Source organism: Eucalyptus grandis, chromosome 8 (genome assembly GCF_016545825.1).
Source record: "Eucalyptus grandis isolate ANBG69807.140 chromosome 8, ASM1654582v1, whole genome shotgun sequence".
In the NCBI taxonomy this organism is placed as follows: Eukaryota; Viridiplantae; Streptophyta; class Magnoliopsida; order Myrtales; family Myrtaceae; genus Eucalyptus; species Eucalyptus grandis.
Window position 1 is genome coordinate 47,712,448 of NC_052619.1, and position 72,089 is coordinate 47,784,536.

At 40.3% G+C, this 72,089-nt stretch overlaps 1 protein-coding gene across 1 annotated transcript; it reads left to right on the plus strand.

Annotated features, from left to right (window-relative positions):
* Positions 1-1,496: 1,496 nt before the first annotated feature.
* On the plus strand, positions 1,497-16,938 carry LOC108954295 (disease resistance protein RUN1-like). The gene is made up of 10 exons (XM_039300046.1): positions 1,497-2,212; positions 2,630-2,725; positions 3,536-3,623; positions 3,707-4,633; positions 8,765-8,851; positions 8,963-9,052; positions 9,134-10,169; positions 10,238-10,299; positions 10,462-10,609; positions 16,568-16,938. The coding sequence occupies exons 1-10, from the start codon at positions 1,497-1,499 to the stop codon at positions 16,936-16,938; spliced, it is 3,621 nt and encodes a 1,206-aa protein (XP_039155980.1).
* The last annotated feature ends 55,151 nt before the right edge of the window (positions 16,939-72,089 follow it).

Sequence of the window (72,089 nt, forward strand, 5' to 3'; positions counted from 1 at the left end):
CGAGCGACATGTATCGCATTTGGGCTTACCTCTCTCTTTTTCTATTCACTTATGCGCTTTTACTTTTTAACCTTTTTTCTCTTCTTCTTACTTTCACTCCACATTGGACAACATTTGAGCAAACACTTGTCACATTTGGCCTACCTCTCTCTCTCTCTTCACTTATAAGCTTTTACTTTTTTTCCTTCTTCTTACTTTCACTTTTACTTTTCTCCTTTTTCTTAGTTTCACTCCACCATGGACAACAACAGATGTAAGACAATGGATCTCTCTTCTCTCTCTTCACTTATACGGTTCTACTTTTTTCCCTTCAACGAATGTAGGATCTCTCTTCTCTCTCTTCACTTATACGCTTCTACTTTTTTCCCTTCGACGAATGTAAGACAATTGATGAGGCAGTGCATCTCTCTTCTCTCTCTTCACTTATACGCTTCTACTTTTTTCCCTTCGACGAATGTAAGACAATTGATGAGGCAGTGTTAGAGGGCCTTGGTTTCCTGGTCGAGGCGAGCATCGACGGTGCAGGAGGACTTGGATAGGAAATGATGGCGCTGGAGGCTAGAGAAGAAGTAGGTGAAGATGGTGGCGATGTGCCGGGGGTAGTGAGCCTAAGCTCGGGATACGATCGACTAAGGTTCTTATCCCCAAAAGAGAACTCGCGAGATGAGAGCAGCCCCGGAGGCTTATAAACAGAGGTCGTGGCTTCTCTGAAGCAATGCGGGACATAACGTACGCCAAGTAAGAGTTTTTAGAAAAAAAGAAAGTGGGCTTTGTTCTTTTCCTAAAGACACAGAAGAGAGGAGAGAGACTCTAGGACGAATGAAGAGAGAGAGAGGATGCAAGGGTGTCTGACGTGTGAATCCAATTGTGACACATGTCACTAGTTGAATGGATTTGTATAGAATTGACGTGGCATCACTTGAGCAGCACGGAGAAAATATTGCTTAAACTGAACCCACTTCAGCCGGACGATTCAGCGATTCACACGTAACGAACGTGGCGCGCGTGGGTTTTTCTTTCCCGACGCGCGTCTTTTTGTCACAGAAAGATCACAAACAAATCTAGCCAACTCGTTTGCGTTTTAACATCATCACTCTCCTCTTCTTCTCTCTCGTCTCTCCGGGGTAGGCCTCTCACTCTCTCTCTCTCTCATGTTCTTTGATCAATGGAGGACATAAACGGCGCAGCCTCAAGCCGCCACAGATTTCCGACATGTTCCAGAAATTTGCCCTCGGCCTCAAGGCCAAGACCTTCGAGTTCTTCGCCAACGACGACAAGGAAACGCCGCCGGCGGCCGGCGGCGACTCGTCCGGCGAGTTCGGGCTGCTCGACTCCGCCGAGGAGGTCATCACCGGTCGGACGGACGTCGTCTTCAAGCGCGATCACTGCAGAAAGGAAACTCTAGGCCGAGAGCTCGAGCGAGCTTGCGGTTTGTCTCCGGAGTCGACGGGATTGCCGAAGGAGCCGTGAGAGAGAAAAATTCCTTGTCGGGGAAAATGAACAGTGGAGAGAGAGAAAATAGGAAAGAGGCTTTGCCTGTGGCACCCATCCTTGCAACGCGGCGCCGCTTGTCGATTTATGAATGGTTCGCCCTCATGGTGACGTGGAAGCGCCGGCGTGTGCAATATTTTCTCGACATAAAGGCGTTTCAAACATTGTTCCCGGATAGCCATTTTGATTTCCTTTTAGATTCAGACTTGAAGGAGAAATTGAGGGCCAAGAAAGATTCTTTCGCCGCGTTCGTCGCACCGGTCGTTCTATCTATGATCGCGTACGAGCAACTCCACAGGAAGAAAGCTTGTGAATGCGAGGTGTTCCTGAGTTCCAGCGGCAAAGGTGCTCTGAAGAATTTCGCCGATAGCCTCTACAAAGGCATGGTCGACGCCGGGATCGGTGTATTCAGAAACTACTATTGGCTCCCCCGACACGAGAAGATTGGGTTGAAAGCCATCAAGAGCAGCAAGATTTCAATCCTGATTCTGTCTCAAAAGTACGATTCCAGCAGACGGTGCCTCGATGAACTGGTTCAGGTAATGAAGTGCACGAATGATAGCTCGGGGCATGTAGTCTTGCCCATATTTTACAGAGTGAAACCCGCTGACGTCCGATGTGAAGTAGATGTTTGTGACCCAGTGGTTGCGGAGGAACGGAAACAAGTGCTCAAAGAAATCAGCTCCTTGAAAGGATGGGAATCAGATGAAATCGCTGCTGGGTACTCAAATCTTTTTCACCAAAACCTTGTTAAGTTTCTTCTTTTAGCGAGATATTGCTTGTAGCAAAAGTGGGGTGAGTATAAACGTCCTATATCTGCACCTCTCCCTCTGTCTGTGTTTTTGTGATAGCTCTTATCATGTAGGGTAAATTACTTTCTATTGTCATTCGTAATATATCTTTTTCAACGGGAGAATTATCAAAATTTTTTTAAACCTATTGTAATTATGCCAATTCAGTTCTAAACTATTTTAGGGGCTAATTTAGTCCATCCAAAAAATTGGCCTGTCGGTGTTGACGTGGATGCCGGGCGTTCGACGAATGCTAACGGGGCAATTTTTAAATATTTTTTTAAATATTTTTTTGAATTTTAAATATTTTACTGAATTTTTAATTCTTTTTCCTCTCTTTCTCCTAGCGGGCTGGAGGCGAGGGTTGGCGAGGTCCTCGCTAGATTTGGCGGGGCCGAGCTTGCTAGCACTGGCAAGGTTGATCCTCACCATGGTTGGGCAAGGTCGAGCCTCGCTAGATCCAAAGGGCCTCGCCCAACCAAGGCAAGGGTCGACATCGTTGGTGGCCGATGAGGCTCCTTGCCCAGGGACGGCGAGGCTTGACCTCGCCATGGTTGGGCGAGGCTGAGCCTTGCCAGATGTGGCGATGGCGGCCCACCGTCATTGGACGAGGCTCGCCTTCACCAGTGGCTGGCCAGGGCAAGCCTCACCGGTGGCTAGCGAGGGTTGATGAGGTCAGCCTCGCCCGGCGAGAGGAAGGAGAATGTGGGAAAAAAATAATTCAAAAAATATTTAAAAAATAAAAAATATAAAAGTATTAAAAATATTAAAATATTGCCACATCAGCATTCGTTAGTTGACGCCATGTTAGTGCCGGCTGGCCAATTTTGGCCGATAGACTGAATCAACACAATTATAAAAGTTTTAGGACTAAATTGGCCAAAAAAAAAGTTTATGACTAAATTGACACAATTGTAATACGTTTAGGACTTTTTGGTAATTCTCCTTTTCAATAGGCCAATAATTTCAAATTTTGATCCGAATCCACTAGATAAGCAAATTTCAAAATTCATTAGCCACAAGTTTCTTTTTAGTTCATTAGAAGTCGTTAGACTTCCAAACAAGAGAAGTCAACGGGGTTTGTCATTTGGAGAAATCCTGTGATTGCTATACCCACTTTTATCTTAGCAGATAAGATAAGATATCGATGCGGGGGAAGCGACAACTAACTTGTTTATTTGCTTTTATGCTCTCCTCAGATACAATATCAAATTCTTGTTGCCATGTATTTGAAATCTTGTTTTATTTGACAGGGATGAAGGACAATTGGTCGAATCGGTCGTCCGAAAAGTTTTGATAGAGTTGAAGAAAGCGCTCGAACCAGTTATTACTGAGAATTCAGTTGGGATTAAAAGTCCCTAGAAAAGATTATGAAATTTTTAGATAGTTGTGGTTCTACCCTATATGTTGGAATCCATGGAGAGGGTGGTGTTGGTAAGACAACTCTTGCTAAAGTCATCTACAACAAGCTCTCTCAACAGTTCGACCATTGTAGCTTCATACCCAATGTTGCAGAGTCATGGAAATGCAACGGTATTGAGCATGGTAATGAGCAACCAAGTGCTACCATCTCATCGAGCTTTAGAAACATGAAAGTCCTTATTCTTCTTGACGATGTGGATACTAATGATCAATTGAAGGAGTTACTTGGAGAACGGAACTCGTTTGGTCCAGGAAGCAGAATCATTATTACCACAAGAGAAAAGAGTATTCTTGATTGGGCTAAAGTGGACTACAAGCACGAGCATAAAGCAATGGAAATAGATGAAGCTGAGATCCTCTTTGCTAGACATGCATTTCGAATGGACTCTTTGCCTGATACATTTTCAAAACTCTCTCGTGAAGTGATATCTACTGTTCGTAGGCTTCCTTTGATTATCGAGGTTATAGGTTCGTATTTATGTGGCAAGAGTAAAGCATTATGGGAAGAGACTAAAGAAAAGTTGCAAGAGTCGCAAAGGTTGCGGCAATTGCAAGAGTTGCCACGGTTATTGCAAGAGTCGCAAGAGTTGCCTCGGATGGAAATGCAAGAGATTTTGGAGATACTTTATAACGCATTGAAATTTGAACAAAAGAAAATATTTCTGGATATTGCTAGTTTTCTAGTCGGGAGTGATGTGAGAACTGCATCCTGTATGTGGGACACCAGTGACTTCTATTTGGAGTTGGGGATTGAAGAACTGATATTTATGTCTTTGATAAAAATCGGAGATAATCATGAGCTTAGAATGCATGATGAAGTGAGAGATTTTGGTAGGAATATTGTTCGTGAAGGACGTTGCAAGGAGGCTGACAATGGCCGCAGACTGTGGGACTCCGAGGAAGCTTTAAAAATGCTAGACGAAAAAGAGGTAACAGCACATCTTTCTTTTCCTTCCACAGTCCACGTTTTCTTGTTTTAAATGATGTTAATCCTCTATGTTAATCCTCTAAATAATGTTGGTTCTAGTTTTATTGTTGTGCTCGCATTATATTATCGAAGTGAGTGGGACTAGACTGTTGTTAATTTAAGCTAGAAAGTGGTCAGTTTCTCCTCAAATCTTAAACTTTACACTCGGTCTGGTAATGGAAAGGATTCAGATAATGACCTCAAGAGAAAAGATAAAAGAAAGGAAATGGTGTGATTTTATCATTGCTTTGGATGCTTATAAAAGGAAAGCAAGGAAATGAAGAAAATTTGGTCATTTCATGTCGGACGCTGCTGGGCTGACAGCACCGTTATTCTCCATGAATAACGGTGCCTTTTCAACCATAAATGACCTTTGAGGGGATATTGGCAACCGGGTAGCAAATTTAGAAAGAAACTTGAAAATATTCTTATTTCAAATAGATAATGAAATTAACAAAAAGGAAATATCTTTGATGTTTGTGACCTTTTTTAAATAGCTTTGAATAACTATGTAAATGTAAAACTCAATTCTTTTATAATGTGCTTGTGACCTAGGAAGCACTGACACTCTTTAAGAGCTTTTAAGTCGTGTTGACATTCTGACATATTTATGACACTCTTGGATATTCTTCGATACTCTCTGATACTCGGTCAACACGTATTGGTAAATTTAATACTTGATCAACTCTCTCGATACTCTTCGACACGCGAGTAAGGAATTCCAACATGCAAGTTTGAAATTCCGACACGTGATTCCGATGCATGTGTCTTATTGCATGTTATTTGTCGGTGTTAGTAATATTTAACTTGTGACAATATTTTCACATATTATTGATATAAAGAAAGTCATATTAGTAACCCACATGTGTATTTCACTAATTTAATGAGATACCAAAACATTATTGAACAAGTAAAAAAAATTTGTACACAACAATGAGTCTCGTTGTGGTATTTGTTGAACTTAGACACGATATATACTTATCTAGTTACGATATGTTAAATTAAAATTTTGGCTAGCACAATGAAAAAGTTGGGCTATACAAAATATAAGGGAGTGAGGCAAAAAGTTTAATCAAACAAATTTTGTATACTATAAATTTTAGTAATTGTATTCATTTTGTTAAATGATGAATATAGTTTTTTCACGAATGCAAATGAGAAAAATGTTACACATAATGATGTTGTCAAAAGAAATCCTAAATTCATTTGTCTTATAATAAAAATGTTTGAACTAATCTTTTACATGGTATTTAAAATACTTCATGTTGATAATGCTTTCAATAAAGCTATCTTCAATTCCCCAAGATGTTCTTTTTTTCTATTTGATTTAATCTAAAGAATCCCACTGAGTGGGATTCACAGATTTCTCAAGGAAACCTGACAAGCAAGTTGTCCGATTCCCTTGAAAAATCTTGTGGTTGGGGAGCACCGTTACTTTCCAAGGAGTAACCGTGCGGTCACCCCATCATTATTCTTTCATGTTTGGTTAAAGAGGAGAAAGAACGGAAAGGACTTTAATCATATTATCATTACTATCTTGTCCTTATCAAAGACAGTTTTTTTATACACAAGATCGGGGCATATATGAAGAGACACAAAAATATTTGTGTCTTTCTTAATTCACAAAATGACACAAATAATCTCCAAACTTCGACCTAATGTATACTGTCATCTTTAAATTTTCAATATACATATATTAAAAATTCAGGAATTATATTAAATAAATTAAAAGTTTAAGGATAATATTACACATTGAAAAAAAAATTCAATGATCACATTAAACAAATTGAAAGTTCATAGACGGCATTACACCTTGGGTTAAAGTTTATGGATCATTTGTGCAAGTATCCCTTCTTAATTCCTTTTTGAGTCATTTGAGGAGATTAGAAAGAGCAAGCAAATTTGGGATGCGAATCACTCCAAATCCCTTATGTTCAAATCCCTTGAACTTAATCTCTCCTACCAAACTAGGAAAACTTTTTACATATTTTCTCTTCCTCTCTAACCCCTCCACCTTAACCGAGTGTTAAAGTTTACCAAGTCATGGCCCTTAATAGTGAGGTGGAGCTTTGCCCATCATTGCATCCTAAGGAGCGACCAGTCCCCGTCCTCGCGGGGCACTCACTGTTCGGCTTGGGCATACAATAACGTCGCTAATTTTTTCAAGTAGTTATTCAATTGAATATGTTAATGTAGTGACCAGAACTTTAGTTTAAACATCCTTGCGGATATACGTGAAACTTGTGTTTTGTAAATTGCTTGAATCATAGACATGAAATAAGTAGATTAAGGAATCCTATACTTTTACATCGTGGACAAATCAAGAAACTCATTTGCGATAAAATAAGAAAAGCCAGGTACCGAAGTACTAAACTTAAATCCCCTATTTTCACTAAAGTAGTTCATGGAAAAGAAGTTTCATGCAATTTCGTATCACTCGTAAGTAATAACCCACTAATTAATTTCTTGAAAATTATGCTACCTAAATTTATTTATATTTTCTTAATTATTAAAAATCTCTCGATCCCATGGGCTTGGCTTTACTTGTTATCTAAGAGCACTTGCTAACAACATAACTATATATCAGCATAATGTAGAATTTGACTAGTGAATAATAACTAAAATAGAGACTCCTCTAGTACAATGGAGTTCTTCCGTTAACTCCATCCATTTAGACTAAGGGAAAATGCTGACGAGACTCTTTTTAATATTTTTCCTAACATGGTGATGACGTGGCTAAAACATGAAACACAATGCTAAAATGACGACAAGTTTTAGAACTTAATTGTATTTTTTTTTTTATAAATTTTATGATTCAATTGTACTTGCGTAATAAGTTTTAGAACTTCTAGTAAACATAACTTAAAACTTTTGTCTCCATCTTGTGCATAAAGAAAATTATTCATTATTCTGTAATTAAACGATTGATATTGGTATAAATACTTCAAATTTGACTTATTTCTTAGTATCTTTAGACTTTAGTGGGGCTATTTCCGCACTCTATTTGACTACATCCTCTCCAGTTTTACCGCATAGACAAAATTGCCCTTAGCGGTTTTTTTATTTATTAAAATTTGCTTCCAATTTTGTTCTTTTCCCATTATAAATGTTCTTAATCTTTAAAAGCTAAACCTATTACTATTTATAAATTAAAATTACAATTGCTCTTATCGTTACTTGTCCATACTTTGCTCAAAGGCTCACCTTGCGGTGAATTTCTTATTTGTTAAATGTTGTTTGACAGTCCCTTATAGATAAGTGAGATCAGTCTCATTAAAAAGATTTACCTCTAAAACTTCAACAGAGAACTAGGGCAGTACATCTGCAATACTGTACTAAAGGAGGCCTTCAGTTTCTTTTTTAAAAAAAGACCCCCTTAACTCTGATTCTATGACTTTGACCCAAAAAAAAAAAAAAAAAAAAACTCTAAACCTATGCCTTAACAATTAGGTGTCTTAACCACCCACCTGGGTGGCGCTGCTGGCGACAAGCTTCTCCCCCTAACGCAAGGGAAGGAGTTTGATTCCCAGGCGTTGCAAGGTGACTTACCCAGTGACACGTGTATGGTGACTAGCACGGTTGCCCCCGGGGTTTATCCCCGTTACCCTGGGCCTTTCGGGCTGTTCGTGTTGGTATGGTGCGCGGGTTCCCTAGTCACAAAAAAAAAAAAAACAATTAGGTGTCTTGATAGTGATCTGATTATGAATTTTAAGGACTATGTTTCAAAATCAGATTTCAGACATGCATAGCCTGTGCGTTTACATTAGTATATGTATGTTAATAGCAAAAAGAATATGCTAATTTTTCTTTTTCTGTTTTTCTTTTATAACAGTAATGCATGCACTCTTTTTCTCGCAATTTGAGAGCAAAGTCATATTAGTTTTTTTTTTCTTTTATTCTTAGGAAGCTGCGATAGTGATCTGATTATGAATTTTAAGACATGCATGGCCTGTGCGTTTACATTAGTATATGTATGTTAATAGCAAAAAGAATATGCCAATTTTTGCTTTTTTTATAAGAGTAATGTATGCACTCTTTTTCTTGCAATTTGAGAGCGAAGTCATATTAGTTTCTTTTGTTCTTTTATTCGTAGGGAGCAGCAAATATTCGGGGGCTTTCTCTTGACAAAGGCAACTCAAGGCAAACCGTTGACTACAGAAGTGAACAATTTAAAAATTTGGTGAGCTTAAGGTTCCTTAGCGTAAGCGACGCAAATTTTGTGGGAGATTTCGATATAATATTTTCCAAATTAAGATGGCTTCAATGGGAGAGATTTCCTGAAAAACTGAAGGTAGAGAATTTTGCTGTAAAGGAATTAGCCGTACTGGATTTCTCGAGAAGCATGATTTCTGAAAACTGGATAGGATGGAAATTTATCCAGGTAAGATGGGAAAGCGTTGTTTTCTTCTTCTTTCAATAAAAACCACTTCTAGCTAACCCCATGACACTTTCTTTCTTGCAGTCAGCGGTGAAACTGAAAGTGCTCAACCTTACAGGTTGTTCTTTAGAAAGCATTTTCTTTCTCTCAGAATTTAAACATATAGAGATTCTGATCCTCAGAAATTGTAACAAACTGAAGATAATTTACCCTACTATTGGAATGTTGGAGACCATCGTTTCCCTTGATTTGAGTGGTTGTTCGTCCCTCGAGGAGCTGCCGCCAGAAGTGGGAAACTTGAAAGGACTGAAGGAACTTTTCCTAGATCAGACTAATATACAAAACATTCCAAACAGCATGTGGTCCCTTGTGAAGTTGCAGCGCTTATCGTTACAGAGCTGTCCACAATTGATACTGAACCGTGACTCAGTTGTTAAGTTGGAATCATTGGCTGAACTGGTAATAGCCGAAACAGAGATTACTGAATTACCAGAATCCATACAAAACTTGCAGAATTTGGGAATTCTGAATATTAGTGATACTGGCATTAAAAGGCTACCAGATGCTATTGGAAGGTTGACAAAGCTCCGGGAGTTGGATGCTTCGGGGTGCACAGAGCTGACTGAGGTAACCGTAAAGATCTGTGATCTGACTTCTCTCCAAAGCCTTGATTTGCGCGGTTGTGCGGAGCTTCCAAAGCTGCCGGAGCTTCCTTCCAACTTAACAGTTGTCAGTGTCACCTGTAAGAGTGCCAAATTGCCTTCATTTTCTCACTTGAGCCATCTAAAGCAACTACGACTTCATCACTGCAAATATCTCGTATCCATACCAGAGCTTCCTTCAACAACACTGGAGCTTGAAATTGCGGGATGTGAAGCTTTGGAGTTCTTAACCCCACAGGAGGCAGTTGAAGATATCAAAGTGTCATTGAAAAGGTTAGACATCATTCGCTGCAAGTCCTTGGGAAAACTGGACCTTTCCCAATTAAATCTTCTTAGTGTATTATGTGCTCTGGATTGCGTAAAAATACAGAAAATTGAAGGTCTTGACAAATTGGATAGCTTGGAAAGCTTGACTATCCACGGCAAGCGAAGCTTGACTATCCACGGCGATAATTCCAGTGAGTTGGACAAACCATTTTCGTCCCTTAGCGAACTGGCATATTTTCTGACCACAATGGAATGCTAGGCCTTTCAGATTTGGAGGTTCTTCGTAGGTTTGGCGTTCTCGGAAGACTTGAACGTCTTTGGGTGCGCTTTCTTAAAAGGCAGGACCTTTCATATCTAGAGCGTTCGGAGATATTAAATGCTGAAAATTAAAAATATTTAGTCATAATTCAAGGTCGCAATAAGTCACAGTTTTTGGAAAAGCTGAATATCTTTGAAAAGTTAGTGGACTCATGTTGCCTTCAGACCTTCACAAGCGTTGGATATCGTGTCCAACTTGATCTGTATGGTATGATCGTGGAAAAAGTGCTAGATGATGAGAGAAAGCCGCTGATTGGACAAATAGATTTTCTGGGTGCAAGTTACCCAAACCAATGCCAGAATTATCTGGAAGGTGACTAGCAAAATCGTGACTCCTTTGATGCAATGATGTAGAGGCAGATGTGTAATAGAAGTTGAGATGATCCCCATTTTCCTAATAAAGCATGTCAAGCAGGTAAGCCATGTTTTTTTCCTATTAAAACATGTTAGATAGGCTCCTTTTATTTTACAAAAAATATTTTAAAAAATATTTTTAGAATTTTCCGACATTTAATTCACGAAAAAGAAACTAATTAAGTAGATATTTTCCATCTAGTGGAGAGAATAATTTCCTTTTCTGAAAAGAGGAAATCCATTTTTCATTTTCTTTCTTTCACCTTTAGACCAAGCATTTTCTTTCATCAAAAACCTTTTCCTTTATTATTTTTATTTTTAAAAATTTAGTTTTTCATTATTTTAGTTTTTAATTCTATTTTCCTTTTCTTTTGTTTTGTTTTCCTTTCCTTCCGTTTTTTTTTTTTTTTTTTTTTTGCTTCTTTATGGGGCAAGCTTGAACTTGTTGGTTTAGGCGAGGCTTGACCTCACAGGAATCTAGCAAACTCAAGCCTCATCGGCTTGTGGCAAGGCTCAAGCTCGCTTGTGGTCGATCGCTGGCCATCGTTGAGGCTGACAACTGACTAAAAAAGAAACAAAAAGAAAAGGAAAGAAAAGAAAATTTAAAAACAGAAAATACAAATAAAAATAATTGCAAAATTGAATTTTATTGGTAATTTTTTTCCAAAAATCAAATCAAACATCAAATAGCAACAAATATTTTCTAGTTCATTTCAAGATTTCAGCAAACATTGAAAAATATTGTTATTTTCTAAAAAATGACTTTATATTTTTCAGAAATGTCACATTTTAGCATAACCTTTTTTTCTCATCTTGCTTGGGGATGAAAATAGATCAGAAGGCCTTCTAAGTACGTCACTCGTCATTAATCTTTAAGTAAGATCATCCATCCTCACATGATTTCAATCATGGCCAGCATGTGCAAAAACGCAGATGCAGGATACATGGTTTGCTTTCACACACAATACCTACTGTGTTTCTTTCATTTATGCAGGAAAAAAAGATTTTCAATGTTTAATTGATTCTAGAATTCTGGTATTAACGACAAATACAGGCGTTTGATTGCGTGAGCCCATCGTAACGTGCTGAGAATTCACACTTACAATCGGCAAGTACCGAGGCAGCTTGTAGAAATATCTGACTAAATCCAAGAGGTCGGTGGCCTGTCTTGTCGAGGGATTTTACCAAAATCAACATGTGGAACTCGGATGTCGAACTGCTCCTGGACATATTTTACTAAATTGATACATCGGGAGACTCGTTACATTCCCTGGCTAACGTGTACTCCTTAATGAGTTTCGTCATGTGCTGAATTTAGAATATTCATGCAATTCTTCTTCTGGAGAACAATCACCTTCCCACTTTCTGTTATGCTAATTTTTTTTTTTTTTTTTTATTGATTGGAAAGATACTTTCATTTCATTAAAGCGGGGCCTAATTACAAGAGCAAGGCACATCGAACCCAAAACCTCCCAAAGAGGAGGGTTTTTTTGGTCGAAGAGGAGGGGGTTAAAAACCCAGCTTTGTGGAGGAGCATTACACCCGGAGGACTTTATTACCCAATCCGGATGTTGAGTTCGGGATTTGATCATACCTGGTTTGTCCAATTACAAAGGCGGAATAGGTGTTCCACCATCCAAGGTTCTTTTCGACACAGGGGGTAGATTGGCTTAGGTACTACCTTCGATTTGAATAAATTCACTATAGTTGGTAGTGCGTTCTAGTAGATACTCTATATGATTAAGCTGATTTTCGGGAGTGTTTTCAATTTCCATAGTTTACTACATAGAGTTTTGGGAGTTTGGTGTGAGAGTGGGGCTTGTTTTGTGTCTTGTCTAGTTTTAGTCTTGCCAAGTTGATTGTATCCGCTTTTACTTAATAGCATCCAAATTGGTCGGCAATCCATATTGGCTTATCTCCTGTCAAGGTAGTGGATAGAGAAATTGCTAGAAACCACTGGAAAATTACTAAAAAGTCGTAAACTTGTTGCAATTATACCAATTCAATCATAAACTTATTATTTTTTTTTATCAATTGAGTCCTAACCTTTTACAATTGTGTCGATCGGTCTATTCGGTCAAAATTGGCCGCCTAGCACTGATGTGGCCGCCGGTTGTCGCCAGCAACTTTTTTTTTTTTTTCATAATATCTTATTTTTGAAATATATTATTTTTTTATCTTCTTTTGTTTTTTCTTTTCCTTTTTTCCCTCCTCCTTCCTCCCTCCTCCCTCCTTCTTCCTTTGGCTTCGATGACCGGGTGAGCTCACCTCACTAGTTAGTGAGCTCACACCCTTGCCTCCGACGGGGCTCGCCCTGTTGTTGTTGAGCACAAGCTCGAGGTGAGCCCTCACTGCGTTTGGCGAGGGCTTGCCCCGCTAGTGGTTGGGCGAGCTCACCCTCACCCAACGATGTCCAGGTGAGCTCGTAGGGCCACCTCAGTCCGACGATTGGCTAATCCTCCCGTTGGCCAATCACCGAGCCAAAGGAAGAAGGAGGGAGGAGGAGAGAGAAGGAAGGAGGAGGAAGATGGGAAAAAGAAAAAGAAAAAAAGGATACAAATTTATAAAATAATTCAAAAAATAAAATATTATTACAAAAATGTCTCGGCACCGACCTATTGTCATGTCAATGTCATCGACCAATTTTGGTCAAATAATTGATCTAGAATAAAATGTTTTTTTTTTGGGTGAAATGTAAGAGATAGATTGACTTTAAATCAAAAGCTATACAACTATACATCAAGGGAATTTGGCACCAAAAACTACACTGAAGATGACAACAAGTCATGTCGAGTGGAAGGGCATCGGAAAAGACACAAACAGAGAGATAAACCATAAAGAAGAGAGCCAAAATAGCAGCTAAGACGCAGCCCAAACAATGGCCACCAACAAAAGAAAGAAATGGGAAAGAAACTAGCAAAGACATAGCAGCAATCTTAGCTTCGTCAATCCACGAATCTTTGCAACTGAGAACCTCCGAAGAGAGGAGAAAGATGGGTAACCCCCTAATCCACTGAGACCACCAGCAGCAAAAGATGAGTAGAGATTAGCTTGAAAAAATGGTTGGGCTGAGAGACCAGAATCGTTGCAATCTGTTATTTTTTGTGGAGGGAGGCACTTGGTGGAATGACAAGGCTTTGTCCCTTACAACCTTTTCAAGGCAGCGGGGTCGGGAACAACGAATCTCTTTATGATAAACAGATCCATTTGGCAAGTTCGTTATTATGAGTAGTTCCTACAAAGGATTGGACTAATGATGTATACAATACTTGAATTCTTGATGTAGATCCTATATAGTTGGTTCTCATCCTTCAGAGACTATGAGTGTAATAGGAGCATCCGTCGACAAAAGGATCACCCTAAGATGATCATCTCATGGCTATTGAGATATCCATATTAAATTCGATTCTCAAATGGATGATATGATAAAAGATTATGTAGATAGCAATCTAAACCCAAAGAAGGAAGGGAAGAGTAGATACGAACATATCTAAATAAAAGACAACAACTTTAACATAAAGACAAGAAAGAAGGAAAAAGAAAAGCGAAAAACTTTCCAGAGGGAGGAAAAACCTTACAGAGGAGACATGGTAGGCGATTAATCAACTCGTTTACTGCTTTCTTTTCTTTTTATTAGTCTCACTTGGCTATACATTAGTTTATGTTTTAACAATGTCTTTGATCTGGTCGCTCGTTCCAATCTTCCAATTTGGAAAGGTCAAAATCAATCCTCTATGGCCTGTCTTCTCATCATAGGAACCAAATCTCCTTATTAGCATTTTATGTCCCTTCATTGCATTCTGCATGATCTTGATTACCCGACCCTATACATATGTAACGGTCACAATGGTATTGTTGAAACTTGCTTGAACATGAATAACTCCCTTTGGTATTCTACGTGTACTTTTATGTGAACCACTACGGGCATTCCTACGTGAACCAGTTCTTGGTATAGATTTTACCCACTACGGGCATTCCTACGTGAACCAAATGTAAGAGATGATTGACTTTAAATGAAAAGCTATACAGCTATACAGCTATACAGCTATACAGCGAGGGAATTCGGCACCAAAAACTTACACTGAAGATGACAACAAGTCATGTTGAGTGGAAGGGCATCGAGAAAAGACATAAACAGAGAGATAAACCAGAAAGAAGAGAGCCAAAATAGCGGCTAAGAGCAGCCCAAACAACGGCCACCAACAAAAGAAAGAAACGGGAAAGAAACTAGCAAAGACATAGCAGCAATCTCGGCTTTGTCAATCCACGAATCTTTGTAACTGAGAGCCTCCGAAGAGAGGAGAAAGATGGGTAACCCCCTAATCCACTGAGACCACCAGCAGCAAAAGACGGGCGGAGATTAGCTTGAAAAAATGTCTGGGCTAAGAGACCAGCATCGCTGCAATCTGCTATTTTTTTTTGTGGAGGGAGGCACTTGGTGGAATGACAAGGCTTTGTCCCTTACGACCTTTTCAAGGCAGCAGGGTCAGGAACAACGAATCTCTTTATGATAAACAGATCCATTTTGCAAGTTCGTTATTATAGGTAGTTCCTACAAACGATTGGACTAATGACGTATACAATACTTGAATTCTCGATGTAGATGCTACATAGTTGGTTCTCATCCTTCAGAGACTACAAGTGTAATAGGAGCATCCATCAACAAAAGGATCACCCTAAGATGATCATCTCATCGCTATTGAGATATCCATATTAAATTTGATTCTCAAAGGGATGATATGATAAAAGATTATGTAGATAGCAATCCAAATCCAAAGAAGGAAGGGGAGAGCATATACAAATATATCTAAATAAAAGACAACAGACTTTAACAGAAAGACGAGAGAGAAGGGAAAAAGAAAAGCAAAAAACTTTCCAGAGGGAGGTTAAATCTTACAGAGGAGACATGGTAGGCGATTAATCAACTTGTTTATTGCTTTCTTTTCTTTTTATTAGTCTCACTTGGCTGTACATTAGTTTATGTTTTAACAGTGTATTTGATCTGGCGATCTTCCAATTTGGAAAGGTCGTAATCAATCCTCTATGGCCTGTCTTCTCATCATAGGAACCGAATCTCCTTATTAGCATTTTATGTCCCTTCATTGCATTCGGCATGATCTTGATTACCCGACCCTGCACATTTGTAACAGTCACAATGGTATTGTTGAAACTTGCAGAGAACAAAGACAGACACACATTTGGATGAATGGATGTAATGAATGAATCGGTGCCACTGGGCTTAGAAATTAGCACTCGGACCGTTCATTTTTAGCGATGCAAATACAAAGGAAAGACAAGTAGAACAAATACATTCAGATTCAATTTTAATAGGGATATGTTCAGCAAAAGTCCTAAAACTTGTCAAGAAAGTGCAATGGAGTCCTAAAATTTACAAAAAGTACAATTAAATCCTAAAACTTGTCAAGTTGGTTTAATTGAGTCATGAAGTTAATACCGTCAGATTTACTAACAAAAATTGTTGACGTGGCGCTGACGTCATATTTTAAATGAATTTTTTTTTTCATATGGATTTTTTTTTTGGGTAAGAGTAAGCAATATATTAATAGGGGTCAAACTGTACAACCAACACGGCTCCAAAAACTTACACTCAAAATGAACACGCTCATTAAGAGTGGAAGGAGAAAAGCAACAAAACGACCAACAGAAAGTCTACGGGAAACAAGCCTGGCAAAAACACCCAAGCAACCACTGATAAGCCTATGTTAGACTACGCTCAGAGGAAGTGAAGATAATGGGGTCCACATCCCACGAGCGTTGCATCCGCCTGTTCCTGGGAGAGTCCCCAACATTCTTAAAGGTAATGGCCTTATCCTTAATGACCTTAAGGAGATGCTTCTTCATGGCCGAAATAGATAATGGCTCTCCCCTGAAGAGAATATTGTTCCTGTTCCTCCAGATGATGTGACACAGCGCCCCAAAGGAGAACCGGGCAACATACTTATAAAAATCCTTGCTGACGAGCAAGGTAATGGCCCAACTGAGAGTCTCCTCCCAAGTCCTGTTGGTCCAGGGGAGATTGCATCTAGTAGCCCAAAAGAAGACAATACTCGAGATAATGCGACAACCAAAAAAGAGATGATTGATAGAATCAAGCACCTCATTGCAAAAAGGACAGGAAGCAGCATCAATCCTACCATAAGACATGAGAAGAGACTGTGTAGGCAACCTCCTCTTGGTGATGAGCCACAGGTTCAGTTGGTATCGAGGCAGGATGGCATTACTCCAAATGAAACAATGCCAATTGACTCTGGCCTTCTTCCGCCTTAAGGCCTCCCAAGCCGAGGCCACCGAGAACAAGCATGTCAAGTCCTCCCTCCAATAGAACCGATCTTGGGTTCCAGACAAGGAAGGAAGCGGTGAACCCTAAGACTCAATCTTTGATCCGATAGCTTGTCCATCCTTAGAGAAGAGATCGGCAACCAAAGCTGGCCTAGAGAGACCAGAGCTATAGATGTGGGGATCCATGAAATATAAATTCAAAGGACTCATGGGATGCCAATTATCAAGCTAGAGCGATGCTGATAAGCCATCGCTTAACCTCCAGTGGAAGCAAAGTCGGCAATCTGTCCTAAGTTGTAAATTTTTTTTTCCATGCCCAAGAGCAGCAGGTTGGCTTTTTAACTAACCGGAAGTTCTTGGTTTTTAAGAAGGTTGAGTGGACTCACTTACACCATAACGACTCCGTATTTGAAAATAAATTCCAGATATGCTTGAGCATGGCCGCCTTATTGCACTCATGCAATCTTCCGTTATCAAGACCTCCCTCCACTTTAGGAAGGCATACATCTTCCCATGAGACTTTGGCACCCCCTGCCCAACTTAGGTCATTTCCAAAGGAATTGTCTGAGAATATGCTCTATTTGGTCCAGTACAGCTGCAGGAAGAATAAAGACACTTGCCCAAAAAGCTTGAATGGCATGGAGGACTGACCTTATTTGCTGAAGTCAGCCAACAAAAGAAAGAAACCGATGAGTTTAGGGCTGTACCCTGGAGGTGATGTGCCTCACAAGCTCAACGCAATCTGCCTTCCGGAGCCTTGATGTGATGATTGGTACCCCAAGATATCGGACTGGAAGGTTACCCTCAGCAAAGCCAAGCTCCAGGAGGATTTGATTTCTTAAGGTCGGCAAGCCTCTCGAGAGGAACACCTCGCTTTTCCTTGGGTTTGGGAGAAGTTCGCTCCAAGAAGAAAACATATGGAGACCATCCTTGAGAAGCTTCAAAGATGGTAGGTGGCCCTCGCAAAATAGGAAGACATCATCCGCGAAGAACAAGTGCGTGAGGCAAGTAGACCTACATCTCCAGTAGAATCTGAAATCTGGCTATAGCGAGCACCTCTCAAGAATACCAGAGAGCACCTCCATAACCAACGTAAATAAGTAGGGAGAGATGGGGTCTCCCTGACGTAAGCCTCGCCCACTAGGGAAGAAACCATGTAGCTCCCCATTCAACGCGATGGAAAACCGAGGAGTCCTTACACAGGTCATGATGAAGTGAACCAATTGATCAGGAAATCGAAAAGCAAGTAGTACACTCTCGAGAAATTGCTAATCCACGGTATCATACGTCTTTTTGAAGTCGACTTTGATAGCACACTTGGGAGAATAGGGTTCGACATGGAACCCAGAGAAAAGTTCCTGCGCCAAGAGAATATTATCCTTGATTCGTCGTCCCTTGACGAAGGCACTTTGAGACGAGTTGACAAGGTCTTTTAGCATTGCTGCAATCCTATTCGCCAACACTTTGATAATAATCTTGTAGACTGTGTTGCAACAAGCAATAGGCCTGTAGTCATCAACAGTAGTCACATTGGGAACCTTCGAAACCATGACCAAAATGGTGTTATTGATTGCCCTGAGAAGCCTCCCCGAGGTGAAAAAGTCCTTCACGGCTTCTGTGACCAGTTGACCTACCGTATCCCAATTCTCCTTGAAGAACTCAACTGCGAAGCCATCCGGAATTGGTGCCTTACCCTTGGCAAGGGAAAAAAGAGTATCTCGAATCTCAAGATCAGCCACAAGGCGAGCAAGAAAGGTAATCTGGTCATCATTCAGCTGAGAGCAGATAACCTCCTGAATCTCCAATACCTGAGAGGTGTCCAGCTCCATCCTTGGCAAAAGGAGATCGCAAAAATGCTCTACAAAATGCTGTTGGACCAGTTGAGGCTCAGTGATTTGGTTTCCTAAGTAATCTACCACAGAGAGAATTCTGTTTCTTAGTTGTCTCTTACTAACATACTGGTGAAAGAACTTTGTGTTTCGGTCACCTTCCTTGAGCTATCTTATACGAGCTTTCTGCCTAAAGAACGACTCTTCCTGAGACCTAAGCTCTACTAAAGTACGCCGCTGAACCCTCTCCAGGTCCGCGAGGATCATGTTGGTGGGGTCATTGAGAAGGCCAACTTGAGTTTGCTTTAAAGCTTCCCTCACTTCAGAAGTCCTTTCAAAGTTGTTGGCGAATGAATCTCTATTCAACTGCTTGAGCCGACCCTTCAATATCTTTAGTTTACGCACCAGCCTAAACATAGGCACTTCATAACCTGGATTCTCCCAAACTTGCTTCACAATTGAGTCGAAGTTCGGGTGTTGCATCCAGAAGTAGAAGAACTTGAACGGTCTTTTCTGCAAGATCGGGTTCTTCACTTTAACCACCATAGGTGAGTGGTCAGAAATCCCAGGTGCAAGGAAGGACGCTTACTAAAAGGAAAAAAAACCTAGCTCCAACAAGGGTTTACCAAAACTCTATCAATCTTCCTCATCTTTCGAGAGGATCCTGAAGAAGTTGACCAAGTGTATCTAAACGCCACATAACGAAGGTCATCCAGCTCCGCCTGATCCAGACACTGTCGAAATTCATCGAAGTACGGTAACCAAAGGTCTGAGCCACCCAATTTGTCCGAGGGATCCTTTATAGCATTAAAGTCTCCTAAAACAAGCCAAGGCATGTCTTGCAAAAAATAGCTTCTGGCCACCAAATCCTCCTAAAGAGGTCGATGAGTAGAAAAAGAATGCTTAGCATGAATAAAAGAGACATAGCAGGCCACTCCAGTCTCCAACCATCAAAGCTTCCTAAGAATCATCTGATCCGAGACCGATAAAACTTCAAAGGAAACCACAGTAGGATCCCAACCAACCCAAATCCTACCCCGATTAGATTACTCAGAATTAGCCTGCCAGCACTAATTCAAAATCAAATTCCCAGAGATGGCATTGAAGAGGTTGTGAGGAATTTTAGTCTCAATTCCTTCGATCAAAGCCAACCGGTTCGTCAAGACAAAGTTCCTCACTTCTGCTTGCTTAAGAGGGGCACCAAGCCCCCTAATGTTCCAGCAACCTATGTACATATATATACAAAAGAAGAGGACGAGAACATTACCTCCTTTTAGAAGAGCTACGCCTAGTAGAAGGCGGGGCTATTCGAACCGTCGAAAGAGGAGGATCCGAGGCAAGATCAAGCAACTTGTCTTGTATAGTCAAAGGAGGAGGCTCCGGCGTCTCAGTAGGACTCTTATCCTATACAGATGCCTTCAGTGAAAGGACAGGGGAGAGGAGATCATCCTCCGAGAAAGAGATGTCTAAGCTCCTTACAACCTTCGGGCGGGGCACCGCAGTGTCTACTAGCACTGAAGTGGTGATAATTTCAACCGAAATAGTTGGAACAGTATCAACCTGCTCTGAAATAATCAAAAGTGTGTCACCCCTCCGAAATAATCATTATAGGAATACCATGTAAGCGTATCACTTGGCTTACATATATCTCAGTAAGTTTACTCATCAAGTAGTCTACACGAACAGCTAGGAAATGAGTAGATTTAGTCAAACGATCTACTATTACCCAAATAGAGTCGTGACCACTTGATGTCCTTGGCAGTCCTTGCACAAAGTCCATCGTCACATGCTCCTATTTCCACTCTGGCATGTCCGATGGTCTCAACAGTCCTACGGGTTTGTGGTGTTTCACTTTCACTTGTTGGCATGTTAAATATTGAGAAACATGCTTAGCTATATCCTTCTTCATGCCATTCCACCAAAATTGTTGGCGTAAATTCCTATACATTTTCGTACTCCTCGGATGAATACAATAATTACTCTTATGTGCTTCTGATAGGATTTCCCTTCTCAATTCTTCACTATCAGGAACACAGAGCCGTCCTTGGAATCTTACTACTCTATCATCAGAGACTTGAAACTCTGGTCTTTTCCCTAAAGACACAGCATTTCGTATCTTCAAAATCTCCGAGTTAGATTTTTTTAAAACTTTAACTTTCTGAATGATTTCAGGCTCAATCTTTAATGCAGTAAGCATACCAGTAAGGTGATCCATTTCCAACTTGAAATCTGAATCCACAATTGACTTTAACAGATTCTACTCTATTATTCTTAGACTAGCCATGTTTATAGTCGACTTTCGACTAAGGGCATCTGCCACCTTATTTGCCTTTCTTAGATGGTATTGTATTTCACAGTCATAGTCTTTCAATAACTCCACCCACCTTCTCTGTCTCATGTTCAACTCTTTCTGCGAAAACAGATACTTCAAGCTCTTATGATTTGTATAGATTTCAAACTTCTCTCCATACTGATAATGTCTCAATATTTTCAAAGCAAACACTATAGCTGCCAATTCCAAATCATGAGTTGGATAATTCAACTCATGAGGTTTCAACTGTCTCTATACATAGGCTATGACCTTGCCATGCTGCATCAAAACACATCTGTCATTTATGAGATGCGTCACTATACACCGTGAATCCTTCAGATCCAGATGGTATAGTTAGAATTGGAGCGATAGTCAAATTTCTTTTAAGTTCCTGAAAACTTCTTTTACATTCTCCACTCCATTCAAATCTTACATTCTTTTGGGTCAATTTCGTTAAAGGGCCAGCCAAATGTGAAAGTCCTTCGATAAACCTTCTATAATAGCCAGCCAATCCTAAGAAACTCCGCATTTCAGTTGGCGTTGTCGATCTCAGCCAATTCACTACCATCTCAACCTTTGCAGGGTCCACTACAATTCCATTTCCCGACACCACGTGTCCTAAAAATATTATTTGATCCAGCCATAATTCACACTTACTGAATTTGGCAAATAACTTATGATAAACACTATCCTTAGGTGTCGTTCATGCTCTTCAGGTCTTTTAGAATATATCAGGATATCATCAATGAAGACAACTACAAACTGATCCAGATAAGGCTTAAATATCATATTCATCAAATCCATGAATGTAGCTAGTGCATTCGTTAATCCAAAAGGCATAACTAAGAACTCATAATGCCCATAACGAGTCCTAAATGCAGTCTTAGGAATGTCTTCTTTCTTTATCCTTAACTGATGGTATCCTGACCTTAAGTCAATTTTAGAAAAGACTGAACTTCCTTGCAATTGATCAAATAAATCATCAATTCTAGGCAAAGGATACTTATTCTTTATAGTCACTTGGTTCAGCTGTCTATAATCAATACATAGACGCATCGACCCATCCTTCTTTTTCACAAATAGAACTGGTGCACCCCAAGGTGAAGCACTTGGCCTAATAAATCCCTTATCAAGCAACTCTTGTAGTTGCACCTTCAACTCATTTAACTCGACTAAGGCCATCCTATACGGGGCTTTCGATATCGGTCCTGTTCTAGGCATTAGTTCAATTTCAAACTCAATCTCTCGCTCTGGTGGTAATCTAAGCAACTCCTCAGGAAAAACATCATGCCTGACCATTTGGATCTCACCAATTTCAGCCTCTTTCTTAGTAAGGTCTCTTACTATTGCTGAGTATCCTTGACATCCTTCGTCAAGTAGTTCACAAGCTTCTACCATTGAGATAATGGCTATAGAGGGGTTTGTCTGACCTCCAAAAGATTTAAAACTAAATTGATCAGGCAACATGAACTGGATCACTTTCCTATAGCAATCCACCTTAGCCCTATGCTTATGGAGCCAGTCCATTCCTATGATGACATCGAAGTCATACATAACCATCACAACTAGGTCTATTTCCATATCTCGCTCTTCTATAGTTATCTTACATTTTGCACACATCATCGTAGATAACATCATATTCTTTAAAGGCGTGGAAACACAAAGAGGTGTCTCAAGAGGCGTAGCTTCTATTTCACTCAATTGCCTATATCTTTCAAATATAAATGAATGCGTAGCACCCGTGTCAAACAATGCATATGCCTTCTTGCCATTTATGAAAATTGTGACATTTTTGGAAGCTTACACTTCCTTTTGAGTGACCGCATACACCCTTCCTTGTGCTGGTGGCCTCTAAGGATTCCTTGGTAGGTTTGGTCTAACAGTACTCTGTTGTGCCTGTGGCACCGAGCCAACACTCAGCTGCGACCTCTCTTGTGGACAATCTTTCTTGAGGTGACCTAGTCGTCCACAACCATAGCATTTCGGCCGTCCATTACAAGGTCCTGGGCCATGCTACCCATCACACCTTCGACTGATAAGGTGCTTTCCTTATATTTAGGCCATCCCTAACTCTTCCAAAATTTCCAAAATTGCTCTTTTTCTTAGCATCCCAAGTCTGACCTTGACTAGGATAAGGTCTCTTACCCCTTCTGATATCACTAAAGCTCAATTGTCTCTTAGACTCTGATCGCTCTCTCACTAGCTCTTGCTCCACTAAATGTGCCCTCTCATAAATCTCATTATAATCCCTCATATTCAAAGGCACCAATTGTTTCCTAATATCAGTTCCAACCCTTTCAGAAATCTCTTAACTTTTTCCTCACGATCCTCAATCAATTTGGGAGCATACCTAGACAATTCAGAAAATTTTGCCTCATACGGATCCACTGTCAGCTCCTTTTGCTCCAACTGAACAAATTTAATGAGCTTCTTATCCTTAACACAATCAGAGAAATGCTTCATGTTAAAAGCTCTAACAAACTCATCCCAATTTATATCAGTATCTGGTGGAAAGATCGTATCCCTCGAAGCTCTCCACCAAAACTTTGCATTTCCCTCTAGCTGGTACTCTGCCAAATCTATCTTCTTAGCATCACTGCAGTCCAACAACTGGAAAATCTGTTCTATCCCATCAATCCAATGTTCCGCCTCCTCAGGACTTCCCATTCCACTAAACTTAGGTGGCTTCAACTTCAGAAATTGTTCCACCAGTCTTTGAGGGCGATGTTCCACTTCGGGTTGTTGCTGCGCTTGCCTTTCCATCAGATTTCCAATATTGGCCAATACCTGCAAGATATCTTCCATTCAGGGTTCAGCCTTTGTAGCAGAGGCTTTAGCCCTCGATGGATGAGTACTTCCAGCTCACACTATGACTTTCCCGCAGTTTCTAAGCATTTGCTTCAGGAATAATTTGAGACTCACTATCTCCATTTAAAAGCAACTACCACTATATAAGTAACATATACATGTTACTTGCACCTAAAGACAACTCATAATAAACTACTAGGGATCTACAAGTGAATACCCATCACCCATTATTCAAAGTTAACCAATTATTCCATTTAATATCCTATGGTGTGCATTGTCATCATATTCCTCAATTTCCAAATGAGGCTCCTTATCACTCCATCTATAACCATTGCTCTGATACCAAAAAGGGGGATGTGGCACCCCTCGACACGGCCCCCGATCCGCTAGGGTCGCCACAGCTCGCTCACCTATCACTTGTCCTAGTAACATTCCACTCTGATATCATTTCAATTATAGCGGGTCCATAAAACCTAGGGATTCGCATTTTTTAGATTGGTCCTAGCACAGTTCATATAACGGAAGCATACTTATCATCTCGCAAACCCGTACACAAACTAAATAATACAATGCAATACACACCAGCTACAAATTTTCATATAGATATGCATTTTATAGCCAAATCACTTTTATTTACATACTAAGATGGATTTCACAAGTCGGTACAACAAAAGGGCCAAGACTTTAAGTAAGCTCGGCTAAATCCAAAAAGAAACCCGACTATACATCAAATGTGAACATCTATCCATCAGTGTCGGCCATCTCAAAAAGTGTCAACCTTCACCAGTCACATGCTCCTATCACACCCCTCCTGGTGCATCGGCCAGCGGCAGCGGCAACATCCCCATCATCCTCCCATCTTGACGAACATAGACAGACAAAAACTCTTGTACAACGAGGCCATCAAGTAAGCCCACATCATACATGACCAAAACACGGACACTGATAAACACCAAACCATGAACACCGATGCAGGGGTGCTCTGAGCACTCAACCTCGACATCAGACGGTAATCCATAAAACGTACCACGCGTGATGGGTGATATAGGCATCTCTCAATCTGAAATGTTAGTCTCCAAAGGAGTGAGTACAACCACTCAACAGTAAAGATCCATTAAACTACACAATGCAACAAGCGAGACAATCAAGATATCACGAGTAAAGCACATATCATTCATGCTATCAAGTATACATCATAATGCAGTCGTGCATATATCACCATGCATTCATGCATATCTTGCCATGCCATCGTGCATATACCACCATATAGTCATGCATATCTCACCATGCCATCGTGCATATATCACAATGATCCATATCATCCATGCTATCAAGCATATATCACTATGAGATCTATTCATGCTTTCATGATCGCATTTTCAATATCAAATAGCATCAATTTACTTTCATAAGCAGATCATGCATCATGCCATATGCATACACCCATACATATGATTCAATTTCAATTCTTATCTTTCACAAGGATCTCATCAGCTTTTTTTCCAAGGACCAATGTTTGCATCCAATAATTTATCGCTCGCACCAAACTTGGCATCATGAGGAGCCTCCAGCACAAACCTTTAGGCATCTCGCATCCCAACTAGCGTCACAAGGAATCCCCCCGGCACAAACCTCTAGGGCTTCCGGAATTACGTACCGCCATACCACCGGGCATTCCCCCTGGACATTACGTACTGTATACCACCGGGCATCTCGAAACTCCCAAGGACCTCTGGGCATGTTGAGATAGCTAGTATAAACACCTAGAGGGGGGTGAATAGGTGCACACACAATTTATCGAGATACGGAAGCGATTCTTGGCAAACGATAGAAAGGGAATTCTCCCTTGATTAACAAAATGAAATACGATCGAGGTAGAGAGAGTGAGGAAGAGAAAATTGAACACAGGATTTATAGTGGTTCGGCTTATTCCAAGCCTACGTCCACTCTTCCGCACTGACAGCCCATCGGCTGGATTTCACTATGATCAAAAGAGAAGTTACAGCACAGCTTTGCCTTGATTCCACAAAGTGTAGATGTTCTACCACACCTCCTCAAGATTTCTCACAAATATAGACTCTCTTTTGTATACAAGTATTCGCTCAAAGGAATTGTCTAAACAAAAAGGAGCTTCAGACTTTGGAATTCTTCTATAGCGCACTCTTTGAACAACTAAGACCGTCTTCCTTATATACTCCTTTATGCCATCATACTCGTTGGCACTTACCAAAGGAATTCCTCCAATCTACCCGTTGGATGGAATCAATTAGGAAGATTGTTCAAGCTATTAAAGGAACGTGTTGATAGCTCATCAATCCTGTTCGCCCATACAATCAGGATCTCGGTTTCCATAAGTAGAACCTTCCAAGAATATTTAGGCAATCATCGAATCTTCAATCATCGAATCAATCTCGATCAATTAAAGGATTCTGTTACGTCTTTCCAGCCACGAGATCTTCTCCAGATGATAAGGTTAAATCCTTAACGAAACATACAGTTCGGATAGCCTTTCTTCAACGGATAAGAGATCGTCAATGAGGATAGACTTTGAGTCTTGAGTCTGGCTGTCCGGGAGGTCTTCGAGACTTTAAATAATGAGTCGCAAGCCTTCGACTAGATCGATAGAAACGTTTTGTCAACTTCAAAACACTTCAAGAAGATTTCTCCAACAATCTCCCCCTTTTTGATGGTGACAAAACTTTCCTGCAGATTTGGATAACTTTGACCTGCAAAACATTTCTCAAACACATATGCATATCTTATAGAGATAAATGGCTAAAAGAATAACACTAGAATCTGCAACCACGGAAAATAGGTTAGTCTAGTATATGATAAAGCCATCCATAAGATATCAATACTAGTTAATAGAAGCAGTCAAGTCCAAGTCTAGTTCAGTTCTCATCCAGACATAAAAGTTAAACAAAGTTCAAACAACAAAACAATCCAACAAACCACACGATTAAAAGTTTAACGATTGAAAGTTTGAAAGTATTGAAAGTTTGAAAGTTTGCTCAAATCTTGCATCTCTCCCCTTTTTGTCATCATTAAAAAGGATGAGATGAAGTCAAGATTGCTTGGGAATGCGGACAAGCTGGAAATCTTCCATAGACTGAACGATGCCTTCCAGCCTTTTAAAGTCTTCCTTTAGTTGTGCAATCTCCTCACTCTTGGCATTAGACTAATTCTGAACAGAGAGGGCTTGCATCTTATCATTCAATGAACAGGAAGAAGCTTGACCTTCATTCTTTAAGCTTTGAACTTCGCATCCCAAGGCATAAATTTGACCTCGCATTTCCAAGAGAATATCCATGATTCGCGAAAATCTGCTCCATTATCGGCCCGAGTACTTGCTTCGGCTCGATCTGATGGAGTAAATGCAGACGATGGTAGATCAGCATAATCTCGCAGGTTTGGCGATGAAACTTCATGACCTTCCTCTGGAAATTGAGATGCATAAACATCCTCTGGGTCTGCAGGTGAGCGACTAACTCCTTCACTTTCATCAGGATATGAAGACTTCACTCCTTTCTCCTGATCTCCCCCTGTTTCCATGCCTACAGGTGGAGAAGAGTGTTCCTCAAGTTCTCCTTCTTCTCTTCTTTCTTCTTCAGGTCTTTCCTCCTATGCTTCTTTTTCAGCTTCTCTTTCTTCTTCTTCCTTCTCCTCTGCTTCTTTCGTCATTTGTTCCAATTCTTTATGTGGAACGGGACGACTTAAATTCTTCAAAGCCAATGCAGAGATGGTGATGTCTTCCTCATCATCTTCATCCTTAACGAGGAGAGCTCTTCTTCTCTTGGATGGAGCAACCATGGGCTCCTTCCCTTTCTCTTAGCTGAGAAGAGATTTGATGAGATTTGGCAGAGTCTTCTCCTTGAATTTCTCCAACTCCTTGCTTAGTTCCTTCGGACGCATTTTGGTCACCATTTTCAGTCCTACCACCATATGATCGCATGGTCGAACACAAAAGATTTGTGGAGGCTGAATATTCAGATGTCCGAATAACTTCGTAACAAGGCTTGGGTAAGGAGTTGACTTGGTCCTTCATCATTGCTCATACATGTGAAACATAACAAAGTGTGAGGGAGAGAAAACCTTTTCCAAAGAGAATGGCATACATCAGCTTGGCCTCCGAACTTGAAACATCGAGTCTTGGAAGTTGATTTCGGTCGGAGGCAATTAATCACAATCTTGTGAAGCAAGATGTTGAATGCACCCATCCTTAAGTAGGTGATCTTTTCATCTCGTTCTCCCTGTCCTTCACCGGTTCCGGTGTGGCTCGAGCAATGGAAACTTTAATTGGTTGATATCTTCCTCTTTCAACTCCTAACACATCTGCCGGCATATTCATATCCACAACATAATCTTGGTCTTTAACGCTGAAGGAGAATCTATTCGCATCCAAAAAGCTAAAATTTGAATAGAAATATGCAATTAATCCAAGATAAGCCTCGTATTGTCGTAACGTAACTTTTCAAGTTGAAGATGATTGAACTTTTCCCTCAAGTTCACATTCACGGCATCCAGAAAATCAAAATCCACACTCCTAGGGTTTATTACCCCACGCTTCAGCAATTTCGAGTACGCAGATCCTTTTGTTCCTTTGATCCGAACAAATCTCCCCTTTTTCCTTGAATTTCAGCTGCAATACTCATTTTCGGTTGAAATAGGCTGTACAAATTGTCATCATCATTCCCATCTGAGGATTCGGTCCCCGATCACGAGGATCACTTGGGATATTCGCAAGGGTTTCCTCACCACCCTTTACGAGCAATTCCCAAACTTTCCATTTTTCGCGAAAGATATATTCGTTCCTATATCCTTTGTCTTTAAGAAAATCATCAACATAGTTCAAAGGAGTACGAGTTCCTTTTAAGGCACGATATGGCTTGTAAATAAAAGCGGGCTTTTGAACTCTTACGGGGTCTGCATCCTCGATGATTTCTTCCTGTTGTTGATGATCAACACCTTGAGGACTAGATGGTGGAGAATGATGCTGTTGAAAATGTTGTGGGCTCGGTTGCTGATCTGGAGTCACTTCTTCTTCAGTAAGATCGAAGTGCGTAGGCCCCTCACTCATTCGCCGTGGTCCCCTGCTTGCGATTCTCGAAGACTTTCTTGAAGATGACATATTTATCAGTTTTTGGAAGATTCCTTGCTTGACTTTCCCAGGAAAGATGACAACTTTTTGAAGATTAAACAAAGAAGACAAACGGGAATGGAGGATCGATACTTTCTAGGGTTTTGAGAGTAAAGTGAAGAGGAATCGACAGTGCACGATCGGTTAAAAAGAGAGATAAACGAATCGTCACAAAGGAAATAAAAAGATGCCTTTTCAAAATAACTATCTTTTTCCGCAAAAATAGCCATTTAAAAAATAACTTCCTTTTTGAAAATGAAACGATGCAATAATTACGTCGATTAAATATAGCAACAATTAAAACACAGTCTGACGATCGTACCTTTTCAAGATGAGATTAAGGAGAGAAAGACTTACAGTCTGACGGTCGTACCAAGACTATCTTTCAAATAAAGTCTTGTAAGTCTGAGTCTGAAAGTCTTTAGACTTTGATATCCTCATACCTCAAAATGTTGAGTCTGGAACGTATAGATTCAAATTGATTTTTCTCCAAAGGCTTTGTGAATATATCCGCCAGTTGATTCTTTGAGTCAACAAATTGAATTGAAACATCTCCATTTTGAACATGGTCTCTAATAAAGTGATGTCGAATCTCTATATGCTTTGCTCTTGAATGGAGAATTGAATTTTTGGTGAGGTTGATAGCGTTGGTGTTGTCGCAATTAATCTCCGTGCATGAGTCTTCAATTTCAAAGTCTCTTAGCTGTTGTTTTATCCATAGAATTTGCGAACAGCAGCTTCCAAGAGCTACATACTCGCTTCCGTTGTTGAAAGAGACACGGTGCTTTGTTTCCTTGAAAACCAAGACACATGGCCCCGCTTCCAAGCAACCGACAAGTTCCCGAAGTGCTCTTTCTATCAACTACGCAACCGGCCAGATTCTGCGTCCGAATATCCCGGAAGATTAAAGTCTCCCTTCTTAGGATACCAAAGACCGATGCTTGATGATGAAGTAACGTATTTAATGATGCGTTTCGCAGCACTGAGATGAGATTCTCTAGGATCTGATTGAAACCTAGCACAGATGCAAACACTCAACAAAATGTCGTCTAGAAGCGTAAGATAAAGAAGTGATCCAATGATGCTCTGTACAGCTTTTGATCAACTTTCTTCCCTTCTTCATCTTTGTCTATCTTTAAAGAACTTGACATTGGTATGTCGGTCTTTTGCACTTTTCCAGTCCAAACCTTTTGACAAGATCATTAACATATTTTTCTTGATAAATAAAAGTTCCTTCCTTCAATTGTTTTACTTGAAGACCAAGAAAGAATGTTAACTCTCCCATCATACTCATTTCAAACTCATCCTGCATAGACTTAGAAAATTTCTTGCACAGATTTTCATTAGAGGATCCAAAAATAATGTCATCCACATATATTTGAACAAGTAAGAAGCTTTTGTTTTCCTTTTTGATAAATAAAGTCGTATCTACTTTACCTTTGACAAAACCATTTTGTATTAAGAACTTACTTAATCTGTCGTACCAAGCCCGATGTGCTTGCTTTAAACCATACAAAACCTTTTTCGACCAAGACCGAGTCGGCTTCTTTGGGTCTTCAAACCCTGGTGGTTGTTCCACATAAACTTCCTCATGGATAAATACATTTAGGAAGGCGCTTTTGACGTCCATTTGGAATAACCTGAAATTCTGTTTTCCCAGAATACATGGAGTGCATGGATCAGTCTTTTGGTATGGCAATTTGGGTAGACCTCGAACAAGCTGCTTTGATGAGACTTTGGCTAATTGCTTCATGTTGACATGACCAAGCTTTCTGTGCCATAAGCTTGCTTCATCTTGAATTGAGATAAGACATTGCGATTCATTTGGTTTCACATCCAGAAGATAGATATTTCCATGTCTTCGACCCATGAAAGACTGAGTAGAGTCTTTACTGATTCTAGAACATGTTCCTTCTTGAAAGATCTTGAAACCAGTATCACACAATTGACTAATGCTAAAAAGATTGTAATTGAGTCTTTCCACAAAGGAAACATTACTTATTGTGAGACTTCCAATTTTCACAGTTCCAAATCCCACAATACTTCCTTTGCTGTTTCCTCCAAATGAAACTTTTCCACCATTTACTTGAGCAAGCTTTATAAAACAATTTGAATCTCCTGTCATGTGTCTTGAGCATCCACTGTCAAGATACCACTTTACCTTTTTCTTGACGGAGACCTGCATTTAAAATAAAGTCTCAAGCTTTCTTTGGTACCCAAACTTTCTTGGGTCCTTTGGTGTTAGTAAGATAAACAGTATTAGCCCATACTTTCTTAACAGGTTTCCAAACCATAGGACACTCTTTTTCAAAGTGATCCGGAGTGTTGCACTTTGAACATCTGAGAGCATTTCTACCTACAGGTTTTACAAAAACTTTCTTGAAATGATTTTTATAAGCCTCTCTCGAGGGTCTTTTCTTAATTCTTTCTTTTACTTTAGGAAAATCAATCAAGGGAATTATTTCTGCTGTCATACCTAGACCGGACTTATTGAAGTAAGGTCTTTGAGCTGAAAGAATTTTTTTCAAGTTTCTCGAGACCCTATTGAAAATTTCTTTGAAATATTTAATAAGTCTGTTTTTAAAAGAGCATTTTCTTTTAAAAGATTATTTTCATTTTCTTTAAGAGTGGAAACAATCAAGTCTAGACTTTTAACTCTTTCTACTAAAACATTTTCCTTTTGTTTTAGAGCTGAGTTTTCCTTTTTCAGTTCGGAAATTCTTTTGAGAGAAGTATTAAGACTAAAACACAGTTCATCAATGTATTTAGAAACTTTGACAGGAATTTTAAAATTACTTGCCTCAAATTCATTGTCTGAGTCTGATCCAGAGTCTGAGTCTGATTGTGCCATCAGACATAGATTGGCATATTCATTGTCACTTTCTTCACACTCTGTATCACTCCAGGTTTTGGCTTTGAGAGCTTTTCGAAATTTTTTTGATTTTCCTTTCTTCTTCTTCGTAAGAGGACGGTTAGTCCGATGTGTCCCTTTTTCTTACATTCAAAGCGGACTACATCTTTGTTTGGTTCCTCATCATCAACAGACTTGGTTTGCTGTCTTTGAAAGCTTTGTTTCTTTGAGTTGAACCTTCTTCCTTTTCTATTCAGTTTTCTGAATCTTCTTATCATGAGAGCAAGCTCCTCATCGTGCATATTATCTTCAGAATCTGTATCATCGAATTATCATTTGATTTTAATGCAATGGATTTCTTACCTTTTGGATTCTCATCTTCATTGATCCGTTCCACTTCATAAGATCGAAGAGTTCCAATCAGCTCGTCGACAGATAGTGGCATAATTCTTTGCGTCTCTCTTATCGAAGTCTTTATGTGATTCCAATCCTTGGAGAGTCCACGCAGTAGCTTGTTTACCTTCATGGGATCAGAAATTTTTTGTCCTTGATTCTCAAGACCATTGACAATATCTGTAAAACGGCTAAACATGTCAGTTATAGATTCTCTTGGTTTCATTTTGAAGGCTTCATATTGACCGAGAAGAATATTAATTCTGGTTTCCTTCACTTGATCTGTTCCTTCATAGGTGATATGCAATGTCCCGAGACTTCTTTTGCTGTAACACAAGAAGATATTCTATTATATTCAGTTGGTGACAAAGCACAATATAAAGAGTAAATTGCTTTTGCATCGAGTGCTTGTCTCTTGTTTATTTCTTCCCGAGTCATTCCTTTGGTCTCAACGGTTTCTTTCCCTCTTTCGAGGTGATGCAGTTGTAGGAGTAATTCCTTTTCTACAACGTCCCATTCTAGAGGATCCTTTGATCGTAGGAAAGCTTTCATCTTGTTTTTCCAGATGTTGTAATCCTTTCCATCAACGTAGGGTGGTCTGGTATTGCTTTGCCCTTCCATCAGCCGTGGTGCTAACATACTAGCCATGAATCTTTAACTCTGAAGTAAAACACTTCAAACAAAGTGAGTACACAGGCTCTGATACCAATTGAGATAGCTAGTATAAACACTTAGAGGGGGGTGAATAGGTGCACACACAATTTATCGAGATACGGAAGCGATTCTTGGCAAACGATAGAAAGGGAATTCTCTCTTGATTAACAAAATGAAATACGATCGAGGTAGAGAGAGTGAGGAAGAGAAAATTGAACACAGGATTTATAGTGGTTCGGCTTATTCCAAGCCTACGTCCACTCTTCCGCACTGACAGCCCACCGGCTGGATTTCACTATGATCAAAAGAGAAGTTACAGCACAGCTTTGCCTTGATTCCACAAAGTGTAGATGTTCTACCACACCTCCTCAAGATTTCTCACAAATATAGACTCTTTTTTGTATACAAGTATTCGCTCAAAGGAATTGTCTAAACAAAAAGAAGCTTCAGACTTTGGAATTCTTCTATCGCGCACTCCTTGAACAACTAAGACCGTCTTCCTTATATACTCTTTTATGCCATCATACCCGTTGGCACTTACCAAAGGAATTCCTCCAATCTACCCGTTGGACGGAATCAATTAGGAAGATTGTTCAAGCTATTAAAGGAACGTGTTGATAGCCCATCAATCCTGTTCGCCCATACAATCAGGATCTCGGTTTTCATAAGTAGAACATTCCAAGAATATTTAGGCAATCATCGAATCTTCAATCATCGAATCAATCTCGATCAATCAAAGGATTCATTACGTCTTTTCCAGCCATGAGATCTTCTCCAGATGATAAGGTTAAATCCTTAACGAAACATACGATTCGGATAGCCTTTCTTCAACGGATTAGAGACTGTCAATGAGGATAGACTTTGAGTCTTGAGTCGGCTGTCCAGGAGGTCTTCGGACTTTAAATAACGAGTCTGCAAGCCTTCAAACTAGACGATAGAAACGTTTTGTCAACTTCAAAACACTTCAAGAAGATTTCTCCAACACATGTATCGTAATACAACCGGGCATCCGGCACAAATCTCCGGGCATCCCAACACTCCCAGGGCATCGTCAGCTCACACTTCCGACGGTCTCGTTATTATCTCAATTTATGATCACATATATGTCTCATTTTCAATATGGCATTTGATGCAACAATATCAAAGGTCTCAACCAGCTTTTTGATGTTATATAACATGCCAAATGTCACCACATATGCAGCACACATAATATCCATGATATCACATTTCATAAAGCAATTGATCGGTTTTTGAAAATAGAACCAATTTTCAGGTAAATCAGAATGCACCTCTTTAGTAAAAATTCTTGGAAAATTAGTAAAGGATCTCAATAAATTCTGAAAATTTAACATGATGTAAAAAAGATCCAGAGGAAGATATTTAATGAAGAACACCATGTTAAGAAAGTTTCACATCAATCACATAGATCCACACATCACAACAAAAGAAATTCCAGCACCACTTTTGTACAGTTTCGGAAATAATTTCAATTAAACCCTTAAATGAACTCTGAAAATTCTGAGATTTTAATATGTCATATCTGAGATCTTGAGGTAAAAGTCTCATGAATAAATCGAAGTCTAATTCCTTCTGGATTAAAAGATATAATTTTTATAACTCGCCCTAACTCTCGGTTCACTGTCCAGACTCATCCTCTTCAAAGAAAATCGTTTTCTCTGATCATTAATTGTCCGTTTATCCTCAATTTTAAGTATTTTATGCCTCAAGATGTTGTCTACAACTCTTATCAAGAACACAAGATCAAATTCGGACTAGATAATTTTATAAAATTCACAGAATAGCACTAGGTTAGCATACCGGTTTCCAGATCTAGCTTCTCCAAAGAAAAATGATTTCACCGACCTATACTTGTTCGTTTCCTCTCAAATTTTGATATGTTTTTCTTCAAGAAGTCCTCTACAACTTTCATCAAGAAGTCGAAGTTAAATTCCAACTAAAACATCGCATGCAACTCACAAAATCATCAAAGGTCGAACTATTTTTCCAGAAACAGAACACTAGGCTAGAACACAATGCCAAATAACTTCGAAATTTCACACTTCACCCACATCCGAAATTCACCATTCACCACACACAAAAAACAGCAAGAAAAGGGTAGATCTATGAACTCTACTTGCCTATAATCCAAGCAAGACACAACAAGTAAACGGCGGGCTCGACAGCAGGACTCGGCCGCTCGACGGCAGCGACGAACCTCCTCCTTCTTCCTTTCTCTCTTCCTCTCTTTCTCTCCTTCTCTCGCACGATAGCTCTCTCTCCCTCTCGGCACTCCTTGCTCACTCCGCCCACTCTCCCTCTCTTTTCTTCCCTCTTGCAATGATTTGCAATCATTAGATTGCATGCAAATGCCACTTGGCCAAACCCCTTAGCCACTTGGCATTTTTCCCATGCAAGGTGATGGGCTAGAAGATGGGCCGGCCTCTCCGCCTTCGGTCGACGGCAGCCTCCCCTTCCTTTGGGCTTCGTGGGTCAGGCCTAAATGGCCGAATGGTGGGGTCTTGTGGGCTGGTCTTGGGCCTAAAAATTCAACCCACTCTTCTCTAATTTTCCCATTTGATCACCACCTAATTACCCATTCATATAAATACCTAATTGAAAATTCTAGGGCCATAAAACTTGCAACATAAACCAATAATTTCCAACTTATAAATCACATGGCCAATAATAGATTTTTCTTTTCTTTCAAATAATTATCCATTAAAAAGCTTGGCCTTAAATCTTATTGCAAATCATTGATCAAAGCACATCTAAGGATTGATATGAGATTTTAGGATGCCACAAAAGGTTCCCTAGGGGGCCTACGTGAATATGTACCGGGCAACCTCTTCTCTACAGCCGTAGTCTTGAGCTTCAAAGACCTCTCTCCTTCGCTCGGACTGACCGAACTGGGTGGTGTCCCCTCCAAAGGTTGTTGAGCCTTTTTCTTCTTGCTCGTCAGTTGCTTCCAGCCTTGCTCCAGGGCTTCAGAATCCTCGGAAGGCTGGTCAAGGGGGCGAGCAGTGTCCACAGGAGCAAGAAGAGGCCGAACAGGGGGAGGGGCAGCATCGCATTTATGTCCAAAGACCCCACACTTGGAGCATTCAAGGGGCCTCCATTCATAATCCACGGCAATGGACCTAGTGACCCCATCAACATTTGCTTCAACTGTTTACACTCTCGACTGATTAACCTGGATCTCCACGCGCACTCTGGCAAAGGAAATCATCCTCGTATCCTCGGTTTGTTGATCCACATGAAGGGGTTTTCCAACGGAGCTGGCTATAGCACTAATCACTGATGTGAACCACAGGTCAAGGGAAAGGTTCTTGAGTCTTATCCACACCAGAATGGAGGTTTGCTTAGCCTTCTTCAACTCCATAAGAGGTTTCCATTGTTGTAAAATAAGAGAAATCCGAGCCATAGTGATCGGTCCCTCCTCTAGGATCTTCCTCCAGAACATTGGGTTCGGGATATGGAAATAGTAAAACCTTTGGTCATCGGCCAGCATATCTACTAGCTTTGTCCCCAAAGTATTCTTCAAAGTCTGTTCGGTCATCTAAAAAGGAATCTTTCTCCCAACAAAATAACCTACCGAGAATTCCTTCCATTTGGGATCCACAGCCTGTAGCACTTCTCCCGTCAGATTTACAACCGCTTTTTCCCTCACAACAGCAGGAGGAGGACTATAGGATAGCTCGTAGCCATTTGCGGCCAATTGCGCCGGATTGGTCCACAACTGGGCTTGGGGGGGCCTTTGAAGAGCTTGCTGGCTTGCTCGGGGCCCTCTTAGTAGGAGCCCGAACTCGATTTTGTCCCCAAGATCGGTCTTCCCGAAGAGGCCGAGAGATCGGCCCATGGCTCGAGCCATCCCCTGTCAAAGAAGACCCTCCTAAGGGTCGGGATTGCTGGCTCGACTTGCTAGCTTGCTGGTCCACAGGCTTGTGAGGAGGGAACTCGGCCCCTTCCCCCTTCCACCATCTAGCTGAGGTTCCGCCGAAGAAGAGGCCATTAAGCCCCGTAGAATCACCAAGTAGTCAACAACACTTTATATACCAGCCAATGTAAAGAGCTCCATACCAGGCCGAGCTACGAAGAGGAGGGACACTCTGGACCACCACAGCCACCTTAGACCAGAGTCAAGCAAGGCCCGAGCACGAGCAGCTCCCGTGAGTCTCAAACTAGAATCGAGTGGGTCTTCAACAAGTGACGTCCGAACCAGAGCAAAGATGCTCTGGACCTCCATAGCCGTCCCGAGCTAGAGTCGAGAGGGCCTGAGTGCGAGCAGCTCCCGCAGGTGACAGTCGAACCAGAGCCGAGAAGGAGCTCCAGCAAGTGACAATCGAATCGGAGCTGATTAGGGTAGCAGAGATCTCGTCTTGGGGAAGAAAACGAGCGGATCCCCTCCAAGGGAAGATGGAGGAAGGTGAGGGGAAGTAAACCCCCATAAATCGGAGCAAGAGGAAGGCCGAGTCGTCTAGGTCGAGCAGGGAACCAGTCGACGTGAACAGTGCACGATCGCCTGTCTTGAGAGAGGAGATGAACAGTGAATCGCAAAACAGATGACCCACTTCAAAATGGATTTTTTTAAATTTTTTTATATTCAGAATCTTTAAAAATTAGATTAAAAACTAAAAAAGAAAAGCTAAATTTATTTTAAAAAACAAAACTGTTAAAAAAAAAATGGCAACGGTGGAGCTTACGCTACCGCCCATCGCCGAGGGGTCGGCGACGGTTGCCGACCCTAGGCGGGGTGGCCAGCCCTCACTCGAGTGAGGCCTCACCAGCCCTCGCCTAGGGTTGGCGATGCTCACCTAGATCTGGGTGAGCAGGCGTCGGCCGATGAGGCCCTGTCGGATGGGTTCGAGGGGGAGGAGCGGCCGCAGCTCAACGAGCCGATCAATAAGGAGGATGAGGAGGAGGTCAAGGCTGTCGCCCGCTCCACCAGCTATGTCGATGAGGACGACATCGCCCCCGCTACCAACGAAAATGGCGAGGCCGAGGAGGAGGATCATGAGGTTTGGTTGCTTAGCGCACATATCTGAGGGAGAGGCCGGAGGAGAGGGGCTGAGCGGGAGAAATCGAGGTTTGAGAGGGAGGAATTGATGTTTGAGAGAGAGAAATCAAGGTTGAGGGAGGAAGATCTAAGTCTGTAGGAGAGACCTGGGACTCATCCTAGCCCCCGTCGCCTTTGTGGCATCACTTGTCGTCATCCCGACGACTAGCCGCGAGCCTCGCCATGCCGGGGCTTGCCGGCGACACTCACCGCTTGTCTCGACACCATCCCCGATGTAGCTGTGCTTGCAGTTGCTCGTCTCGACGCCATCCCCGTTGCTCCCAAAACCCTACAGTCGCCTGTCTCCATCAATGTCGCCCCTAGTCGCCGCCGTCCCTTGCATCTCATTCCTCGCTAGGCTTGACGCCGCTGCTTGTCGTCCTCGTCGGCGCGAGCTAGCGAAGCGGTGATTTGCTCGCCCAGATTTGGGCGAGCATCGCCGACCCCATGCGAGGGCCGGCAAGGCCTTGCCCAGGGCAAGCGATGGTCGCCGACCCCCGTGAGGATTGGCGTGTCCAAATCTAGGCGTCTTCGCCTAACCCGCGAGGGTGGTGGCTGGCCCGGCGATGGGCGGCGACGAAAGCTCCACCGGTGCCTTTTTTTTTTTTTAAAATATTTTTTTAGAAAAATAAATTTAGCTTTCCCTTTTTAGTTTTTAATCTAATTTTTTTAAGATTTTGAATAAAAAATAATTTTAAAAAGTTATATGAAAAATAAAAAAATTCATTTAAAATATGACGTTAGCACCACACGTCGGCAATTTCCATTAATAAATCGACGGTGTTAATTTTAGGACTCAATTGTACCAACTTGACAAGTTTTAGGGCTTGATTGCACTTTTTGTAAGTTTTAGGACTCAATTGCACTTTCTTAACAAGTTTTAGAATTTTTGCTATATCCCTTTTTAATAATAATGAAACATAACCAAAATTACCCACCCCATTGGTGGTCGCGCGGTTTGCACTTTGCTTCCCCCTGCAAAGGAAGCGGGTTCAAATAAGGTTTACGTTGCCGGCTACCGGCTGTATGGCAGTTCCCGGGTCATAAAAAAAGAAAAGAAACATAACCAAAATTGGATCAGTGCATTAAGAAAATGATTGGTCTACGTCTACGCATCTTCATATTGAACAAAATCGTGACCTATTTCATGTCTGTCTAAGAGGCATATTGGATCAGTGCATTAAGAAAATGATTGGTCTACGTCTACGCATCTTCAGATTGAACAAAATCGTGACCTATTTCATGTCTGTCTAAAATGCATATTATCAAACAGTTGGTTGTCAGTTCGAAAATATAGCGCAGAGACAAGCTCGCACGAGTTTGGTTCGAGCATTTCGTCGAGCATGTGACAAGCACAGAGTGAGGAGAAAACATTGATCATTTTTTAGGAGTCGAACTGAGATCTTGACCCAAACAATTATCCAAAAATGCTCAACATCAACAAAATCAACCCCGATGGATACAAAACGCCCAAGAACCGGAGAAACCGAGCTCGGCTCTTCGGAGACCCTTACCCGGCTTGAAGACAGCCAGCGAGCTCGACACGAGTCGAACCACGGCCGGCCGCCTCGAAATATCTCCAAGCGGAGATCCTCGGGGAAAAGGGACTCCAATCAAACAAGTCAAAGTCTCGCCGGGAATGCTGGGAATCAGGAGAGAGGAGTCGTGCGAGGGAGGATGCCAACAGGATGTCGTCGGACGACACGGTGGAGGTGGCTGGTCGGGTGCGACAGTGAGGAGGGAATGCATGAGGCCGAAAGCGAAGAAAACCCCGCTGCCCCATTGTCCTCCCCTTTTTGTTTTTCTAAATGCCCGATGGTCCTTCTCTCTCATCCTCTTTGCTGCCGCCAGCCATCTGGTCCATCAGCCGAGAATACGAAGGCCAAAAAGGCGAGGGTTTCTTCCTCTAGGATTTCGCGTGGTTGGGTTCGAGGAGCTATCTCGAAACGTGTGAATTTAAATAATTCCAATCCGATGTCAAATATCATCCTCTAATTAGTTAACCAGCTCTCTAGGTTGAAATTTTCCTACGTTATTAAATTTCACTTTCTCTAAACAAATGTCTAAAATAAGATTAGAAACTGACAAAATTCCGAAACTTTTTTTTTCTGGTCAAAGGATTCTATAACTTTTTTTTTTTTTCTGATCAAAGGTCAATTTCTTTGATTTAACAAAAAGTCAATCTTCGGCCAATTTTATGCTAAATTGACATCTATATACAACTGAGATACTAAGGACGCCTCACTAATTTTAGTCAAGAAAGGAGGCTCGCCGCGAATAAAAATTTCGATTCTGGAATTTTCTAATTTTTTTCAGAAAAATTTTGACTGTCAAGAAAATTCTGCTGTCAACAAACTTTATAATAAAGTTAATAAAAAACAAATTTTTATGATACAGTTAAGGAATAAGTTAATGTTGAACGTAAAAAATCAAGTAATTTTCCTCAAACCATTTAATGCAGAGTTTAATTGAGAGCTGACACAACAGGTTATAAGAAAAACCAAATGAGATTTATTTATTAAAAAAAAGGATAAACGGCGACGTGAACTGCGCAGTTCATAATCACACTAGATTATATGCGATTCTAGCAAATTTTGGCGATGTACCAACTTCACAAACGTGAACTCTGCGTTGATGGACTCCTCTTATATTGAATCCGATCGACTTGGTTCTCATAGGACGATCGTTGACCCTGTGGCTCAAATAAAACGGTCCAGGGCCAATTGGCTTTGATACTAACTATTGACTTTTTTCTTTTTTCTTTTTTTTTTTTTGGGGCGGGGGGTGGGGTGGTCTGTCAATACCAACTATTGAGTTATTTTGCGCAACTTTGGCATAAATCTTTAGCATTTAGTGCGCTGATACCATCGGCGAGAGCTCTGAAGAACGGTAGCTCGACATTGACGAGAGCTCCGAAGATGTGCTGTATTCTGGTTTGTTCATATAATAGCGACTCTATGTACAAATGACCCGGGTATATCAATTCTCTCAGCGAGAGGACTTATCGACAAGTCAATGCTAGATTTATAATTTGATTTTCATCTAAAACAAAAAAAATAGGCAAACGGAGAGATATCTTTTCTTACGAGCTACATATTTATTGAGAATTGATCAATCCCGAAGTTTCGATTACATATAGTGTAAAAATAGCCAATGTATTAAAAATTGTCAAATTTTCCTAATAAATTTCTTAGGAAAATTGTCCAAAAAGTTCTAAACCTATTGCACTTCTACCAATTCAGTCATAAACCTTGTAACCTTGCCAATTCAATCCTAAACATTTTTACTTCTTGTCGATTCAGTTTATCTGGCTCATTTTGGCCGGAAAATGATGACGTGGATACCGGTGGTGCCACGTAGGATCGACGGTGCTGACATGGACAATTTTTAAAAATATTTAAATATTTTTTGAATTTTTAATATTTTTCTGTTTTTCCTTTTTTTTTTTCTTTTCTTCCTTTTCTTTTTAGCTTTTTTTTTTTTTTTATTTCCTTTTCCGGTGGCCGGCCACCGACCACACCCAGTTGGCTAGCCTCGCCCGCCACAGGTGAGGCCCGGCCGGGCAAGGAGGAGCTTCGATGAGGGTCGCTTGGGCTAGGCCGCCCTAGCTAGGCAAGGGCCGGCCTCGCCAGATTTGGCGAGGGGAGCCCTCGTCGGGGCTCGCCCTCGCCCGTGCAAGCGTCGCCTCGCCCGGACCAGATTTGGTGAGGCCAGCCCTCGCCCGACCGGTTGACACCCGGCTGGCCAGGGGCGGGGCTGGCCTTGCCCATTTGGTCAGGTGGCCGACGCTTCGCCCGACCAAAGGTGAGCCCCGGCGAGGGCTCCCTCGCCAAATCAAGCAAGGCTGGCCCTCGCCCAAGCCAGGGCGGCCTCGCCCGGTGTCGCCATCGCTTGGCCGACGCTCGGCGAGGTTGGCTTGGCCTAGGTGAGGGTCGGCCTCGCCAGTGAGCCTCGGGGCTCCTCCTCGCCGGGCCTCGGCGTGGCGAGCGAGGCCAATCGGCTGGCTATGGCCGGTGGCCAGCCACTAGAAAAGGGAAGAAAAAAAGCCAAAAAGAAAAGAAAAGAAAAGAAAGGGAAAAAACAAAAAAAAAATAATAAGAATTCAAAAAAATATTAAAATATTATTAAAAAATTATCCACGTTATCGCTGGCGGTCCTACGTGGCACCGCCGACGTCCACGTCAGCATTTTCCAGCCAAAATTGACTGGATGGACTGAATCGACAATAAGTGAAAATGTTTAGGACTGAATTGGCAAAATTAAAAAGTTTAGGACTGAATTGGCAGAAGTGTAATAGGTTTAGGACTTTTTGAAAAATTTTCCCAAGTTTCTTAACAGGTGTTCTTAAGATGCTAATTAATAATTTAGAGTTTATAAATAAGATAGTGTCAGCAAGTGTCTTTATATTGTATTATTTAAGGATTAAGGTATTAATTGAACTAAACCGAGATATGCGAATATATTGGGTTGTTTAACAAATGCTCCCAATTGATGTGCAATAAAATAAAACAAATAAATAAACTAATGCTCTTAGAGAATGATCCCTCGAGAAACGAACTTTCAAAAAGTGACTGATTGCAATTTTGCGCTAATACCCTAAAAAATTCCAAACTGATACACATGTGACAAATTTATCCTAAACTATTTTTTTTACCATTAAAAACCCTAAACTGATATACGTTTGAAAAATTTACCCAAAACTAGTACATTTGTGACAAATTTATCCTATGTTAGTTTTTGTTAAATTTTACTGTCAAATTATTAAGTTAAATGACACGTGACAATTGACTGGTATATCAATTTGGGATTTTATGCTCCGTTTGTCACAGTTTACAATTTTTATAATTTTTTGGTGATATTAATCCAATTTAGTGGAGGGTATATTTGTCACAAATTTACCAGTTTGAGGTTTTTTGCAGTTGAATAAATTAGTTTGGAGTAAATTTGTCATAAATATAAGTTAAGGTTTTTATTGTCATCGGGGTAAATTTATCACATGTGTACCAATTTGGGGTTTTTCAGGTATTAACTCTTCAATTTTTTATAACTCTTGTAAAAAATGTCCAAACATACAATATAAAGTAACTTCCATGAGTTGGTAATTTTTACTCCGTGATGTACATGTCTTGCGCTATTAAGGTGAGGGTCGAAACATTCGCGAGAGAAAAGTACACTACAAGTGTCATAACTTTGTCCAAAGGGACACTTAAGTGCTATAACTTACGAAAGGTACACTTAAGTGCCACATTTGAAGAAAAGTGGAACACCTGAGTGCCACCTTCGGTGAAGCCAGCCGAAAATCATCCGTGGCATTTAAATATTAATATTTTTCGCCGAGGTAGCTCATTTGAAAGCTAAGTCGCTCTAATTCACCCCAAAACGACGTCGTTTCAGGTGTTGGCCAAAATAGAACCCTTAAATTGGCCAAAACGACGTCGTTTTGGCATAATTTGAATTTTGATATAATATAAAAATTAATTAAATTAAATTTAAAACAAAAAAATAATATAATTTATATTTATTTTTAAAAAATGGAAACGGAGGAGGAGGAAGGCAGCCGGTGGTTGAGGGTGAGCCCTCGCCGCCGCCGCCTTCCCGCCGTCACCGAAAGGTGGGGGAGGGTCAGCCGGGGCTCGGTGGCCTCGGCCCTTGCTTTGCCGGTTGTCTCTCTCCTCCTCTCCCCCTTTTCTTCCTCCTCCTCGACCGCCAACTGCTTCCCCTCCTCCTCCTCCCCCCACCCCGTCGATCTAGGCGAGGGTTGCGGCCCTCGCCCGAGATCCAATAAGGGTCAATGGCCCTCGTCGGGCCGGGCCAAGGGCTGCCGCTCGGCGGGGGTCGCCTCGGTGGGCGGTGGCCCTTGGTCCGGGCCGGTGAGGGCCGCCAACCCTCACAAGATCGGGCGAGGGTTGCAACCCCGCCTCAATTTGGGGTGAGGGCTCACGAGCCCTCGCCACCGATTGGCCGGGGTCGCGGCCCTTGGCTAGGACCTAGCGATCCCGGCCGAACCTCCCCCTCCGTCGCCAACCCTTCCCGATGGCGGGGAGGTGGCGGCGCGGCCGAGCCTCGACCACCTCCCCCTTTTTTATAATTTTTTAATAAATTTTATAATTTTTTAATTTTAAAATTATTAATTTTAAATATTTTAACTAAATTAAATTTTAATTTTAATTTAATTGATTTTTATATTATTTTTTACTATGTCAACTCAAAACGATGCCGTTTTTGTATTATTTGGCTACGTTAGCGTGCAAAACGGCGTTGTTTTGCACTAGCTTCGCCGGAAAAATGCCGTGTATGCAATTTGGCTAGATTTTGGCCGAATTAGCACTCAAGTGAGCCATTTTGCTTCGATTATGGCACTTAAGTGTATCTTTTGTAAGTTATGGCACTTAAGTGTCCATTCTACAAAGTTATGGCACTTAAGTGTCCCTTTCTGTAAAGTTATGGCACTCCAGGGTCTGCGTTATAACATTCGCTTTAGTCCACAACGATGATGAAAGGAAAAAGTTAATTTCTAGAAAATAAAATTGTAATTGAAGCTGAGTACTGTTAGGGAAATCCCTTATGATGTTTTGAAGATGACAAAATAAATCAAAGGCTACTAACATGTTTGATGGTTGAGTAATAGACCATGCAGATGATAGAACATGTAAAGGATTTTATCAAAGTCGAAGACGGCCAGAAGGCGAACGTAACATATGTCCAGTATATTTTGAAGATTTCCAGACTTCGTGTCAAAGTCGAAGACGTGTCAAAGTCTCGAAAACTGTCGACTCAAGACTCATATTGTAAAGTCTACGAGACCTAGATTGTAAAGTCTCAAGACTCATATCGTAAAGTCTAAAGACTCGGACTTTACATCCAGATTACGATGAATCGTAACTCAAGCCCAATCATATAACGGCTAGTGATCTGGTTTGGATTCCACATCAAGATTGATTTGATTGAAGACAAGAACTTTATATACGAAGAAGCTTTACTTATGGAAACCAAGATTTCGTTTGTATGGGCGATCGGAATCAATTTGGGATTTTACCTTTGTCACTCAACGGCTACTAAATCTTCTAGATACAGAGCTGTCCAATGGGTATATTGGAAGACGATTCTCCGGGATATTGTCCAACGGGTAGTTTGGAAATGGAGGAGTATTTAAGGAGATGAAGGACCGATGAGCAAGTAAGAGACGGAGCGTAGAATTTATAATTTCAAAGTCTGAGCGACTTTAGATCATATACTTGTCTCTTGAGAGCTTAAACGTTTGTAATCGTGAGAGAAATACCAAGAGAGTGACTTAGTGAGATAGTGTGATCTCCTACTAAGTGTTTGCACTCGAAGTTGTAATCTCTTGTTGATTGCATATGGAATCCAGCCAAGAATGCTGTTATCGTGGGAGAGTGGACGTAGGCTTGGATTAAGCCGAACCACTATAAATCTTGTGTTCTTATTCTCTTCCCTAACTCATTTATTTTATTCATACTAGCACTCTCAAGTACTAAATTTTAAGGTGTTTACATCGGAATGGTTTTATACAAATCCTCGTATATCAACATGACATTATGTCTGTCAATTTTGGAGAGAAGGTTTCAAAATTTGATGCAAACCAAATAAGTATAGTTCGGTTGGTTCGAGTTTTAGACTCCTCTTTTTTTGTCTCTACTCCTCTTTTTTTATTGCATTATCGTGTGATGTGTGATCCACTTCGTTAGACTTTCAGGCAATTTGATATGTTTATCAAGTATCATAATTAAGTCACACATATTCATATCATACCCCTCCCCCCTCCCGCCAATGCATATATAATCGTAACAACACGATGTGAATTGAAAGCTCCAATCCTACTTTCTCCACCTATGCATATATAATTGTAATAAAATCACTAAAACGTACTTATGGAACTGCCAAAGTAAAAATATGTATTTAGTGATCGTAGCAGAAAACATTAAAGGGAAATTCAAATTGAAACAAAAGTAGTGGATAGAAGATCGAATTTTGGATCGTTAAAGGGTCACGAGAAAATTATAATAGACGACTAATTGTTCACTCATACCAAGATGCGGCATAGATAGAACACTCAAATAAAAATTTTAATACCACTTGTTGGAATATAGCTCACTTATGCTAATAGTGCCGTGATGAGCTTTGCCACTAATTTATTGTTTAGCTCAAATATTACTCATTCGACGTTATGATGGTTGTATAATAAAGTTGTACTAGACAATTTTAGACATTTGTACTAAGATACAAGTTTTATAATTAGAATTAATTCGCAAGAGATATCTTATGATGTCATGACATCTTTTAGCAATGGAACTCCAGTGTTAAGCCTATTAAAGTAAAGTAATGTCGAGATGACTAACCTCTTATAAAAGTGCTTATAGTTATAAATACATCAAAGGACAAAACTATGAGGTTTAACACAAGATAGATAGAAACCCAATTATATCTTAAATGAGATAAGTTTGAGCATCACAATATGATACTCAAGCAAAATAGTGTCTCACACAGATCTTATACACACCATTTGTGAATAATGTAAGAACTAACTGACCTATTACAATTCATTCACTTTCATCACATACGAAATACTTAAGGAATAAGTGTATTGAAAGTCTTAAAATTTTTCACGAAAGTACAATTGAGTTCTAAAACTTTCAAAAGTTTAATTAAGTTTTAAAAATTGTCATGAAAGTATGATTAAATCATAACAAAATTTCAAAAAGTGCTATTAAGTTCTAGAACTTATCAAATTGGTTCAATCAAGTATTTTCATTGATCGCACTAAAAGTTTTAGAACTCGATTGTCCTTTGTAACGAGTTTTAAAACTTAATTGTACTTTTTGAAAATTTTAACACTCGGTTGCACTTTCATTATATGTTTTAAATGTATATTTTGAAAATTTTAATATTCGATTGCACTTTTATGAAAAGTTTTAGAACTTTTAATGCACTGATCCCAATACTTCACATTATTTAATTTTTCTATTCCCATGTTTCTCGTACTAGAGCCTATTTTGTTTTCTTAAGAGAATCTCTCTGGCTTGCTTCAAATCCTCCCCATACGCTGTAAAAATTACTGCTCCATAAGGGCTAGCATTGATCCAATTCGGCTCCATGAAGAAACAGCAAAGCTCAAATTCCCTTCTCTTCTCCTAGAACAAATCACGACACATAGGGAATCCATTGAACGAGCTTCGTCTTCATAGAGATAAATATAAAGCAAAAAGTGAAATTGTGTAATTTCTATTTATTCAATAATAAAGGTTATATGAGCTTATTTAGAGACTTTACACAATGAAAATCGATGACATGCATAATCAATGAAAAATGGTGCACTCTCACAAGATATATAGAACCAAATGAGATACACAAAATTTCAAATATAAATCTCTAACTCATGGCCTTAGGAATTGGGATTCTCTTTTCTAATCCAAGTTCCTCGGAATGCAGCCAAAAACCATGCGGACTTTAAATCATGGTTCCCTAGGTTCTTTAAAAAGGTGTCTGCGCACAGCAAGTACTGCCGGGTTGTCCGGATAGGGTAAGTTTTAGACCGGAGGCGGGACACTCTGCCATTCAAACCATCTTAGCTCCATGAGAAAATATTAGGTATGCCTCGTGTTCCAACGTAGCAAACAAAAAGGCGGTAGGAAGGCGACATGTGTTCTCATGGGGCCCACAATCCGGATTGGCGAGGGTGCGCATGACAAAATTTCTGAAATAGAAATCAATTTCTATTCCATTGACGAGTTTCGAGTAAAGAAACGCGTTTGATAACAATTCAAAATTTCTATTTCTAAAATAAAAATTCATTTGATAACAGAATAAAATTTTTATTTCTAGGAGCAACAAAGGATCGGCGTTTGATAGCCGAGTCTAACATTCGGCGACTAGCGTTTGGTGTCCAATGATCGGCGGCGAGCGGCCAAAGTCTGAAGTTCGATGTTCGGCGTCTAGCACCAAGTCCGGTGACCGGCGACGAGTAGCCAAAGTCCGAAGTCCAGTGACCGATAACCGGCATCCAACGTTTAGAGTTTGACATCGACATTTGACATCCGTAGTCCGGTGAGGAGGCTAACGGCGGGTGGCCGGTGGCGGAGTTCGATGGTGGGTGGCGGGTGGTCAACATCCGGCGGCCGGTGGCAAGCGACGGATGGTCGTCGGTGAACGTCTTGTAGTTGGTGATGAGCCTCCGGCATCCAATGATTGGCGATGAACAACCAACGATTAATGGGTGTTTAGCATCCGGTGACCAGCAACTGGTAACGGGCAGCCAGAGTGCAATGGCCGATGGTCGACGGTCGACGGTTGGCTTCGTCGTGGTGGCCGGGGTTAGTGGCGGGTGGGCTACCGGCAACCGACGGTGAGTGTCCAAGTAACCGACGATGGGCGTCCGGCATCCCATGAACGGCAAGTGGCCGACGGGCAAGTGACAAGAGTGGACGATAAGAAAAATTTTGCTTTCTCATTTCTATTCTAGAAATAGAAAAGCTAAAAAAAAATTTAACTTATGATTCTGCTCCAAATCTATTTCTGGAATATAAATATGTTTCAAAAATAGAAAAATAAAATTGCGTTACCAAATGGATTTCTATTCCAAACCTATACCGAAGAACAGAAAAATACGAAATAGAGAAACATAAATTTTATCATGCACGCCTTGAGCAGGACGTGAGGTGCCATTTTGAAAATTTTTCGCTCTTGTAGCTGCAGCAAAAGGACGACATACCCTCTACTTTCTTCACGCCTCTCCTCTCCCTTCCTTCCATAAGTTCAAAATTTCAGGTTCCCTCTCTCTTCGACGCTCGCTCACTCTCTCCGGCGCTCGTGCTTGTGCTATATTTGAGCCAACGTTGCTGGCAAGGCTCCTGCTCCCATTGACGTTCGCCGCAAGCTCGCTCGACCTCACCTCCATCTTCACTGTCACTCTCGGCCTCTCCCTCGCTCCTGCTCTCCCTCCTTCGATCTTCCCCCTCCCCCTTCCCCCGCCCAGCACTGCCCCTCCGTGGATCACGCTCACAGTCGTGCCGTTCGAGAACTCGAACCCCTTGAAGTTGGTGTTCTGAAGGACGGCCTCCCCAACCGGTGACGCGGTCAAGGGAGTTGAGAAGGAGGCCGCAGTGGAGTAGTGACGCGGTCAAGGGAGTTGAGAAGGAGGCCGCAGTGGAGTAGTCGAGGGACTTGACGTCAACACAGCTAAGCCTAAGCTCGGGGCTCTTGACATGGACGGTGAGGGCAAACCCGAGGAAGGTGGCGTGGAGGATGACGATTGAGGCGAGGGCATAGACGAAGCACTTGCTGCTGCCACGCCTTTGGTTGTGGCGAGGCGGCAGCTTGGTGAAGTGCGCGAGCTCCACGTCGTCGCTCTACAGGCAGGGTTCGGATAGCACGATTGGGCTGGTCGGATTTTCTTTAGGTATCACGAAAGTTGGAGTTCAAGCGAATGCGAGAGAGCACGGGTCACTGTTCTTGATGATGGTGCTTTCGCTTTTCTTTTTGGGTTTGAGGGATGATTGTCATCGCGTTCATACGATTCAAGAAATCATGAATAGAGAGCTTTTAAAGTCATATAATACTATATCTGGTCTATCTTCCTCTCCAAATCTTTTTCTTGCTGCTTCTTGTTTATCACCAGAGGAGCTGTCCAGATTGATGCAGATAAATGGGCAATGATCTGAGAGTCTTTGAGTTCTGTAACATTTGCGATTGCATGTGTCGCTTGATCTCTTTCGCTTTGCGCCTGATGTGGTTTGTTCCATGGATTACTTACTTAACCCACAGGGCCGAAAACATGGATGTATCATCCTAGAACGCCCCCTGGAGAAAATGACTTAAAACGCCTACTAGTCCATCCTTCTGTTGACTTAAAAGAATATGCCATGGTCCTTAAAACAAGTAACCATGCTTTTGGAAACATATAATTAGCAATCCAGAGTTGTTTTGCTTTCCCATGGTTGAGTTCATTTAGATTGGAACATAAAAATTTAGTAGGGGTGACTTGATTAGGCCAATCTCAAACTTTACCTATCCGTGATATATAATGTTAATCAAGCACCCACATGTTTTTCCTCACTTTCACCACCAGAATGTATTGGATTGGCTCCAAACCATTTCAATATGGTCGGCATCTTCTAAGAGAGAATGCAGAAATTTCTGGAAGCCCAAATCCAGCTTGATGCACAACAGGGACGCTAAACATCATTGTTTATGTAGGGACATGCCTCTACAAACGGAAATGCCAGTTTAAAAATTTGTGGGCGATCTTCTCTGTTGTTTTTCCCATTTTGTGTGGACTGATGTTTTTCAAAGACACAGTGGGCTGCAATTCAAGGGCTTGCTAAACAGAACAAAGGTCAACTTGAAGAAGTTGGATGTGGAAATTGGGACTAGAAATGTCAGCCACGTAATTGGCCTATTATGAATAGTTCAGCCGTATGCGTTAAACCTGTAATTTTATGGGTAGTTCTCAACTAAACTGACCTATATCAAATATATCTAATATCTGGTTTTAAACCAGATTACTATTCAGATTCCCCCATATGTGCACGTTATGTTGGTATTCATTAATACTGTAATTTTCTGGTTGCTAGGAGAGACAAATCCTTCAAGAGGTGAAGTTGAACAAGGGGGCGGTGGCAAAGGAGGAAACTCCCGACAAAGGAAAAACTGTTCCTATGGTTGATGGAAGAGGCACAAGGCTGCTCGATGTGCTTTGGTTTCTGAAGCCCTTCACTCTGTCAAGCTGACACTTGAAATTTCGAGTGAGTGACTACCCATTTGCTTTTCTTCCTCCACCCTCCGCTGCTGTTGATCTTGACTCGGGCTTTAGCACCTTCCTACGCTGCCTCGAACGCCCTACGCGGGTCATCACCGGTGGAGGTTCAAAGAGCGACAGCGATAGAGCAGCACAGCACAGACCCACTCAGACCCAGCTTTCACACGGTCCCGCACGTCCGACCGGCAAAAACCTCGGACGACACACATGAACACATCAACCCCCAGTGAGTGACCCGTGCTCTATCGCATTCGCTTATACTCGGACTTTCACGATGCCTAAAGAAGATCCAACCAGCCCAATTGTGCCCTCCGGACCCTGCCTCCGGAGCGACGACGTGGAGCTTGCCCGCCTCGCCAAGCTGCCGCGTCGCCGCAACTAGAGGCGCAGCAGCAGCAAGTGCTTCATCTACGCCCTTGCCCCAATCGTCATCCTCCGTGTTGCCTTCCTTAGGTTCGCCCTCACCATCCACGTCAAGAGCCCCCGAGCTTAGGCTTCGCCTTGTCAACATCAAGTCCCTCAACCACTCCACCGCAGCCTCCTTCTCAGCTCCCTCGACCGCGTTGCCGGTTGGGGAGGCCGTCCTCCGGAACACCAACTTCGGGGGGTTCGAGTTCTCAAACGGCACAACTGTGAGCATGATCCATGGAGGGGCAACGCTGGGTGGGGGGGGGAGATCGAAGGAGGGAGAGTAGGAGCGAGGGAGAGGCTGAGAGTGACGGTGAAGATGGAGGTGAGGTCGAGTGAGCTTGCGGCGGACGTTGATAGGAGCAGAGCCTTGCCAGCGACGTCGGCTCAAATATAGCACGAGCACGAGCGCCGGAGAGAGAGGGAACCTGAAATTTTGAACTTATGGAAGGAATGGAGAGGAGAAGCGTGAAGAAAGTAGAGGGTCTGTCGTCCTTTTGCTGCAGCTACAGGAGCGAAAAAATTTCAAAATGGCGTCTCACGTCCTGCTCAATCAGTCTGGATTGTGAGCCCCGCGAGGACACGTGTCACCTTTCTACTGCCTTTTTGTTTGCCACGTTGGAGCAGGAGACGTACCCAATATTTTCTCTAGCTCTCTAGAGAGATAAATGGGATCCCAAAAATCAGTCTAGACGTTAATCATTATGAAGAATCTCAAATTTTTAATTTTTGGAAAGTGTCGAAACGAATTTCTATCTTTTCCGGCTCTGGTGGTGCCAATACAATGGCTTCTACTGCATCTGTCCCTTGCACACATTCAAAAAACAAGGTACTGTTTTATGATTGGTAAATGAGATCTCACTCGAATCCAAGCTCAATTTTTGGATTGGGCAAGGAGGAACAAAAATCTTGATGTTCATATCATATACTCTTACCACATCTCTTGATAGTATGTTGTGGACATCCATCAAGCGTCATAATCTGCTACCTTCGGCAACATCACCATGACATTCACCAACAACAATATTTTTATCCATCAACTCAATCAAGTCATGCACTCTTAGGGTCCCATTCTCATCCATTATCAAGGAACTTTGAATAAGATCGAAGGAGGGAGAGCGGGAGCGAGGGAGAGGCTGAGAGTAACGATGAAGATGGAGGTGAGGTCGAGCGAGCTTGTAGCGGACGTTGACAGGAGCAGAGCCTTGCCAATGATGTCGGCTCAAATATAGCACGAGCACGAGCGCCGGAGAGAGAGGGAACGTAAAATTTTGAACTTATGGAAGGAATGGAGAGGAGAGGCGTGAAGAAAGTAGAGGGTCTGTCGTCCTTTTGCTTCAGCTGCAGGAGCAAAAAATTTTCAAAATGGCATCTCACGTCCTGCTCAATCAGTCCGAATTGTGAGCCCCACGAGGACACGTGTCACCTTCTTACCGCCTTTTTGTTTGCCACGCTGGAGCACGAGACGTACCCAATATTTTCTCTAGCTCTCTAGAGAGATAAATGGGATCCCAAAAATCAGTCTGGACGTTAATCATTACGAGGAATCTTAAATTTTTCAATTTTTGAAAAGCGTCTAAACAAATTTCTATCTTTTCCGGCTCTGGTGGTGCCAATACAATGGCTTCTACTGCATCTGTCCCCTGCACACATTCAAAAAACAAGGTAATGCTTCATGACTGGTAAATGAGATCTCACTCGAATCCAAGCTCAATTTTTGGATTGGGCAAGGAGGAACAAAAATCTTGATGTTCATATCATATACTCTTACCACATCTCTTGATAGTACGTTGCGGACATCCATCAAGCGCCATAATCTGCTACGTTCGGCAACATCACCATGAAATTCACCGACAACAATATTTTTACCCATCAACTCAATCAAGTCATGCACTCTTAGGGTCCCATTCTCATCCATTATCAAGGATCTTCGAATAAGATCGTTTACTTCTGTTTCAACTAGAAGCTCACAATTTTTAAGAACACCTTCAACGTATCTTCTACTCCATCCATTGAAGAAGCAAGCGATATGGTGAAAAATCTGCTGCTTCTTATAATCCAATGCATCATAGCTTATTCTAAGCACTTTATCGATGGATTGGTCAGAGCTTTCAGCGAAATCATCCAGTTTACTTTTCCATTCATTTTCTTCACTAGTGGCGAAGGCACGACCCAACACCTGTAGAGCTAAAGGAACGCATCGAGTATAATGCAGAGCTCTATCTACAAGATCTCCCTTTATTATTCTGTTTCTGCTTCCAGAAGCGTGCTTCCTAAATAGTTCACGAGCCTCAGGATTGCCTAGATGCTTAACTTTATGGACATCAGCTTCAATCGCGTTGAGCAGATTTTCATTTGTTGTTGTGATGATGATCCTCTTCCCTTACTAAATCAATCGCGCTTGTCAACTAAACTATTTATTTGGCCCATGTTATCCACACCATCAAGAATAAGGAGAACTTTTTTGCGACTGTCGCAATCTAAATTTCGGGTGCACCACTTAAGTTTAGGCTAATGGACTACTAAATCTTTAAACTTAGCTTGGGCTCTCCCAAACTCATACCAATTCGCGACTTAAGGTTCAAATATTTAGCGTGCAAATGATTATTATCTAGGAGTCGCCACTAATCAATTTATGGTAAGTCAATTAGATATCTAAATAAAATAACGGGAGAATTATTTTACTCCTACGAATCAAAGACGAAGGATACGAGGAGTTTGTTACACTAGATTTCTCTAATACCATTTCGGTACCATTTCTTTTTAATTTCAAAAATGTTTTTGTAGGTAATTTGGATTTATTTTAACCTAAATCTCTATCATGTAAAATGGTGATCACACGGATGCTCAGTCACTATTAAACAATCAAAAGACTTCCATTAAAAGAAATAAACACACAAAGCATTTTTTGGGTTTTCTTCTATCTTGAAATTGAAACGTGCATTTTAACTACATGACCTAATTTTATTAACAAGAAAATTCTAATTAGATGAACCTAACATGCAAACTAATTGACATGCACTTAATATTTTTGTATTTTTCTATTAAAATTCGGAATTAATAAAAAACCTAATTTAACTATCTAAAATGAATGGTCATCTAATTTAGTTTAGGGATTAATTTGACTTAAACCCTATACTATCTTAGAAAACTATTTTTTTTATAGAAAAATGAGATTATTTTAATGTGCAAAGATTATCTAGAATCAATCCTAATCTATTCCAAAAATTATCTAAAAATGCAATCCTAAAAATGCAATACTAATTTACTAAACCAACACACTCTAATGCAAGATTTGATTTTTATTTTTATTTTTATGTTTTTAGTATTTTTCCAAGACAAGCAATTATATCTAAACAATAAAGATATTCATCAAATAAATAATTAAAATAATAGAAAAAATAACTTGTTGTTTCACAGGTCAAATTAACAATTACTCTAACAACAAAAAGTTCAAAATAATCAAAAATCTATCCGAAGTCTTACGGATCAAATTAATAACTATAATGATTTAACAATTAAAATACTATCAAAATGCCCCAAAAATTAATATAATTAAAAAAATGATCCGACGTCTTACGGATCAAATTAATAATTACAACGATTTTGCGCAAAACCTACGGATAATGCTTATAAGATTCATGAAATGAAAATTGACATCCATTGTTCCAATTTAAATAACTAAACCGAAAAATAAATAAAATAAAGTAAAATAAATGAAAATTAAAGATAAAACTAAACCACCTAAGGGGGACTTAGGAGGACGATAGCGTGATGGGAGTATGTGCGGGCGGACCGTGTAGAAGCGATGGGTGAGCAAGTCGCAGGTGGTGGCACTGCAGATGTCACTGGCATAGGTGCGGGTGAGGCGGCGGGAGCAGCGATGGCAGCAAACAGTGGCGTCACGGGTTGATGCAGGGGCACGGAGGCGCGATGATCAGGTCGGACTGCTGGCGGAGGGAGGCGTGGCAACAGTGGCGATGCTCGAGTGAGTTGCTGGTGGTCACTTAGGCGAGGGGCACCAAGCGGCGGTGGATCGGGCAGCAACGACGATGGGCATTCGGGTCGAGTAGAGAGGGGGCTCGTGGGTGCTGTAAGTCACAAATTACTGCAGTGGAGGTCCTGTAGGTATCGAGGCAGGTCACAAGCGTGAGTGTCATTAAGGGCAGGTGGACGGAGATGCTCCGGTGTGGATGTGACATCCTAAATTTTCGACCCTGTTTTCTATTGAATTAATCGGGCATTTCATTGATGTGTCTATAGGGCTGTTTTCAGAGCCGATCACTCTCAAGATAACTAGACTATCTGGGAAAACCATTAAAGATTTTAAGGTAAATAGACTTGAGAATTCGACTAGGAATCGGCTTCTTGACCGTGCTCATCTTTAAAGGCCATTACGGCACGTATAAAATCGATTTGAGATCAGAGATAGGTTTGTTCGATTGAGATGAATGGCCGATCGTGGGTGACTCCAATAAATTGGGAAATTCTCATCGATCGACACTAATTTGATTTTATTGTCGTTTTGGTACCCTACGTCCGTAATTAAATCCTCGAGATTTTCACAACAATCAAGAGTCATCAATGAGTCAAGTGGGTTCATTGTGGCTTAAAGAAAATTGACCACGGGTCATTTGCATTAAAAATTTCTGAAAGTTACCCGGTAGCCTAGGTCACGCTAAAAACGCGTCGAATGGAAATTAACCGTTAATCGAGTCCGATTTCAGAAATTGAAAGTTCTGTGGTGTCATGATATATTTTAGGAACGTCGACTCATCCTCCAAATAATTTTCGAAGATTCCAAGATTTTTACGGAAAATCGATTCGGACGTTGCGAAAAATTAACGAAAACTCAGATGGGCTAAGTCAAAGAAAATTTGGACTTCCAAGCCGAGCTATATGGTGTTGGGGACTTACAAAAATTTTATGGGTTTTTTCCTTGGAATATTTGGACGTTGATTTGGGGAATTGAGTGAGGAAATTGAAGTTCATTTTGATTAAATTCGGAGCCTTGGCTTAGGGGGATGCAATTTTGGCTTCAATTTGGGTTATTGGTGGATTAAAAATCAAGAAAGTATCAGGGGCAAGCTTTTAAATTTATGTGGATAATCTTGTTGACCCTTTCTTCTTTTCTTCGGCTTCTCCAACAAGTTTCGTTGGCTTCATCTCCACGGCACCTCTCTCATTCTTATCTCTTTAATTCCTACTTTCCTTTATTCTTTTTCTTTTCCTTTGAGCCAGACCGAAACAGCTGCGTCCTCTCTCCTCTATCCCTCTACCACCTTGCTATTTCATTTGCACGCACACAACACCACCGAATTCCCCATTCAGCCAATCCACCGAGTTCTCCTCTGCACGCCAGCCTGCTCCACTATGCTTTGTTTCCATGGTCAATTTTCTGCAGAAGTCTTTGTTGGGAATAACGGATCCCCGAAAATCGGATTCGACACTAAATCGAACCCCTAAATCAATGTGGAAGACGAAGCCCGGGAAAAACACGTATCACCAATCGTAAAACACACCACGGATTCGAGCGTACCTGAGATAGCTAGTATAAACACCTAGAGGGGGGTGAATAGGTGCGCAAACAATTTATCGAGATATGGAAGCGATTCTTGGGAAACGATAGAAAGGAAATTCTCTCTTGATTAACAAAATGAAATACGATCAAGGTAAAGAGAGTAAGGAGGAGAAAATTGAACACATAATTTATAGTGGTTCAGCTTATTCCAAGCCTACGTCTACTCTTCCGCACTGACAGCCCACCGGCTGGATTTCATTATGATCAAAAGAGAAGTTACAGCACAGCTTTGCCTTGATTCCACAGTGTAGATGTTCTACCACACCTCCTCAAGGTTTCTCACAAAGATAGACTCTCTTTTGTATACAAGTATTCGCTCAAAGGAATTGTCTAAACAAAAAGGAGCTTCAGACTTTGGAATTCTTCTATCACGCACACCTCGAACAACTAAGACCGTCTTCCTTATATACTCCTTTATGCCATCATACCCGTTGGCACTTACCAAAGGAATTCCTCCAATCTACCCGTTGGACGGAATCAATTAGGAAGATTGTTCAAGCTATTAAAGGAACGTGTTGATAGCCCATCAATCCCGTTTGCCCATACAATCAGGATCTCGGTTTCCATAAGTAGAACCTTCCAATAATATTTAGACAATCATCGAATCTTCAATCATTGAATCAATCTTGATCAATCAAAGGATTCTGTTACGTCTTCTCCAGCCACGAGATCTTCTCCAGATGATAAGATTAAATCCTTAACGGAACATCCAGTTCTAGATAACCTTTCTTTAACGGATCGAGACTGTCAATGAGGATAGACTTTGAGTCTTGAGTCTGGCTGTCCAGAAGTCTTCAGACTTTAAATATCAGAGTCTGCAAGCCTTCAGACTAGACTGATAGAAAATTTTTGTCAACTTCAAAATACTTCAAGAGGATTTCTCCAACAGTACCTTGTTAGCCACATATTAGACACCAATGCCGAAGATCGAGGAAGAAAAATTCTGATCTGATGATGTCAATTCGCCTTAAAAGGGAAACGGCGTCACCTTAAGCGTACTGTTCTTTTTGGAGGGAGAGAGGGAGAGGAACGTACGTGCGTTATTCCAACGGGTGTCTTCCTCTCTCTCTCTTTCTCCTTTTATATGTTCCCTTATCAACAGGCCCTAATTCCATGGGCCGGGCTTTTAGGCCCAACATAGGCGAACGGGTCATAAGTCCATCACTAATAAAACCATCGTTTCCCACTCGCACATGGTGGGCTGAACAGGATTCTCTTTACCTCTCTTCAACATTCATACCGGTGAATAATCCGTGCAACCAGCATACTTTGAGAGCTCGTTCCCATACATCTGTTAGGAATATATAGCAGCTCATAATGGGTATCACATCCTGAGTAGATTTAATATGCAGTACCTTAGATCGATCGATCACATTCATATCTCTCTTGATATCTTTTAAACAATGATATATATATATATATATATATATATATATATATATATATATTATATTCACAATTATGATTATCACTAAAACAGTCATAATTGGTTAACCGATGAATACAAAACTACAATGTGATTCTCCAAAATCGATCTTCCTCTTTCCTTCAAACTCTCAATTTCAGTTTAGCTTGCTTTTCTAGAAATGTCTCATTAGATCGAATCAACTCATGACCATTGGCAACATCCTAAGATAGCAAACACTAAATAGAAATATTGAGAATAAGTAAGAGTTATGAGGGGACTAAAAATTGAGGAACTCTTTTCCTCAAGAGTCTCACACGTCATAAAAGTTGAGATCAAACTTTTTGCCACTCTTATTGGTCATTTCATGCGTACGTAGTATGAAATACGCATTACGGTATTAACTCCTTTCCCATAGAGCGTATGTCTACACTTTCAACACCGTACAGATGATAGTCCAGACATACCCAATGTCTAACTTGAGTTCACGTATCTACTCATTCACAAAATTCATCAGAACTCACATCGGCATCATAGACGGATAAAGTAAAATATGTGGGGTATTTTACTTTCGGACATAGTAAGTATTATGTCCTCATCTTAACACCCAGTTAAGGCGACATACGCATTTTAAGTTTGAGCTCTCGATTATCACCTAGATAATAAGCTTAAAAACAGTCTTATCTCTATTTATCACACAATAAATAGAGGCGATTACTCGTGTGAGTGGGCTAATCTTATATCTGTCCGACATACTTCCTCAACTTAAAATAATGCAATGAGCATTAAGATGCATAAAGATCAAACAAAGATTCATATGCATTAATGATGAAAAAACACAAATTCATTAAATGTGAATGCTTTAGGGAAATTACAATCTAGTACATCAGACTCTACGCAATCCTAGAGATTTCAGATGGCCACAAAACACATCTCTAGGTATTGGCTTTGTTATAGGATCTGCTACCATTCTATGCGTAATATGTACTCTAAGTTCACATCTTTTCGTGCAATCATATCATTGACAAAAGTATACTTGGTATTTATATGTTTGGTCTTGCCATGATATTTTGGATCTTTGGTGTACGCTTTTGCTACTTGGCTATCATAGTTAACCAGCAATGAATCTGCAGCACTTCCAATAACACCTAAATGATCCAATAATCTCTTAAGCCAAACATCTTCTTATATTGCTGCTGATAATGCCACGAACTCAGTTTCCATCGTGGACAAGGCTATACTCTTTTGTTTCTTACTGCTCCAACAAATGGTGCCATTATTCGGTAAGAAAACAAACCTAGAGGTAGATTTTCTTTCATCTAAATCTCCTCTCCAATCAGCATTTGGATAGCCTTAGAGTTGCAGATCATTTCCTTAATAACTCAACGTATAATCAGCAGTCCCCTTTAGATACCTTAATATTCATTTAACGGCTTTCCAACGTGCTTGACCTGGATTGGATTGGTATCTGCTCACCATTCCAACTTCATAACATATGTCAGGTCTTGTACACATCATAGCGTACATCAAGCTCCCAACAGCACTAGCATAAGGAACATATTTCGTATGTTCCTTCTCTTGTGGAGTCCTTGGACACAGTCTATGGCTTAATCCTTCACCTTTTGCAATAGGAGTGTCTATGGGTTTACAATCCCATATCCTTTAATCCAAAGTTGGAAGACAACCAACTCTTGATAGTATTGACAAGTTCCATATTGCTTCCGGCAATTAGTATATCATCAACATATAATGATATGATCACAAATTGATCCTTGGATCTTTTGATATATATATATATATATATATATATATATATATATATATATATATAATGATCATCATCATCATTGTAAAATCACATGCCATTATGGCATTATGAAATCGTATATGCTATTGTCTTGACGACTGCTTAAGGCCATATATCGACCCCCAAAGTCGACATACCTTTTCTTCTTGGCCTTTCACTATGAAACCAGTAGGTTGTTCCATATATTTCTTCCTCTAATTCTCTATTGAGGAAAGTAGTCTTTACATCCATTTGATGTAACTCAAGATCCATACAAACCACTATTGCCAGAATTATGCGAATCGAGGTAAATCTCACTACAGGAGAATATGTATCTTCATAATCAATTCATTCCTGTTGATTATACCCATTCGCCACAAGGCAAGCCTTATGCCTGTATATCGAGCCATCAGTTTTTCATTTTATTTTGAGAACTCACTTGTTCCCAATAGTTCTGCGTCATTTTTAGAAGATCAACCAGTTCTCAGACTTGGTTTGATTTCATTGACTTCATTTCCTCTTTCATTGCATGAATCCATTTTTCCTTACTAGGGCAATTCAGAGCCTCATTAATATTTCTTGGCTCATCCTCATCTTGTGGAGCAACCATAAAAGTTTCTCCTTCAATGTCAAAACTTCGACAGGGAATACTCTGGCGACTTGTTCGCCGTATGGGAGATTGTACACTTAGCACATCATTCCCCATAATGCTCCCACTAGGATTAGATAATGACGTTGTCTCATCATGTGGTTGCAATTAAGAATGATTTGAATCCAATTCATCACTTCTCATATTACTCCCACTTGGACGAACTCCACTAATATCATTATCTTGATCCAAGGTTTCAAATAGGGAGTGATCTTCTCCTATTTCGCCCTTCTTAGGAAATTCATCCACTAAGAATGTGACATCATGTGATTCAAATTCAGTTATACTCCCACTTTCCTGCTCACCTATGAACACATACCCTTTCGAGTATTCAGAATATCTCATGAAAATACTCTTATTTCTTTTAGGACCCAATTTCCCAAACTTGTGAGAGGACTCATGAGTATAGGCAACACAACCCCATGGCTTAAGAAAACTTAAGTCCAGTTTTCTACCTGTCCATAACTCATGTGGAGTGGAAATAACTGATTTGGAAGGCACCCGGTTAAGTATATAGGCAGCAGTTAACAACGCAACACTCCAAAAGGTGATAGGTAAGTTAGCATGCGCCATCATGGACCTAACCATTTCCATTAGGGTTATGTTTCTTCTCTCTGCAACACCATTTTATTGAGGAGTATATGGAATAGACAACTGTATTTTTATTCATTTTCATCACATTATTTTCTGAATTCATCAGATAAATATTCTCGACCTCGATCGGATCTCAATGCTTTTATTTTCTTGTTTAATTGATTTTCTACCAAGTTCATTAAACCTTTTGAAACAACTTAATGCTTCAGATTTATGAGAAATCAAATAGACATATCCGAATCGAGTATAATCATCTATAAAAGTGATGAAGTAAACAGCCTCATGCCTTCCTCTCACATTCATTGAACCACATACGTCAGAATGGATTAAATGCAGAGGAAATTCAGCTCTTTTACCTTTTCTAAATGGTTTCCTTGTGGTTTTCCCTACTAGGCAATGCTCAAATATGGGCAAATCGACTTTTACAATGTTGCCCAACAAGCCCTCTTTGGCTAGTCTATTCATACATTATTGGCCAATATGACCCAGTTTAGCATGCCACACATTCACATCATTATCATATGAAGTAGAAGACGTGAAACAAGGGAATAACATATATTGACATCACCACAGTCAACATTTAGTACAATAAAACCATCTAGAAAGTGACCACAATCATGGTAGTTTGTATCCAAATATAAATCTACATCGTTATTACGAAAATTCACACTAAAACCAAGCTTAACCAACATAAAAAAAAATAAACACTTAAATTTCGACGAATTTCCGGAGCATATAGATCATCATGTAGGAACAAGTTGCGTCCACCACGCATGTTCAATTGGCAAGTGCCAATCCATTTAACTTCATATCTTGAGTTATTTCCTACATAGATCCACTTAGTTCCAGTTAGTACTCATCAGAATTCCACAAAGGATCATCTATCCTTTGCTACATGGTCTGTCGCTCCTGAATCTACAGTCCACAAAGGATTGGATTCAGTCTATAAAGCAGAACTTGACACATAAGCAAAGTTCTCAAATGTACAAGAGGTGTTTACCTTCTTTGGCTCATGACAGTCGCGAGCATAGTGACCCTTCTTATCACAATTGTAACACCTCACCCTTGACATTTTCTTCACTTGAGGACGTTTTCCTCTCTTGTGTTGGTTAACTCTTGATCTCTTGCAATAAGGACTTGATCCTTTGCATTCCCACATATTGAACGAATCAATACGTTTGCGCTTAGAGCTTAAAGCCCTTCCATAACATGGTCAAGAGTTTCACAATTGTTGCCGTTCACATCAGCCATTACGTTCTTAGTTGCTGAATCCATTAATCTGAACACATCAAACATATATGCATGAATAATTAATGCCTATCATTTATGCATCTACTTTACACAGACCCATCATATCAATGAATAATTTCAAGGTTTCAGAATCAAAAGGTCACTATGTTTCCAATCATCCTCTAAAAATCCTAACTTAAAAATATCATTAATATAATTGTCTTATGCAAAATAAATTCTATGAAGTTACAAAAACTTCTATAACTACCCACAGCTAATTATCCATAGCAATCAGCAATTAACAGAAAGCAACAGATAATTGACATCCAATGAAATAATAATGCTTTCAACTAATACAACAATTCATTACACTAAGTAATATGTCCAAAAAGAAATATCAACATAGAAAGAGATATTCACACAAAAAAAAAAAAACTCAAACTAATCTAAGAAATAAATAGGGAAAGTCCATTCTAATCTATCCGTCAAAGTATCTGAGAAAACTGAAGGCACATTTGCCAACCATGGAAAAACTTTTGGAGAGTTTTTATGTCGCCACCAAGGCGCATTTACTCTACGCCATGTGGCGCTCAATCTAAGGGTTGAAGTTTTGGCCAACTCAATCCTATAGTACTCTCTTACAAAAGCTTCCACTAGCCTCCTATAATCTGGGACCACGTTGACCTCCCATAGCCGATCTAACACTGCTTGCCATTTAGGTGGAAGAGTGTTCATCAAAGCCGGCACCTTCTCAAAATCTGGCATAAGATAATCATTCCAGATGATTTCTTGTATCATCTGATTGACCTTGACCACATGTGATACTAAATCACCGTCATGCCACCGATAATCAGCTAACTCTTTCATCAGCCTTTTCAGTCTAGCTCTTCCTTCGTTCGTTCTCGGGATTGCGGTATCCGTGCATAACGCATCATAGTTCTGCAACAAATGCGGAACTAAAATGGATCACTTATAATCCACAATAAACAAAATGGAAAATACATAATTTTCCATGATTCATGCAACAAATGCAGAATAAAAAATGGATTACCTCTAACCCCACAGACATAATTGAAAAAGAAACAAATCCTTTTTTTTTTTTCGGTCAACGATCAACGGTCGTTGGTCAACGATCAACGGTCAACGGTCAGGTCGTCGGTCATCGGACTGGTTGGGCCGGGTCGGACCGGTTGAGCCGGATCGGACAAACCGACCGCACGTGCCGCACGTGTGCGTGGGTTGACGTCACACAGACATCATTCGGCATGTGCCGCGAGCGTGCCAGGCGTTCGCGGGTCGGGTTGGATCTCCGGCCGGTGACCGCCCGGCTAACTGTCGTTGACGCTGACGTCAGCGATGACGTCATCCCAGCGGTTACCGATCGTTGGATGACGTCATCCGGCGTCGGCACATGTCGGTCCGCCGACCGGCGCGTGCTGGATTCACCCGGCGTCAGCGCACGTGCGTTATTTGGCCGACCGGCACGTGTGACGCATGAGCTGGTCAATGCTAACGCCCGAGCGCGTCACGCCCACGTGCGGCTTACGGCGCGCGTGTGGGCGCATGCGGCGTCGCCGGCGGTGCACGACATGTCGCGGACTCACGTCGACGACCCATTTCTCCCTATGTTATCAAAATTTGATTTTGACTTACGAAAACTCGGAAAAATGGGCGAACAGCGCTCGGGTGTCAGGATTTCTCGCCCCGATCCGTACGGCCGAATTACTTTCGCAAAAAAATCAATCAAAAAACATCAAACAGGTCGGGAAAACGTGAACCTAGCTCTGATACCAATGTTGGGAATAACGGATCCCCGAAAACCGGATTCGACACTAAATCGAACCCCTAAATCAATGCGGAAGACGAACCCCGGGAAAAACACGTATCACCGATCGTAAAGCACACCACGAATTCGAGCGTACCTTATTAGCCACATATTAGACGCCAATGCCGAAGATCGAGGAAGAAAAATTCTGATCCGATGATGTCAGTTCGCCTTAAAAGGTAAACGGCGTCGCCTTAAGCGTACTGTTCTTTTTGGAGGGAGAGAGGGAGAGGAACGTACGTGTGTTATTCCAACGAGTGTCTTCCTCACCCTCTCTTTCTCCTTTTATACGTTCGCTTATCAAAGGGCCCTAATTCCATGGGCCGGGCTTTTAGGCCCAACATGGGCGGACGGGCCATAAGCCCATCACTAATAAAACCATCAGTCTTCAAGCAACGCCACTTGGTTGACCCAGCAAAGCCACTGAGCGAAGCCCTCACTGATTCGCTTAGCCCACATCCCACGAAGCAGCCGCGCCACACGTCCGTTTCCTCCAGCTCCTTCGGTCAACTTCAGCTCAACAAGAAGCCCCAAAGTTGACTCCATTCCTTTCATCCGCGGCCACGTCGTGCCTCAAACCGAACGTTTCAGCCCCAGCAAACTTCGTGGACGTCAGCAACACATCTTCCCTCTTCGCACGCCAGCTGCCACCATCCCAAGCAGCCTGTCGGAGCCGCTTCTCCACCGCCTCCATTGGTTCGCTCGCTGGCAGTGAAGCAGCACAGCCGTGAGTCTTCAGCCCGCGAGCCCAGTTTTGGCCGTAGGTTCCAGGCCCAAACAAGTTGCATTTCAGTCCAGATTTGAAGCCTAGCCCAGTTCATCATTTCCCAAGCTCAGCAGCCCACATGGACCTTGGCCCATCTTTAGCAGCCCATACGAAGCCCGTGAATCTCAGCATTTCAGGCCATCTTGGGCCCGCGAAGCAGGCCTAGTCCGTAGCCAAGCCCAAGCCCATCAACCAAGCCTAGAAATTGCTGTGGGCTTGCAAGGCTTTTTGTGCCCGTCTTGGGTGTTCGCCAATGCCGCCGAAAATTTGGATTTCGGCCGCCGTCGTGTCATCGTCGCGGTGTTCCAATATTCGCTTTTCACAAGTGAGTTTTACTCACTAATGCTTTCTTAGTTTGCTAATTATGCTTAAGGGTTGGTTAGTGTTAATTAAGCATGTTTAGGTGATTAGTTTATAATAGATTAGTGATTATTAGTTAATTGCAATGCATGTTGGATGGTTAGACATAGTCATTAGGGAGTATAAATGCTATAGTATTTATTGAATGTATCTCGGGATTTTTCCCTACCCTTCTTGAGCTTCAATTAGGCATTACGGACCTAAATTGGATTTATTGCAATTATTTATTAAATTTTGAAATTAATTTAATTATTTATTTATTTTCCGGAAATCCACTCGGGATGACTAGTGACTGGAATTTCATACTGATTATTGTGGTGCGGATCTGTTTATTTATTTGAGCTCTACGTTTTTGTGGAATTGACTTCATTGTGTAATTTGAGGAATTATTCCTAAATTGGTTGAGATTGAATGGAAATTGAGTGATTGACTAGTAGACATAACTTAAAGACGTACTCTTAAGTTTAGGGGATTACTCCCTAAATTTGTCAAGGCATAAAAGATGGATATAAATTTTATGTTACTTATAATTCACCCCTCGTGGACATGAAAAGAAACAGAGATCTGGTAACTCGTTACATATTAACGTCGTATTGGGAATAATCAAACCAACGCAAAAGCAGATTACCAATATAGCACTCTACCTTAGAAAGGAGAGCTCAAATTATATTTACTCTGACTTGGAAAAGTATTCGTGTAATATTTTTTCATGTCTACAACAATCTTATTCGTTATAAAGAAAAGTATATCAAAAATCCTAAATTTTATGTATAAAATAAAATAACATTTTAAATCTTCCAATGGTTCAATTAAGTTCTAAATATTTATTGAAAGATGTAATAAAATCTTAAAAATTTTGTGAAAAATTACAATGTAACAATGTCGCACTAATATGGAGCAATTTTAAGAATTGCTATTAAATGGACTTAATTATACTTTTGAAATATTTAAGATACAATTACTTTTGCAATAAAGGCATGTGACTTGATTGACGAAAGTGAAAATTTAAGACTCAATTGTATATCTTTTTTGTATTTTCGTTCATTTTTTAGGCAATTTGATCTTTCTAGTTTGAACTTAAAAGATCGCTTGAGCCCTGAGGTTGCTTCTTTTCACAAAAAAGAGGGTTACAATTGGTATTATAAAAGGATTGGTAGTGGTTACAGTTGTGAGTCAGTCAATAATGGCTTGTTTGTTTGTGTTTTTTTTTTTCCCGAAACATAATTTCTGTTCTTTTGTTCCGATGAACAAAAAAACGAAACACACTGTTTATCTTTTGTTCAGAACAAATTTGGAATAAAAAACAAAAAAAAAAAAAAAACATATTTCTTATTAAAGGAACATTTTAGAAACAATTTTTCTCTCTCTTATTTTTTCCTTCTTTTTCTTTTTTTATTCTTTTTCTTTGGCAGTCGTCGACCTTAGCCATGACCGGCGATCGGCCGTCGAGGGCGGAGACATCGACGACAAGCCGTCAAGGGCCGGCGACCTCACCGAGCGTCACTATGCCATCGCCAAGCTCACGAGTTGTTGCAGGCTGCAGCAACGACGTCGGCTTGGGTGGTGGAGAGCAGTAGCGTCGAGTAACAGCGGCTTTAGGGGGGCAAGGTGAAGCGACCGCGTTCGGGCAAAGGCGCCTGGTGATGGCCTAAGGCAGAGTCATGGTGGTATTCGTAGGGGACGAGCTGCAGGTGGTGGCTTGGCGTTAAGTTGCAGGCAGCGTGGCTGCTGCAAGCGAGGCGGACACGGTGGTGCGAGCGCGGTGGTGTGGCGTGGATCTCTAGCGAAGGGCGTTCGAGAAGGAGATGAATAGCCCTTTTTTCCTTTTCCCTGCTGCACATGTCCTCTCACGCATTCTCTTCCTCCAAGGAGATGAACAACCCTTTTTTTTCTTTTCCCTGCTGCACACATCCTCTCGTGCATTCTCTTCCTGTTGCACCCTTTACCGGCCAAAAGGAAGAAAAAAAAAGGAAAAAAAAAATAAAAATATTAAAAAATTAAAAGAAACAAAAAAAAATTATACAAGTTTGCCAAACATGTTTTGGCTCTTTTTTTTATTTTATTCCATGAACATAAATTTTGTGCAATTACCAAACGCGTTTTTTATTCAAAAATTGTTTCAGGAATATAAATAATTTTTCTATTTACGTTCCATACAACAATTTTTGAACAGTAAACGTTATCAAATATACCCTAAATGACTTGTCAATCAATAAACGCACAATATTGTTTTAATCAAGATTAAAATCACGAAAATTTTTAGATTGATACACCTATAACAAATTTATTCATAATAATTTTTAATATGAAAAACTTTAAATTGATAGACCCAGGACAAATTTAATTTAAACTAAATTCATGATGACAAAAATTCAAATTGATATATTTGTAACGAATTTACTTTTTATTAACTTCCGTCATATTTTATCACTAATTTTGCTAACCTTGGTGACACATATTGATGTGGCATAGTGATATGGCAAGTTCATATAGAAATCAATTTAAAAATTTGTCACGTGTGTACCATCAGATTTGTCATAGGTATATTAGTTTAAAGTTTTCGTAGTATTTATACTTTATACCACATCACCATGTGTTATCCACTTTAGCAGATTTAATGATAAAATTTTATATAATCTAAAAGAGAGTAAATTTATTATAAGTGTATCATTTTTTTTGATTAAATTTAATTTATGATAAATTTATCAAGTGTACCCAATTTAGAGTTTTTGTGGTTAAAAATTAGTTTTGGATAAATTATCATAAGTATACAATTTGAGGTAAAATAAATTTATTATAAGTATAAATTTTTCGTAATATGAATCATTTAATTAATGATACATTAAGGAGTCCAAGCTGTTCGGATTGATCAGCAATTTATACCCGGCAATATAAAAGCGTTTTCGCCATCCGATGACGCTCTTCTTTTTGGTTAAAATCAAAGTAGAATTTCATTTGGTTTTGATTGCATTTCATTCAAGTAGATCCAGAAATTTCGACCAAAAAAAAAAAAGTAGATCCAGAAATCTTGCCCAAAAGTACCAAAGTTAATTCCATGAAAGATGTTGGCGAGTAGGTGGTGGACCGGGAAGGTGATGTATTTGTCCATATTCACCCTTTTGTGCAAGGAAGTTGGCTGATGGTGTTCGGCTTCAAAGCAATTAAGCAAAAGGTCATCTATGTAAATTCACTTGCCCATCTGCAAAAGTCATATTTGGTGGGGCCAGGACGTGCTTCCTCCGTCTTAGTCAAAATTAGTACAAATTTATATATATTTTATAATATGCAAATCCCTGGGAAAGGACTAAAGTAGAGACAAGACGGCTCTGAAAAGTTAATGTAGGTTGCATGTCCTGATGCATCGAACGTCATGCCCATTGGATTCTCTTTCTTATTTTCTTTCTTGGGACCTATATAGTAAGATTCGAAGAGCCAGTCCTCTTGATCCATTCCTATTCATTTTTGGCCAAGACATAAATATATCCATAAAAGGCATGTGCCTCAGCACTACTTCGATTCTAATTAAAGAAATTTTATATTATATTTCTTCTCATATTATATTTAATCAATATCTTTTGTAGCTTGACCAAATAAATCATGAATCCAAGAGAAAGTTTCATTTGAAAATTTTCAATCAGAAAAAAGAACAAAAATGGTTGAGAATAAATTCAAGTCAAACTTGGGGTCCAGAAAAATTGATCATATAATATAATGGTGATCCAATATTTTACATTACTATTGTATCAATTATTTAGTAAATAGATGATTATCATTCATCTTTGAGCTCATGTCATATTGTCTTGTAATTAGAAAGTTAACCTAGTCAATTTTTGATACATATAAAGTTAAGCTAAAACTATATTCAATCGCTATAGTTGTGATGGCTAAATATACCAGCCTCTAAAACGAATTATACTTTTTTCATCCCATGCTAATAAGTAGGGTAATTTTAGGGCTTTGTTACATGGTTTTAGTGCTACAACTTTTTTTAATGAAAACTCAATTACTTTTGTCCTATTTTCATTGAAAATCATATGAAAATGTCAAATTAAGGCTAATTATTAATCGGTGATTTCTACATTTAGAAATTTGCTTGATTAGATTGACATTTCCATTTAAAATAATTTTACCTCGTATGCAACAATTGCATCTTCATTTTCAGGTCAAATTCGTATACAATATTCCTATTTTTGGAAATACACTGATTTTAAATCTTCTAACAACTACTTTAACTCACTATTTAACAAGCAAAATATTTTGAAAAGTTAATCAGAATTCTTTCAATTCTAACGCTCCTAATAAGTTTGCATCACGTTGATTGTAAGGGGCTATTGATATAGTGGGAAGGCTACTAGTATCGAGTGTCGATCTCAACTTTAAAATATTAAGGGCATATTTGGTAACGCACATTCCCGAAATAATTTATAATTAGAAATAATTATTTTTCATTATGTTTCCGAAAACAATTTCTAAACATTTTAAAGCGTTTGGTAATTGTCCAAAAATTTTATTCTCAAAATATAATTGTGTTTAATATCGTTCTAAAATTTTTTTAAATTCAAATCATTTTTAAATAATTTTTAATAATTTTATTATTTTTTTCTTTTCTTTCTCTTTTTCTTCTTCAAGATCTATCGGTCGCGGCCTTGGGATGACCAACAACTAGCCAAATGAGGGTTGCCTCATTGCATCATCGACCCTGGTGGCCGGGCCTCGTCGGCTAAGTCTTGATTAGGCGAGGTCGAGCCTCACTCTACAAAGCAAGGCTTGCTAGTGGGGGGGAGGCCTAGGCGAGGCTCGCTTGGCCACCGACGACGGTGGGCACCGAGCGGTGATGGCGGCGGCGGATGGCGATGGTGCTGGGGTCATCGGTTTAAGAAAAGAAAGAGGGAAGAAGAACAAGAAGAAAGAAGAGAAAAGAAAAAAAAAAAATAGGTTGGCTTGATTCTAAAATTATTCATGGAATAAAGAATCAATTTTTTTATATTTCTCAATTATGTTTCAAGTCTACTTTCGGGAACAAAAAAAAAAATAGAAATTTATTTTTAGAAAAAAAAAATACTAAGCAAATTTTTGTTCCAAATCTACTTTCAAAAAAAAAAAAATAAAAATTTTCATTGGTTGGCAATCGGCCAAACAGAGCCTGATTGCCTTTCCTTCAATTATTGGTAATAAAACAATCAATAACAATCATAAACACTTGCACACACATATAAATGTGGTAATCCACATCATTTAAATTTTAATTAAAATGGAAATGTGGTCTACCTTCCCCATCTTTTTAGAAAACAGGGCTGGACCCGTACTGTGGTTGTGCTGGAAAGTTTGTATTTTTGGTAATATTTATTATAAAATCACGATACTTGACAAAATTGGATTAAGTAAATGTGAGTTTAATATGATATTATAATGTTCGTATTACTCTAGCATTTGAGTAAAGTAAACGCGATACTAACTGAAAAGTAATTGTATAATTTATCATTATCCTTTTCTAAGTCGATGATACTCGGAGCATATAATTTATTATTTATTTTGTGCTTAAAAGCAAAAAGGTGATTAGTGTAAATTCACTTGCCCATCTGCAAAAGTCATTTGTGGTGGGCCAAGGCATAGATAAATTTATGAAAAAGCGCCTCAAGGATATTTATTCAACACTTATTAAAGAAACTTTATAAGTCTCGCCCAAGATGGGTTTTAGTGGGTCCATTATGAACCATTTTCAACCCATTTAATAAGCACGCTCTGTTCCTTCGCCAATCTCTTCTTTCTTTTCGATTTCGTGACTCATGACCTTCTCCCTTTGGTTGCTCTACTTCCGCCATCATTAGGTTTTCCTCAATCTCTAGCTCGCGACAATTAAACTTTTGAGGACACTCAAATTTTCACTACCATCTTCACGCTCGTGTCATAACTTGATCCCCGAACTCCCTCACTAAACTCAATGCGTTGGCTCATGGAGCAGTCAATTTTTCAAAGGCAACAATTTATTGAGAAAAGTTAATAAGAATGGATTTTGGCTTGGGCAAAGACTAGTCAGATGCAAGTTGAGTATAAATCATAAAGGCACTATTGGTAATGCTTCTTTTCCCGGAAACAATTTATGATCAAAAATAACATTTTTTTATTTTGGAAATAATTTTAAAATTTTAAGCCATTTGGTAACTATCCAAAATTTCAATTCCCTTAATAGAATTGCGTTTATACATCCTCAAAATTTATACTTCAAATCATTTTTAAATTTTTTAAAATAATTTTTTTTTTTTCATTTTTTTCCTTTCTTTCTCCCCTTCTTCTTCTTCTCTTCTTCTTCTTCTTTTCAAGGTGGCCAGTGGGCCGGGGTGATCGGCAAATGGCTTGTTGGTGGACGACAACCTGGTGAGCCTTCGATGAGCTCAGGACCGGTCGTCGGTGCCGGCGGATGGTGGTGAAAAAGAAGAAAGTTGAAAAAGGAGAAAAGAAGAATAAGAAAAAAAAAAGAAAAGAGAGAAAATAGTGTTTGATTCTAGAATTGTTCTAGGAACAAATAATCAATTTTTTTACTTTTCAATTATGTTCCAAATCTATTTCGGAAAAGCAAAAAAATAGAAATTTGTTATCGGGAGCAAAATTTTTACCAAACGTATTTATGTTTTAATCTACTCCTAGAATAAAAAATATAATTTTTTACTGTTGGGCAATTAACAAACATGCCATAAGTTTGCATTGAATATAAATAGATCTATTTGGA

Excerpts from the sequence above, each read along its gene's own strand:
- LOC108954295 (XM_039300046.1), top strand. The coding sequence starts at position 1,497 with ATGAACAGTGGAGAGAGAGAAAATAGGAAAGAGGCTTTGCCTGTGGCA. Across the intron at positions 4,634-8,764 it reads AAATGCTAGACGAAAAAGAG|GGAGCAGCAAATATTCGGGG; the intron begins GTAACAGCACAT and ends TTTTATTCGTAG. Across the intron at positions 9,053-9,133 it reads TAGGATGGAAATTTATCCAG|TCAGCGGTGAAACTGAAAGT; the intron begins GTAAGATGGGAA and ends TCTTTCTTGCAG.